This window comes from Lactuca saligna, chromosome 8, assembly GCF_052625555.1.
Source record: "Lactuca saligna cultivar CGN05327 chromosome 8, ASM5262555v1, whole genome shotgun sequence".
Lineage (NCBI taxonomy): Eukaryota > Viridiplantae > Streptophyta > Magnoliopsida > Asterales > Asteraceae > Lactuca > Lactuca saligna.
The window spans coordinates 22,073,920-22,146,008 of NC_136424.1; the positions used below are offsets into that span (position 1 = coordinate 22,073,920).

At 34.3% G+C, this 72,089-nt stretch overlaps 2 protein-coding genes and 1 long non-coding RNA gene across 4 annotated transcripts; all 3 read right to left on the reverse strand.

The window, feature by feature from the left end:
* Positions 1-4,878: 4,878 nt before the first annotated feature.
* LOC145009466 (uncharacterized) lies at positions 4,879-6,630 on the reverse strand. The gene is made up of 2 exons (XM_078968156.1): positions 6,078-6,630; positions 4,879-5,078 (listed from the first exon to the last, which is right to left on the reverse strand). The coding sequence occupies exons 1-2, from the start codon at positions 6,628-6,630 to the stop codon at positions 4,879-4,881; spliced, it is 753 nt and encodes a 250-aa protein (XP_078824282.1).
* Positions 6,631-13,013: 6,383 nt separating this feature from the next.
* On the reverse strand, positions 13,014-35,406 carry LOC145012692 (uncharacterized). Of its 2 annotated transcripts, XR_013664625.1 has the most exons (4): positions 35,063-35,406; positions 34,460-34,530; positions 33,500-33,590; positions 13,014-13,166 (listed from the first exon to the last, which is right to left on the reverse strand). It is a non-coding gene; the product is annotated as an uncharacterized LOC145012692 (long non-coding RNA). The 2 variants fall into 2 exon arrangements; XR_013664624.1 differs by lacking the exon at positions 13,014-13,166 and having other exon boundaries at positions 33,033-33,590.
* Positions 35,407-37,785: 2,379 nt separating this feature from the next.
* On the reverse strand, positions 37,786-40,093 carry LOC145009467 (monocopper oxidase-like protein SKU5). The gene is made up of 6 exons (XM_078968157.1): positions 39,843-40,093; positions 39,362-39,750; positions 38,925-39,285; positions 38,462-38,830; positions 38,026-38,282; positions 37,786-37,907 (listed from the first exon to the last, which is right to left on the reverse strand). The coding sequence occupies exons 1-6, from the start codon at positions 40,091-40,093 to the stop codon at positions 37,849-37,851; spliced, it is 1,686 nt and encodes a 561-aa protein (XP_078824283.1). The 3' UTR covers positions 37,786-37,848.
* Between the last annotated feature and the right edge of the window lie 31,996 nt (positions 40,094-72,089).

Here is a 72,089-nt window from a genome sequence, read left to right on the forward strand (position 1 = left end):
TTTCATCAACAGACAACGAGGGTAACTAAAAGAATCATTTGGACCTCATTAATTTCCCCGGTTGACTAGATGTGCTGACTTTGGTCGATAATTGGATAGACGCTCGTAAATAATTGGTAAACACGACAGGGAAGATAGCATCCGTCCGACCAAGATATCCTTTGCCGTCGGCATCTCTAACAACGCCGACGTTATAGCAAGTAAGATCAGTACTCGTCGTACCACATTTAAACGGGCAATGCTGAATCTGGTAGCTCTGCAATCCCGGCATCACATCATCTTCCACGACCTGAAAACAACTTTCCGGTTTGTTAAACTCTCCGCCGGTGGTCACTATTTGAACAGAAACAACTTCTTTATCACCATCTTTCTTCTTCTTATGTTTAATATTCGTCAGAAGATCGTCGTCGTCGTCCTTGGTCGCTGTCGCCGTCGTCACCTTCCATATGTTCGATCCATGGCAAGGGTTTACGACATCAGCTTCGATAGAAACGGGGTAAGCTCCACGGATGATTTCTTCGTCGAGAATTATGGGGTTGAAGGTGAATGGAGCTCCATTGTTGACCTCGAAAGACTCTTTGGTGACGTTGAGTGGACAAGCATCTTTGGTGTTCTGAGAAAGCGTGAGTCCGCCGCCGGAGCCACGGAGGAGGGGGAGAATGTAGTACGGGATGCCCCTTAGAAGCTTGTTGCCGGTGGAGTCGTAGATTATGCTGGAAGCGGCGGAGAGAAGTGAGAGAGTTGTGATGAAGATGAAGAGATTGACGAAAATGAATGAAATTATTAGCTTCATGATTATAAATAAGTAAATGGATGTGTTTCATGAATGGTATTTATAGATCAAAGAAGTAAACTTTGTTATTGTATTTTTGTTTTATTTTAAGAATTAATGTAAATAAAATTATTTAAAAAAACGTATATATGGAAGTAAAACGAAACCGATAGGACGAAGATTCTTGAAAATCGACAATAAGTTTATTGGACCCGCACATGTAAGAAATATCGGGAAGGATGGGAGTAGATATGCAATAGATGTTTGAGATTGGTTTTTTAAAACTGATTTTTTTATAAAAGTATTTCGGCTATGTTAGAAGAATTAGATAATAGCTAAAAACTAGTTGGTAGCTAAAAATAATATTTAGTGAAATTAACTGAAAAATTAGTTGAAAATATAAAATAACATTTAAAAAATATGTTTTTATAATTATTTAAAGGATATATTTAGAAAATTAAAAAAAAAAAACTCCTAAAAAGTTAGTCTAAAACTATGTTTGACGCATATTTTTCGAGTTTTTAGCTTAAAAGTAGCTTATAAGCTAGCTTTTTGAAAAGTTAGTTAAATTAGTTTTTTAGGAACTTTTAATTTTTTTTAAATATACCATTTAATTAATTATAGAAACAAATACTCTTAAATATCATTTTATGTAATTTTATATATTTCAGTTATCTTTATCAAACGTTATTTTTTATCAGTTAGTTTTTCAGCTATCATCGACTTTTTATTGAACAACTGTCTTTTCAACTCTCACCTAACTTTTCAGCTAATAACTAGTTTTTCAGCTAACAACTAGCTTTTCAACTCTCAACTAACTTTTCAGCTAACAACTATCTTTTCAGCTAGTACGCCAAACATAGCCTAAGTAGTTTTTTAAAAAGCTAGCTTATAAGCTACTATCTGGCTTCCCAAACATGACAATTTAAAAAAGTTCGAAAAATAAGCTAGCGTATCAGCTAATTGTGGTGCGCCAAACACAACCTTAAAAGTTTATTTGATATCCAAATGAAATTAACACAAATGTTTAAACACTACAAAAATTTAACCCTGTGGCGACATGTCGTCACCATAGCTTTTGCCAACTTTGGCCAGGAAATCTATGCCAACGACATGTCGTTGGCATAGTTTTGGCGGGAAAAAATATCTTTTACGCGGTTTCCTGGAACCATATGCCGACGACAAGTCGCCGGTATAAGTTGCGTAAATTATAATTTCCATTTAATTTTATTCCACGTTCTAGAGAAAAGAACCGTCGTCCTTTTTCGCGAAAAAGTGTCTATGCCAACAACTTGTTGTCGGCATATATATGTGGCGATTCACGTGAAAATGTGTTTCGACGACATGTTGTTGGTACAAATATTATTTTTTTTAATTTTTTTATTTGTGTGAAACTCAATACGATATCGTTTTTGTAAACCCTATACCGACGACATGTCATCGGGATAGGGTGCTAGTCTTAAATACCCTAAACCCTTGTCATTCACAATCATGCGCAGGAAGAACTCCCAAATCTCTCTCTCTCTCTCTCTCTCTCTCTCTCTCTCTCTCTCGACCGGCGATTGCTTTTTCCGATGCTCATTAATCGCATTTCACTGTATAAACTTCATCCATTATGCTTTTCGTGATTTTACATATTTTTGGTCTGATTTTTACTTTTTTGGTTGAATTTCTAGAAATTCGGTCACCACCACCCATCTCCGGCCACCATAGTTCGACAACACACCACCGATGCGATTTAACAGAAGGCGGTATTTTGCTTCCTTCGTTTTACCTTTGCTAATTTCATAGATTTTAGTCACAAATTTGAGTTTGTTGTGTTTCAATTCGTAGAAATTTGGACACTAGTCTTTGACGACTCTACCATTCATCTCTAGACACCACTAAAGGGCAACAGGTAAACCAAGAATGTCCATCTTTCTCATGTTTTTTTGAATTTGGTTTTAATTTTTAGTGCGTGTTTGCATTTTTTTGTTCCGTTTTCTGATTTGGTGCTATTTTTCGTTGAGTAAACCACCATAGAGCGAAAGTTCATATTTTGAGTCGTATTTTGGTGGCATTTCACAACAACGTGGTTTTCAGTTTTAGGGGTTCTTTCCTGTTTTTCTGATTTCTCTGAAATAGGCAAATGTATGGTGGTTTTGTTATTTGTTGCTTTTTTGAGGAGTACATATAAGATGTTTGGAATATATAATATGCATGATTTTGTTATTTGTTTAGGTTTACTAGTTGAAGTATATATAAGATGTTTGGATTTGGATGTATAAAATGTATAATATGCATGATTTTATTATTTGTTTAGGTTTACTAGTTTAAGTATATAAAAATGTTTCGAATTGGATGTATAAAATGTATAATCTGTATGATTGTCATAGTTGTTTAGGTTTACTATTTTGGATGTATAAAAAATGTATAATACATATGATTGTCTTAGCTATTGAAAGTATGATCCTATTATAGAAAAAAAAATCATATTTAAAGTATAATGCCATAATTGAAAAAAAAAACAAAAATAAGATGCTATAAATACTATAAATATGAAAGAGAAGTGAACAATTGAATGCTTTAATAAACAAACTAATAAAAATACGTTGCTAGAAAACCTAACTACAAAGGTTATTAACAACAACATACATGTATTAGTTTGTTATAGTGATGATTCTGATTACTTATAATATTTGTTTATTAGTTTTGTTGAAAGTATGTTTATAATATATTTTGAATGTTTATAATATTTTTAAATAGATGACAACACATGTCGCGAGGGAACATGGAGGAGATGACTGGGAAAGACCTCCACATGGGGGCACACACAAGATAGTAGCGGGTTGCGAATCTTGTAAGTTACATGAAATTCTTAAGTATTGGATATATTTTTAAAGTTCTAAATTTCTAAATTTCCAGTTGTAATGTGTTAATGTAGCAAACCCAAAGAGAGTGTGTGGCAAAGGAAGAAATTTGAATATGTATGCAGTGTATAAGGCTAATGATGATAATCCTTTACCTATGTGAATTGATAGTGATAGGGAGAACTATCGATTCCTAAGGAAAATTGGCAAAATATTAAAGAAGTTGATCTCAAATTTAGTGATATAAAATGTATCACTTCATTATAGGTAAGGAAAATTGGCAAAATATTAAAGAAGTTGATCTCAAATTTAGTGATATAAAATGTATCACTTCGTTATAGGTATTGGCAGTGTGTCCCTTTTGAATACAATGAATCTATAATCTGAGTTAGAACTAAGTACACTAATACTTTTTATATGCAAAAAATTTATACTTTTTAAATATTATTTTAATAATTAAATTTGTTTTTTTATTACATACATATAAAGAGCACATCGCGAAATGTCATTTTGAAGAAGTCGGTGGATATGAAGATGTGGAAACTACAAGAAAATATCCACCGAAAGAAATGGACACCACAACTTGGAATGATTTGATTGATCAGCTTTTTGGACAAGGCTTTTATGAACCAGTTGGTAAAAGGTAAAAAATATAGGGCCAAACTTCCACATACAAACGCTCATGGTTGTAGGTCATATGTTGAAAGACATCATATGGAGGTAATAAGGTTTAATTGTATTATATGAAAATTTTATTAATAATTATATAAATATATTAGTTGTTTTTAGCTTATTATAGGTTGAACAAGGACTATGCCCGCAACATATCGATGGTTGGAGGCAGACAGGCTTCAAGGAAGGTCAATGTTGGTGTACACCACAAGCAAGAGAAGATTTGGTAAGTAATAAATGAAGTTAATACGTTGTTAAATATGTTGTTGTTGTCGTTGTTATTATTATTATGTTTTTTAAGGTATATTATTATTATTGTTCTAGTGTTTATAGTTATTTTTTTTTAATTAATGTATACTTATTGTTTTCTTTATTTTAGGAAATGTTTATAGTTATTTTTTTTAATTAATGTATACTTATTGTTTTCTTTATTTTAGGAAATGATTCAAGCGGAGTATACGAAGATGCACAAAGAGGCCATGGAGGGCGGACATGTAAGTAAGTTTCATTGTGTTCGTCGTGCCCTCGGTGAGAGACACATATATACTCATAGAGTTGGAAGAAAATCAAGAATCAACAATCATTTTATTCCAAATCAACCTCCTTCCAAAACTTCCAAATCTCAATCTCAAAATATGGATAACACTCGATTTGTTGCATTAACCCAACAAATGCAACAATATATGCAATAAATGCATCAAATGTATAATAACTGATTGGTGGCCATAATTCATAACTTACAACCAACGAGACCGAGGAGACGGATGGAGATTGTGATGATTGATCTTTTATGTTATTTTGAACAAAGTTTGTTAACGACTTGTTTTTTAGAATGTAGTAGACTTTAAGTCTTGAATTTGGACTATGATGGTTTGTTATAGGGGTGTTCATGGTTTAGTTTGAAACCGTGAAACCGGCCAAATCGGACATCGGTTTGGTTTCGCGCTTTGTATTTTCTTTACGGTTTGGCTTGCGGCTTCAAATTTTCGAAACCATAATGAATGGTTCGGCTTATGGTTTGACAATTTTTAAACCGTATAAAACCGGACCGGACCTTAGTGTATATATAATTATTAAAACAACTAGGTTAAAACCCGTGGAACCCACGGGTGCTGTTTTTGAATTGAATTTAAAAATTAATTATTTAATAAAATATTATATCAATAATTCTGATAACTTATAAATTGTAATATTGAATATATAAATAATTTTTTTATTGGTAATTATTTAATTACTAACTAAATGGGAAGTATTTAATTAGGAATGAAGATTTTTGAAAACTATTTTTTTATTCATCATTCTAATTGGACATATGCAGATTATACAATACCAATGTGTGTAATGAAATTAACATAAAATACAACAATACGTAATTATAAAAAAATACAGTAATATGATGGATTAAGTGTGATTTCCTAAAATTGAATAAAACGACGTTACAAAAAAGTTGGCTACAAATTTCGAAAAACTTCCTTATAAACAACATTGGAAGTTTTATTTCTGAGTTTGCCATCTTTATCTAAAATTAATAATTTTAATCCCTCTCTACTCTGAACTCTAGATAAGGCAACATACAATTGTCCATGTGAAAAAACTGGATCTTTCAGAAACAGACCAACCTTTGACAACGATTGTCCTTGACTTTTGTTAATAGTCATTGCAAAACATACAGCCAAAGGAAACTGTCTTCTTGTGAATTTGAAGGGAATCTTTTTTTTCTGATGGAGTTAAAGACATTCTTGGAATAAAAGTCTGATTTCCAATATTAGTTCCAGTTATTATACGTGCCTCAATAACACGTTTGCCCAATGATAACACCTGTAGTCTTGTGCCATTACATAAGCCGTTTTTCTGATCAATATTTCTCAGTAACATTACTGGAACACCAATTTTTAAAACTAATTTATGATTTGGTAAACCGGATACTTTGAGTCCATTTAATACATCAGGAGAGTATAGATTTGCATCAAATTGATCATGGAGAAATTCGGATTCACATATGCAGTCTGAACTTAAATATTCAACTTGATCTCCTGGAAACTTCTTAAGTAAACGGTCGTTTATTTTCTGGACAACTTCATTTTTTGGAGCAAGTATCGCTCTTTCTTGGAAATAATTTATATCGCTATAGTACTCTAAAATTGAAGGATATACAAACTCAATTAAGGAACCTATAGGGTCATGTGAATCATTAATGAGAATATCATCCGGAATATCGATAATCGTTTCACCGTCGTTCGGACCACCAAGTTTTCCTTCTCCTATATCCAACAACCAATTTGCAAAATCTCTTATTTTTCCTATATCTGATTGATCCCTTCCAACAGTTAGCCTCATGTTTTTTGTTAATCTATGGACTTTGCATGGTTAAGCCTTGTATTCACCTTTAAAAAATATAATCTATCGTTTAGGTCTATTTTGTCATTCCATATATAAAACGTAATGCAAACACAGAATAAACCACATGTCAAGCACGTTTATGAAGTTTTATTCTCCTGGAAATTGTCTATTCTGTGTCAGGTACTAAACCATACCTTTTGCTTTTCAACATAAAGTGATAATTTTGTCACATTAGCAACTCTCTTCAACATAAATATAGATAAGAAAAACCAATTATGTATGTATTCACATTTGCATCTGTTTTATCTCCTCAACATAGAGAAAACAACAAACCAAAAAGGTTTCATCCGACCTCCGCATCGCGGGGGCTCCCCCTCTAGTTTATGATATTTAGAGGTTACATAGAAACCAATGAAAGTACATTGTCATTAAAGGAATATTCCATTAATATTAAACCAAAAAACATTTTAAAGTACAATGGTATAACCATAAGATTTAAATGGTAACAAATGAAAAAAAGTAGGATTCATCAATATGATGAAAAAAATTATTAAGTAAACAGCCGTTAAAGGGAATGTTCCATTCTAAAAAATTACATAATAATGATTTTTACTGGTTAAAGGGAAACCAATGAAAGTAAAATGTTGTAGTATTGACTATTGAGTAGTTATTTTTTACTTTAAGAAGAATACCAACAAAGTTTTCATTTTTTTTAAATACAAATTAGATAAAGTACAAATTAAGCACCCTCAATCACAATATAATTTCACCTGTAAAAGTATCAAAGTATCAAGCTCAAGATAGCTTTAACATTTGAACAATAATAACCACATATGCAATATCGGCCAAAAATTTAAAATATTAAGAAAAAAATTAAAAAAATTTTATAAGCAAATATAATTAAAAGTTTATAAAATAAAATGAAAAACCTTTTGAACAGATTCGTGAAGAAAAATGCGAAGTCAAGAAGGACTGTGAAATGTGATTTGTTCAATATTGGAGTCAAATGCAGTTCACGTGTAAAAGCAAAAATGTTCGCATTTGGTAATACAAATCAAAATTGGGTTTCGCATATGAGGTTGTATGGATTGGGGTTAAAGATGCGAAGGTGATTATGGTTAATATTCATTTCGTATTTGGTGAGACAAACAACTCAAATGCGAATGAACTAAAAAAAAAATGACTGGAACATGCGAAGAAAGAGGGTGAATGAAGAATGTGAATTTTACAGTAGAATGCGAATTGGGGAAGAAAGCTAAGAATTTCGAATTTTTATTATACAAATTGATTGATTTATTTATCTGTCTTAATTGTTAACTGCGATATATCAAATACTTATCAAGTTAGGGGCAATATGGTCTTTACATATATAGCAATATTTTTATTATACAAATTGATTGATTGATTGATTTGTCTTAATTGTTAATTGCGATATATCAAGCAGATGAAGTAAGATCGATTGTTTTGAAATGCGATGTCAAATCTGTTGAAGGGTGTAATGATTATTGTTTTCGAATGGTATGTGTTCGATTGGTTATTGGGTTTATATACATGGATCGATTTTAAACGGAGGTTAAAGATTGTGGGAAGGAATAACTGTTAAATTCGATGTTTTCTGGAACGAAGCCTTGGTTATTAAATGAATCATACGAAGGATCTGTTATTTGATTTTGGAATTGGGGCGAATAATCGAACGATTTGGAGTTGCGAATTTGATTTTGAAAAGCCAATCAGTTGGGTTCGCATATGAAAACAGATAAGTTTTGATTTTGGATTCGCAATTGGGTTAATTGGGTTATTGATTGAGGGACGATTCGTGAAGAAAAATGCGAAGTCAAGAAGGAATGTGAAATGTGATTTGTTCAATATTGGAGTCAAATGCAGTTCACGTGTAAAAGCAAAAATGTTCGCATTTGGTAATACAAATCAAAATTGGGTTTCGCATATGAGGTTGTATGGATTGGGGTTAAAGATGCGAAGGTGATTATGGTTAATATTAATTTCGCATTTGGTGAGACAAACAACTCAAATGCGAATGAACTAAAAAAAAAATGACTGGAACATGCGAAGAAAGAGGGTGAATGAAGAATGCGAATTTTACAGTAGAATGCGAATTGGGGAAGAAAGCTAAGAATTTCGCATTTTTATTATACAAATTGACTTAAATTTAATCATTATAGAATTGTAAGGAAAATTAGCAACCTTTTAAAATGTACAGAACATCCTAACCAATAAGTAAAACAGAAAAATTATAAATCAACACATGACAATAACAACTGACTTAATGTACTCATAAATTTTTAAATTGAATAATTCATTTTATAATAAAATGGAATACAAACAAAAACAAATAATTCATATGAAATAATGTTTTAGATTGAATAAAAGTTTATATAATAAGATGGAACACAAATATATAATAAACATGAAAACGACAATTATACCGAAAATGCCCCTGCAACATACTAACACTAACAGATAACATAACAATGAGTAAAACAGAAAAATTAAAAATCAACACATGACAATAACAACTGACTTAATGTACTCATAAATTTTAAAATTCTAAATTTTTTTGAGATTGTATTTAGATAAAAACAAACAAATTTTAAAATTTCATACCATAAAAAAAAGTTACTGTGCACATCTGAAAAAGACTATTTTTAATTTTTTTTTAAAGAAAATGAACTTGTAATGTTCATTAGTTTTTCGTCTTTTAAACTGAAAAGGTAGAAGAAGTAGACGATTAAGAAGAATTACAAAAAAGAAGAAGAATAGAAATCATACAATGAGAACGTGATAGATACAGATAAATAAGAACATGGAGGAAATAGAAATATTGGTAATTCTGATTTTTGAATACACTAACCTGATATTTAATTCTTGAAGCGTTGCAGAATAACAAAGAATGAAGAAGAATACGTTTGCTGTGGTTTCTATGGAGCAGAATTGTTATGGAGCAGAATGGTAAAAACAAAATAACCGTATAAATGATATTTACGTTTGCTGAAAAATACTGCAGATATTTAGGGATTTAATGATTGCAATATATTGAATTTGCAATCAAAATAAACAAACTTTCAAATTTAATCGTGATTTTCGAATCTGATTATTCATTAACATATTTTTTCAAATTATTTCCATAATCTTTATTCATTTAAAATTAATGCATGAATATTTTGAATGCAGTTGACAGCTAAAATTTCCTGATATATTGCATCAGTTTGAACTTTTACTCAATTTTCGGATTCAATGGCATTTACGTAAATATAGAAGAAAAAATGAGCGGGAAAACTCTATTTTGGGGGGCTGGAAGAATGCCACGTGGCCGAGTTCTACTTATTTATTAGAATTAGGATGTATTTTGATAGAAAAATAACAAGTTTCTTTTTATTCATTTGTTGCGTTTAAATTCATTTTTTTTTCTAGTTTCCTAATGTAACCATGTCATATTTCGATTGTATATTTTTTTTTTGTTAAACCTTCAGGTATTTATATCATATTATCATGTGTGATATTTTAAGTAAATCATGTATAAGGGTTTAATGGTTTTATTTTAGTTATAAATCGTGACTAAGGTAGTTGTTTCTTTTAGTCCATCAATGTTTATCCTTTATGTTAATTGTCAATGATTCAATTTGGTTCGTTCTTAATTTTATTTGAAAAATCCTAGTCTAATGGGCCCGACTTAAATGAGCGTAAAAATCCCAAATAGTGAAACCAAACCGGAGCCAAACCATTAGTAACGGTTTGGTTTGGTTCGGTTTTAATTTTCAATGGTTTGGCTTTGGTTTTCAATTGACAAAAACCGTTACTAACGGTTTGGCTTTGGTTTGACATAAAAACGGAAAAAACCGGGCCGTGAACACCCATAGTTTTTTATGCTTATTTAGTGTTTGACATTATGTTGTACATTGTCTGGATTTGTTTTAAAAAACAGGTTTTGTGTATATAATAGAATCTATGAAAAATATTTTAAAAAAGGCTATATTAACGACATGTCGTCGGCATAAGTCCTAACAGTAAAAAGCAATTGTGACCTATATCCTCCGACAAGTCATTGCTAAAACTCAAATGGAAAAACTATTACCCACTTTTCCCGGCGACATGTCGTCGCAATAGGTTAATGTGTTCCAACGACGTGTAGTCGGTATAAATTTCCTCTATACGGACGACAAGTCATCTGTAAGGTAAATAATAAAACTATTTTTTCTTCGAAAACCACTTCCACCGATCATTTGTTGACGTCTTGTTGTCTGTATAGGGCCCTATCCTGATAACTTTTTCCACTTCCACCGACCAGACTATACCGACGACTTTCTATCGATGACTTATCCTTTGTATAGGCTTTCCCGACGACATGTCGTCGGCATATGAGTGGATTCTTGTAGTGAAATTAGCTTATAAGCTAATTGCTAACTTATTTTATTTTATTTTTGATAAATTATATATATATATATATATATATATATATATATATATATATATATATATATATATATATATATATATATATATATATATATATAGTTAGGTTATAATGCGAATGAACAACTATTAAGCGGATGTGTGGACAGTGATATTCTATGAGAATTACTAAAAGAATAAGTTGTTTAGTAATGTGAATACGTTCAACCTCACACAATTATTTTCATTTCCATTCATTCTCACTAATTTTTATTCACTTTTGTTCTCACACATCGTTTTTCAATCATTTTCATTCTTAGAGAATACAACTCAATAAACACATCCTAACAAGATTCTGACAGAATGTGAATAAAAAAAAAATCTATAATAACCTTATAGATTATTTAATTGGTGAGAATGTGTGCTAATGATAATAGTTATGTAAGATTGAACGTATTCACATTATCAAACAACATATTTTGTTTGTTATTCTTACAGAATAACACTATCCACACGTCCGCACAATAGATGTCGATCTACATTTGAATATATATATATATATATATATATATATATATATATATATATATATATATATATATATATATATATATATATATATATATATGGTTAGGTTCATGTGAGACGGCCTAATTTTGTGAGACCGTGAGACGCATATTTTTATTTTTATTTTTTTTTAGTTAATTCAAGTTCCGAAAATAATATTTAAAAAAAGAATTTTTGGATTTTTCCATTTGTTTTGCATTTTAAAATTATTTTTTAGAATATGTCAATGTAATATTCTATTAGAATATTTCACGTATTTTTCAAAAAAAATGGATTTTTTTTTTATTTTTTTTAGTTAATTCAAATTTCGAAAATAATATTTAAAAAAAGAATTTTTAGATTTTTTCATTTATTCATGCATTTTAAAATTATTTTTTTAGAATATGTCAGTGTAATATTCCAATTAGAATATTTCAGTTATTTAAAAAAGAGCATAATTTTTTTATATTTTTTTAAGTTAATTCAAGTTCCGAAAATAATATTAAAAAAAAGAATTTTTGGATTTTCCCTTTATTTTGCATTTTAAAATTATTTTTAGGTTTGGTCTCACGGTCTCACAAAATTAGAATGGTTTCAAATGAATCTGAACTTATATATATATATATATATATATATATATATATATATATATATATATATATATTCAAATGTAGATCGATATCTATTGTGAAGAGAGAGAGAGAAAGAGAGAGAGAGAGATGATGGACTTTAATTGGTTCCTTTTTAATCTTGTTTCTCTTTTTTTTTTGTTCCCAAATCAATGTCAAACTCATTACTACTACCAATGAATTACAAGGTATACATGTTTTTTTGCCAAATGTTTTACTTGACACCGAAAAAATAGATATGATAGCATGCTAAACTCATCACCACTCCTTAGGGAGAGGGATTCACTCCCTCCCAACCCATTGAACTCACTGCCACATCAACTTTTCTTTTTCATTTTTCTTCATTTTTCTCAACCCGCAACACACGAAAATCCTATCTTTCTCAATCCACTCAACCCATTCAATTAAAAAAAAAAATACTAAACTAAGGTACAAGTCTTAAAACACATAATACAAGAGAAAATGATAGAGAGAAAGTAGAGAGAGAGGATGAAGTGGGTTAGTGAAACCAATTAAACAACTCGCCGAAGAGGAAGTGGTACCGACGATAACTCTATTGCTAATTAAGATTTTCCCTTGATTATTTTGTATTTTTTTAATTGAGTGGGTTGAGAAAGATAAGATTTTCATACGTTGTTGGTTGGAAAAGATGAAAAAAAATGAACAAGAAAAGCTGATGTGGTAATCGGTTCAGTGGGTAGAAAGTGAATGACTCCCTTATAGTCTTAATCACATCAAACCACAATAACTTAATAAAAATCGCAAACACCCCCTAAATTTCTAATAATTCCTTTGACAAATATAATAATTAATTTGGGATAGAAGTGTAAATAGGTAGTAAAATCCAAACTAGAGTGATGATAGTAAGTACACCTATATGGATGCTATACAACAAAAAATACTTGTAAGGAAGTTTCCAAGCTCCTTCGTGAATGTTGTTCCGCTCTTTTTCTGGTCATGATAGCGAAAGACAAATATCAAAATTATGTGCAATATATCCATATGAATTATGTTGAAAAAATTCATTATCTTTTGTGATATTGTCCAGAATATATATATTTTTTCACGTTACCAAGCTTACCTCTAAAAATAGAAAGTTATGCTTCCAAAAGTATATGCCATATATCTTTATATGTCTACCCAAAGATCATACTATCCTTTTTCAAAGCCAATATACTCCAAGTAATTTAATATTTATATGACACTAGTGTATATAAGTGCCAATAAACAAATGATAATATTAGTGTCATCAATATTTTAATGTAGTCATGATTTTTTTCGAAACAAACCGAGTACCTTTTGATTATATTCTGAGATAGGAGGTGTGGAATCTACATTGGATAACTTACAAGGACTCCGAAACATGAGGGTCCGGAGGCGGTGGCCCCAGGTAGGAATCCAAGTGGAATCTTCCACGCAGGGTCTACGGACTCGAAAAATAATCCATATGGAGAAAACGAGCTATACCGACATTTTCCTACCAAAAACTCATGGTTTGCGTCCATTAAAAAGAGGTGATGTTTCCCTACACAATTGTCATATCTCTGGTATAAATTGAAAGGATGATGTTGCACAAGTTGAGATACGAAAGAACGATAGCTGTTTATTTTCTCTGCAAGTTATCTTTGGAAAACCACAATCAATTGCAAGATATTTCTATGTTTCATAATTTGTAATAGGCATGTATTCCAATTCTATTTGTTATTGGGTTATCCCAAATCAGATTTCGTGATACCTCATACAATAAGGTTGAAATCATATATATTAGAAAGGGTTCTCATACTGATTCTTGAATTATAACTCAAATTCTAACATTGGTAATCAGTAGGTGAACTTTGTTTAAAGATAATACTAAAACAATTATGGAATATTGTCGCAAAAATACAAAAATAACCTTTTTATATCATTCTGATTGAAATTTATAAATTTAGCTACGCATTTTAAGATTGTTGATATATATATATATATATATATATATATATATATATATATATATATATATATATATATATATATATAGAGAGAGAGAGAGAGAGAGAGAGAGTAAGGAGCCCCCGCTCCACATGGGTCAGAATGGTGGGTTGAGGTATTATAATCAGTTGTCCGCTTCACCTGTAACAAGTAGTGAAGAGAGTATATTAGAGAAAAGTTGAATACATTATGAGAAGTCTTGTATATATGAAGATGGAAGGATAAACTAACCTCGACTCTTAGATCTTGATGGCTACTTTCTTGTGATGATTTGGGTATGCGATTAAGGTAAACAACAAACTAAAAACAATGATTACTTCATAAACTCGCATGAAATCTTATTGAAGAAATATAACTCAAAAACTTCAATCTATCTGATTAAAGGAACCTATTGACTATATATATATATATATATATATATATATATATATATATATATATATATATATATATATATATATACACACACACACTAAACAAAACTAATTAGTATATAATTAGGATTCCTAAAAGTAATCTAAAACTTTCCATGTAGAGAATCCTTATGGCTTAAGAAAATTATCTAGAACTTGGACAACACTCCAAGGAATTTGCTTCTGGACTGGATCACACCATCTAGCCACTTCCAGACTTAGGTATTCACTAACAATTACTCCCTGAATTTTTGAGTCGAGGGTATTTCTTGCACACCAAGCAACACTCTCATCTCTACGAACCTTATTCGAGCTAAGGCCTTCGTAAGTGGTTCTGCTCATTGCTTATTTCCCGAAACATGTTCAACAATCACTTGCTCGTTTTCTGCACACTCTCGAATAAAGTGGAATCGAGTGTGAATGTGTTAGCTTCTTCCATGAAAGACATGATTCTTTGACAATGCTATTGTTGATTGTTATCTATGCGAATCAGCACCTTCTGTTTCTTCATTCCTGTCAGCTCAACTAATAACTCCCTTAACCTAACTGCCCGACACGCAGCTGCAGTAGCTGCCATTAACTCAACTTCACATGACGACAATGCTACTGTATCTTACTTCTGGGAGCACCAAGTGATAGGTGAGCCATGAAGGTAGAATACATGCCCTGTTGTATTTTTCCCATCATCAACATCAACATTGTGACTGCTATCACTATATCATATCAAGCTCATATTATTACTTCGTTTATATATTATCCCAAAAGATGGAGTACCACGCAAGTAACGAAGAATTTGCTTAATAGCGCGTGCATGAGATTCTCTTAGACTTTGCATATAACGACTAACTACTCCAACCGAATATCCTAAATCTGAACGAGTGTGTAAGAGATATCATAAACAACCCACTACTTTTCGATAATAGGTAGCTTCAACTTCTGGTTCATCTTCAGCTTTAGACAACTTTAAACCCGGCTCCATCAGACATTGAGTTGCATTACACTCTTGCATGTCTGCCTCTTTTAGAATGTTCATAGCATAACTCTCTTGCTTCCACAACCATTTTCTTGCAATACTTCAATTCCCAAGTAGCAAGTTAGTTCACCAAGGTTTGACATTTCAAATTGTAATGTCATCAGTCTCTTAAATTGGTTTATAAAATCTAAACTTGTCCCCGTTACGAACAAATCACCTACATAAACTACAACTATTATGTATTCTCCATTTGCAACCTTTCTATAAACCACATTTTCTTGCATGCATCGTTTAAAACCCATATTTTTCAACGTGTTATTAAGCTTCAAATTCCATGCTCTCGGAGATTGTCAGAGACCGTATTAAGCTTTTGCCAATTTGTAGACTTTTGTTTCTTCACCTTGCTTCACGAAACCTTCCAATTAGCACACATACACTTCTTCTTTTAAATATCCATATAAAAATGTATTTTTACGTCGAAGTGATGAATCTTCCATCCGTTCTTGGCCGCAAGAGCAATCAATAGTCTTATTGTCTCGAGTCGAGCTACTGGCTTGAATACTTCATCAAAGTCAATCCTTGCTCTTATACATAGCATTTTGCTACTAGATGCGCTTTGTACCCTGTAATCAATCCATTTGTATTTCTTTTAATTTTATACAACCATCTTAACCCGATAGGTTTAGCATCTTTAGGTGGAGGAACTAATTTCTAAGTATTATTCTTCTCGATGGAGTCAATTCTGGCCTTCATTGCATCGAGCCAATTCTTGTTCACTTTGGCTTCTTTAAAATTCTTTGGTTCTTCATCTAATGTCAACATTGAATGATCCACATCTAACTCATAGTCATTTAATCTTCCTGGCAACACTGAAGTTCGAGCGGACCGTCGAAGTGGGACAAAACTAACATCATTATTTTGATCATGAACAGGTTGCGATAGGATGCTATCATCATTATAAGTGTCATTGGTTTGGTCGGTTTGGGCTGGATCAGTGAATTGTTTGGTTTCTGTTGCAGTTGGGATCAAACCACCATTATCTTGGGTTGCTTGACCATTACTCCACAAGACCGTAAATGTACCCGATCCATTTCCATCTTGATTTTTGGGTTCATTATTCCATTGCCATGTCTTATTTTCATCACAAACTACATGGGCACTAATAATAATTTTATTTTCCTGTGGATTATATAACCGAAATCCTCTCGAATTGAGTTTCTTTCCAAAATATACCAACAGTCGTGACCTATCATCAAGCTTCTTCAAATGTTTTGAGACTACTCTTTCATATGCAACACAGCCAAATACTTTCAAGTCTTCAAGATTTGGTTTTTCACCATAAAATTTCTCGTATGGTGTAGCACGTATCAATGCTCGAGTAGGTGTACGATTTATGATGAACGTTGCATGTCGTACCGCTTCACCCCAAAAATTGGTTTGGAATATCTTTTGCTTTCATTAGGCAATCTGTCATCTTGAGTAGAGTCCGATTTCTCTGTTCGACTACACCGTTTTGTTGAGGTGCATAAGGAGCCGTCAATATACGTGAAATCCCTTCTTCATCAGAAAAACGGTTCAACTCAGTTGATGTGAATTCTCCACCTCTATCCATATGGAAAGTCTTGATCTCTTTACCGGTTCGTTTTTCAATTGATATCTTGAATCGTTTAATAATTCCGGATGCATCGTTTTTGTGCTTCAAAAGAAAAGACCAAATATATCTAGAATAATCATCAATAAGAACTAAAGACCACAAAAGTGGTTTGGAATATCTTTTGCTTTCATTAGGCACCGTGTCATCTTGAGTAGAGTCCGATTTTTCTGTTCGACTACACCGTTTTGTTGAGGTGCATAAGGAGCCGTCAATATACGTGAAATCCCTTCTTCATCACAAAACCGGTTCAACTCAGTTGATGTGAATTCTCCACCTCTATCCGTATGGAAAGTCTTGATCTCTTTACCGATTAGTTTTTTAATTGATATCTTGAATCGTTTAATAATTCCGGATGCATCGTTTTTGTGCTTCAAAAGAAAAGACCACATATATCTAGAATAATCATCAATAAGAACTAAAATATAAATATTAGCTGCTTAGGTGGGGGGATCAACCGGTCCACAAATATCTCCATGCACCATCTCGAGAATATTTGTAGCTCTATAATTATCTTTCTTTACAAACGACTGCTTAGTTTGTTTTCCAACCATGCAACATACACAAAGTTGGTCTTGATGTTGGATTGTCGGTACCCCTTTATCTAGCTTGTGCATCAAGTTTATCACGCCCAAATTAATGTGGCCAAGTCGTGCGTGCCATAACCAAGATTCATCATTAAACTTGGCTTGTAAGAAATGTGGTTTTCCAACTTTTAACTTTATTTTGTAGAGTCGGTTTGGACTTCTCGGGACTTTCATAAGTAATCCTCCATCTCCATCTCGCATGATTAGGAAATCATCTCGTATCCGAATATCACAACCGGCTATTGTAGATTTCCCGAGGCTAATAACATTGCAACAAAGTGATGGGATATGATAAATATCCTTCATTAGTTTTTGCTCACCGCTTTTCCCTTCGAACAAAATTGACCCTTTTCCTTTAATGCTAACACACGATCCATCTCCAAATCTCTCTCTACCTGTTATGTTTTTATTTAATTTAGAAAAATAAGAATAGTTTCCGATCATATGGTTGCTCTCACCATTATCTAAGTACTAAATTCCGTCTTCATCAACATTTGCTTCAACTTTTGGAGGGATGTATTTGTCGATCTTCATTCAAGAACACCGTTTCTTGAAATGTATATATTCATCATAAAGAACGCCCCTTCTTCATGATTTGTATCTCCTTCGTGTGTCTGATTGATGTTAGCCTCATGATTTTTGATTCGATCCGGGCATCTTGAAGCAAAGTGACCATACGTGTCACACTGGTAACATTGAATATTTGAGAGATCTTGTTGCTCGCGTTGTTTTCCTTTCTACTTTTGATATTCACGATTTTTATAGGATTCTGAGTGACCGTGATTTTGGGTGTTACCCTGACCACGTCCACCGCCACGTCCACCACCACGTCCTCTTTCTCGGTTATTTGAACCCCGACCTCTACCTCTTGATGAGTTGGTGTTTCTGTTGGACGATTCGGTTTTGGAATACAATAATTTATTTTGAGTCTCCATTACTTTGTCTTCACCGTTGATTCTTTCTTCATAAGCTTTTAAGCGACCAACCATGTCTTCAAAGCCTATCGTCTTAAGGTCCAAAACTTGTTCAAGGGCTGCAACTATGTGTACAAATTGCCTAGGGAGGCTCGTAAGAAACATCTTCACAAGCTTCTGTTCAGTCATAACTTCTCTTAGTGAATCGGATTTTGAAGCAATTTTGGATAATTTTGCACCGAACTCATCTATTGTACTACTATCACTCATATTTAGATTATCAAATTCCGTGATTAGAGTTTGGAGTCGGGCTTCCTTCACACGATCAACTCCTAGGTTACAAGTTTTAATCGCCTCCCACATCTCTCTTCCGGTTTTTAAATTACCAATTTGAAGGATTAAATCCTTCGGAATCGCTTGAAACAACAATCCTTACACGATGTTGTTTTTCTTCACATCATCTAGTCCATGATCAATCACATCACAAACGCCATGAATCACAAGTAGCACCTCCATGCACATCCTCCAAATTGTGTAGTTTGTCGATGTCAAAGTCGGACATTGGAACGTGAACGACGTGTGTTCCTTAGCCGGGGGTTGGGACGATTCTTCTCCCGACATTGCGGTTCGATTTCTAATTCCTCCTTAGGTGTTGATTGATAAAAAATACCGTAACCTAACGAGATTTGGGCCAATTAATGAATAAAAGGGTAAAAATCGATATGGGTAAACAAGGGCCCAAAAGAGAAGGCAAAAACACGTTTCTTTAGGGATCCACACGAGTTCCTTTAAACGATTTCCCTTCGCGAGGGCAGCTTCTTCGCAGGAACAAAGAACGATCGATTTCACCACACCGGTTCCTTGTTCCTTCTTGTCAAATTTTTTTTTGCACACGAGCTCTTCCTGATCTGGGTAGGAGAATTCCTTCTTACGCAGGTTCTCCTTCAAATTCTTCCTCTTCACTTGCAGATAGACTTAATGTTGCAGGGTTTTTTTTTTTTTTTTTTTTTTTTTTTTTTTTTTTTTTATCTTCACAAAACAGACTGAAAGTAGTTCTTGCTTAAAGTACAAGCAAAAACACAAAACAACAAAAGTTGTTGCAGGAGATCTCTCTCACCACAGTCGCAGGTGGTCGCGATCTCCGAGCAGTCTATGATCTCAAAATAGGTCACGAGTTCTGGAGGCTTCAATTGTAGCACCTGGTTCCTGGTATGTAAATCTTATTTGAGTATTTTCCATTTTTAGCCTTGGACTCGGCGAGTCATAGCTCCGACTTGCCGAGTAGGGACGAGACCCAGGACACGTTTAAGTTGGCGACTCGGCGAGTCCACATCCTGGACTCGGCGAGTCACCGCCGTTGGATGAAACCCTAAGTTTCAGGGGTTTGCACCCTATTTAAACCTCATATCCGCCTCTTGCCAGCCCCCATTCACCCCCAGAGCTCCCAACCCTCATTCTAAGCTTGTTCCTTGAGAGTTTGAGACTATTGTGTGTGTTCTTGAAGGCTTTGAGGCAAGAAGGGGAAGAAGATCAAGAGGAAGAAGAGCTATCCGAGCATCATTGTGTTTTTCAGCAGTTTCATTGAGGTATATCCCATTTTCCCCCTGTTTCTATGCTTAAGGTTTCATTTAAGACACTCTTGAGCCATTCCCCAAGCTAGTATGTGTATAATGTTCGTAATAAGTTGATTGGCCTCTAGATCTAGGCAAGATTGAGCTCCAGGAGCTCAGATCTGTTAGCTTTATGGACCTATATGGCTTGTTCATCCTAGATCTACCCTTTTGAGGCATTTTGAACCCTAAAATCCATATTGGTGAATATCTACACGTAAAGTTGGAAACTTTACGTGTGATTCGTGTCTTAGAAGCCCAAATTTATGAATGGCATGGACTGAAATCGAACAAATCGGTGTGTTGAAAAATGTTCTTATGTAACCTTGTATGTGACCATAACTGAAATAAGATGAACTGTTTTTATACAATCTAACAAATATTATCAGTTATTTCAGGTTGCATGAATGCGTGATAAAACGGAAAATACGAAAGCACGCGCATAGACGAGAAAATTAGTTGTGTGACTAAAAAGTTTCACCAATATATATATATATATATGTATATATATATACGTATGTATATATATGTATTATATATATGTATGTGTTATATATATATATATATATATATATATATATATATATATATATATGTATTATATATATAGATATGTATATATGTTGAATAGTCAAACAAAGAAGAAGTGAACAAAAGTCAAAGATGAAGAAGCCAAACCCTTCCCACGTTTTTTGCTCTACTACTACATCAACTTGCAGCCTCTACTTCATCTTTCAACTTACACTCAAGTGCACTACTACAAGATATTTGTTTCTCATATATATACATGTGTATGTAGTATGTGTTTAGTGTTGGAGATAATAGAAGAGAAGAAGAGAGATAGATATGATATAGTGAGTTTTCCTTTGTAAAACTAAACCCTCTCAATCTTCATCCCTGGAGCTAAATGAAGAACACCAAGATCAAACAAGAAGCTAAGTGAAGAACACCAAGATCATCAACAATGAAATGAAGAACACCATCAACCATCTTCATCTTCTTCATTGAAACTAAAGGTTTTTCATCTTCACCACCTTTGATCATCACATCATACATCACCAAACACTTTCCTTACATCAAAACACCAAAACACAACCATGAAACAACCCAAAACCTTCTGCATCAAGATCAACCACAAAACCCATCACTATTCATCATCATCTTCATAAGAAATTTCACCACCTTTACCACCTTATATCAACCTCCTTCCAACCTCTAAACAACCTTGAAAACATCCTCAAAACACCATAACACCATTACCTTAGCCAAAACATCACAAACAAAACTTTCCTTCAAATCACAAAAATCCCGAAATTGACTCTGACACGAACACGCCCCATGTTAAAAACCAAGGCAAAATCAACATGCCCCGTGTTTCCCTCTGATTGCCTTCTTCATACTTCTGAACCTCAACACGCCCCGTGTTCAGCAAGGCTAAATCAACACGCCCCGTGTCAGCATCAGCATCATGAACACGCCCCGTGTTCAGCAAGGCTAAATCAACACGCCCCGTGTCAGCATCATTCATCAAGAAAACCCTCCAAAACCCTCCTACACGACCCGTGTCACTTGTGCCTTATCTTACACGACCCGTGTGCATGTTTTTACCCAAAAATACCTCAAATACAAATACATAAACCCATGTATTTTGTACCCTTTTGTAAACACTTGTTTTACATAAAATCGAGCTTTAAATGAACTTTTTGTTACTTATCCAATACCGGATTGATCTTTGAACAAATATCGACTAGTCGCTCCAAGAGTCCCAATATCGACCAGTCCATTCAAAGAACAAATATCGACCAGTCGCTCCAAGAGTCCCAATATCGACCAGTCCATTCAAAGAACAAATATCGACCAGTCGCTCCATGAGTCCAGTTCAGTCAATTTATTGACGAACCTACTTGATATATATTTATATATTTATATACTTTATTATAGCTTTATGTCACTTAAATATAGTCATTTATATTATTTATAGCTTTATGTCATTTAAATACAGTCATTTATATTATTTATAGCTTTACGTCATTTAAATACAGTCATTTATATTATTATAGCTTTCAGTCATTTACAGCTTTCATATTTATACTTATTCCGCAATTATTATTCGTTATATATATATATATATATATATATATATATATATATATATATATATATATATATATATATATATATATATCTTATATCTTAAACTAAAATATCTGTCACACAGTAACTGGTAACCGAGCCTTTTGTTGTGGTGATCAGATTGTTATATTTCCAACAAATCGGTATCTGAGCTGATATATAAAAGGAATAATATCCAACACGGTGTATTAAATGGATGCATGGCGACGACTCGGCGAGTCGTTCATGCGACTCGGCGAGTCTGCTCGCGAGTCACCGAATTTGTCCCTTTATGCTGTATCGAGTTTGAGCAGTGAGTCACAGGGTGTGACTCGGTGAGTTGGAAGCTGAACTCACCCATGCTAGGACTCGGCGAGTCATGGCCTGGCTCGGCGAGTCCAAGGCAATCTTCATAGATCAAGAATAGACTCGGTGAGTTGTTCATACAACTCGACGAGTCTAAGCATGAGTGTTCATCGGATGAAGATGAACTCGACGAGTTGTTCATACAACTCGACGAGTAGGACGAAGAACTTCAATGTCAGTTTAGAAGAACTCGTCGAGTCATAGCCTAACTCGACGAGTAGAATCAGGGACTCAGGACAATCGTCTGGATAGGGACTCGACGAGTTGGAGAGCCAACTCAGCGAGTCGGGTCAACTGAAAGTTGACTCTGACTTTGACTTAGGGCTAGACCAGGGGTAAAATGGTCATTTTACCCAAAGGACAGTTAGCAGTGTGTGATTGAGTATGTTATGGGAATTGCAGTCGGAGGATTTACGGAGCAGCAGCAGCAGTCAGTCAGTTCCCGATCAGTTCAGCAGCTACTTTGAGGTGAGTTACCTTCCAGTAGCGGTGGGTCTAAGGCAACAATGTCGGCCCACCAGTAGGAGATGTGTGATTAGATGATTGTCTTTGTGATATTCATCTAGGGTTGCTACTACTGTGTTATGTTATGTGTTAGTGACAGTAGGGGGAGATAGTCCCCCAGAATACCGGTCGATAGGGCCGAAGGGGCGGTTATGCCCAGCCATGCTAGATAGACTATGTGATATATGTGTTATGTGTTGGATTAGTGTCTAAGTCCATAACTATTTTGGTATGTACTTGACCCGATGGTGCATGGTCCTTTTGGGTTGCCTTCACCAAAGCAACTTGATTGGAGAAATGAATAAAGAGAGAGACGATAATATGATTTATTAATATGTTATAAGAATAATGTATTAAAGGAGAAATCATATTTGTTTAATTAATATTGGTCAATAATTAATTAAGAATTAGTTTTGTGATCAAATGTAATTAATTAAACTAGAGGGGCTGATTTGTAATTATGTGATAGTTACAAAATAAGGTAAGGATTATCTTATTTATATGGTGGACGAATTTAAGGTTGGAAAGCCTTAGAATTCGAGTATGATAAGGATTCAAGGATTATCTTATTGGTTGCTTAATGGATAATCAACTAGATAAGGATAATGACTGAAACCCTATCTCTACACCTATATAAACACCCCTAGGGTCATGAATTCGTGTATCCCTTCCCAAGAGGTCCTAGATACGAATTCTAACCTCTCACCTCTCTCTTTATACCTTCTCCACTTGCTTATGGTGTTTGTAAGCCATTAGAGGAGTGACACTTGTGACTCTAAGCATTCCAAAGTCAATCCAAGGTGGAATTGGGATTGTTATTGCTACATAACAATCAAGATATGATCTTAAACCTAATTACATATTAATATGATTACTTGTATGCTAGAATTAGGGTTTATAGTCTTGGATTCAAAGCATGTACAATAGAGAAACCTAGATCCAAGCATTAGGGTTTGTATGAGCACATAGGATGTCTTATAACCAAAAACCCATCAATGGTATCAGAGCCTAGCTTGGTTTCAATTGTATTGATGCATTGTATAACTGGAAAATCGTTTTTTGGGCTTTATGGCTGAGGAACTCGGCGAGTACCACAGTGTACTCGGCGAGTAGACCTCAACTCGGCGAGTACAGTGTGGTACTCGGCGAGTTCGAGCGTCAGATAATGCTTATCTCGGGATTTCTTGCTGTTTTTGCATTTGGATAGTTACCTTATCATGTTAGATCAATATAAATCCAATTTTATGATATATATGACTATATTCTTGATCTAATTAAAGATAATTATCAATTAACAAGATAATTGTTTCCTTATAAGATAATTGATTAATTATTTTGAGTAAATTGATAAATTGTTTTGCAAGAAATCATTAAATAAATCAAATATGGATAATTATGTGATTAAATGTTAATTTAAAATTATTTGTTATTTGATCCTTGTTGTTATGAAAGGTTTCATATTTTCCCCTTTAGGTTTTATAGTTTAAATTTGAACCCAAAAGTTTTGAAGTTTTGAAATTTAAATAGTTAAAACCCTAATGTTTTGAAAAATGTTTCAAAACTTGCCATCAAGTTTTGGAATTTAAAAGTTGATTAAAAGTTTAATTAGAAATGTTAAATTCTAAAACTCTAGTAATGTTTTGAAAAGTTCAAATCACACCCTTATGGTTTTATTAATTAATTAAGGAGTATAATTAAAAGAGGTTTAATAAATCCATAAAAGTTTAGGTTAACCATTTAATTGAATTAAAAGTGTAATTGTTAAAGTTAACCATATAGTATTTTAAAAGTATAAAATACACCCTATACTATATATAACATTAAAAGTCTAACATTATATATGTGTATAAGTAAAAGTCAGTCTTACCGTTAGTAGGCCTCATTCACGAAGCTAGTCTATAAGGGGTGTTTAAGGAAATTGCCTATAAAATGGCGATTGAATGGGTATCCACTCTTACCCACCGCACTCTTGACTAGTGGAGGGTCGTTAGCCGAACGGGTAGGATAGGATGAAACCTTCCATTATAAGTATAATGAAATACAAAGTAACTAAATGTTTTTCAAATTCCCAATCTTAGTTACTTAGGCAAAAGTGAATTGATGCAATTCCATGAAATTACACTTTGTGCCCTTGCGAAGACGTTAGTGGAGTGTGTGTGGTTTACCGACACACTAAATGGTTCTAAGCAAAGGTAGCAAAGGGTGACTCAATGTTTGTCATAGTTCGTTGGAGCGTGTGTGGTTTACCGGCACATCGAATAGGTGATTGTAACATGTGAGGGCACCATGTAGTTTGCATGGTTATTCACACCCGCTTTGTGATCCTCGGCATCCCAGTCACAAACTAGAGGGGCATATCGAGATTTAAACATGCCATTGAAATGTTCAATGAATCTCAAAGAATCTAGGAGTTTTCATAGATTTAAAACTTAAATTTCTTTTTCGTTTTTCATGGTGGAAATTAGTGAATCGTCATTCACTTACCTTCAAATGTTCTACAATTTGGGTTACGGCATCCCTCTCCCGAGTTGTAGAATATTGTGTTGGGTCCTAGCCTTGGAATTTCATTTGGGTGATTTACCAAGGACTCAATCAATCAACTAACTTGAATTCTTTTTTTCTCCCGATGTCAAAGTTTGACAACTATGGTCTTCTCAATCTCGTGGAACAAGCATGAAGATGATATTCCACGATTCGATTGAGGAACAAGAGATCATGCTTCACTTCCTCCTCCTCCTCCAATTATTCTCCCTAACCCACAAGTTCAAAGGCTTGAAAAGTTCAAGATCACTCAAGCCCTTTTGGCAAGTAAACATAAAGAAGGAAAGTCGGTGTGTGCACACGTCCTAGGGATGAAGTCACACTGTTGGGATCCGTTGTCTGTGAGGAAATGGCTGTTGATTGGGTTCTTCGGTCACTTCCTAACTCATGTAGTGAGTTCGCAAGAGAGTACTATATGATAAACCACGACGTGACCCTTATAGATCTCACTTACATGCTTATTGCTGCTAAATCAACAATGGTTTGGCGCAATAGAAAAACAAAGTTGATTGGTGAATCTGCCTTCAAGACCTCTATGGATATAGACAATGGCAATGAAAGACATGCAATGATCGAAAAGTTTGATCATAAGAGAAAGGCGATGTCTGAAGTAGTTCCATGTGTTGTTCCAAAGGAGTCAATTTGCTTTTATTGCCAAGAGAAGGAGCATTGGAGACGAAGCTGCCCTATTTACCTAAGAGATCTAAGAGATGGGAGAGTCAAAAGTATGACTACGCTTTAGGTAAGAATCCACTATCTAACTCCATTAAGTTCCTATTCGTTGATTCTTAATACATGATGTGATAAGATTGCATTTGAATGTTTTGAAGGATCGGTGAAAAGAAAGGAAGCTTGATAAGAGAGCAAGATGAATCTAATCACAAGTGATGGATCTCGATCGCATGGACTTGAAGATTGGATTTTGAGCTTAGATAGTTATGATAGAGTTGTTAGAAATTTTCCTTTTACATAGTTTTCAATAGATTTTGCATTGTAAGGACAAATGTTTTTCCGCTGCTTTTATAAATAAAACAAATTTTGTTTAACTTATTTGTTTACTTCCTTGCAATGAAATTGTTATGAAAATTGATGTTTGCATATTTCTACAACGAATGGAGATGATTCTTAGTTATGTTATTTATGAAAATGTCAAGAATTTACCAAATAGAGAGAGTTTCTCATCGCCCAAGTTTCAATTGGACAGAAACTTGGAATCATGCAACGTGGATGCACGATGAATGAGAAATTACGTATTTGGAAATTAGACTAATTCATTGACAAAGTGTCAAGTGAAGGACTAGGAGATCAAGTACACAAAGTTGTGTGTTGATCAAGTTCACCATAAGAGTAACAAAGATATTCGTCATGATTTACTAAAGGCTTAGTAAATATGATTACACTTACAAGATTAAGTGTAATTCTGAATTGATTAAAGAGTTTAGATCAATAGTAGAACGAATAAGAAGAATCAAGTAGGCAGAAAGATAAAAGTTTCCCCATTCTAAGAAGAAGGGAGAGTAGCTTTTATGCTTTATGATAAGTCTTAATGATTAAGAACCATATCTCAATTGATCCTCTAAGTGAGTCTTGGTACAATTGTATGTCCAAGAAGAGGAATCAAAGATTGAAGAAATGGTCAAATCAAGAAGTCAATCATACTTCGTTTCAATAACAAGTCTTAAAGTTAAGATTGTGACATGTGAGTGAAAAGTATTAAAGGTTTATAACATTCATCAAATGTGGAAAGTTGTGATGTCTTGGATAAGACAAAAGACCAACTAGGACCAATTTGTGAAGTGTTTTAATAAAAGCTACACTAACTCTTGAATATTTGTTTGTCAAGAAATGTTTTGACAAGAGAATCTTATATGTCAAGGAGTCAGTGGGAGTCTTAATAGTCTTGAAAAGTTTCAAGAACAAATCAAATAAACCTTATCGATTATCACTAGCACACGAGTTGAGGTTTACAACCTATCGTGAAGACATTATTTTGTTTCTGTGCCAATCCAATCGAGTTAATTATGCATGTGAGTCCTATGAGTTCTCATTTGAATGCATAAAAGGCAAGGACCTTGATCAATGGAAAGTACATTGATAGGAAAAGGTGAGCTGCTTAACTACTTGGAAGACGTGGTGGGCAGCTGTGCTACCATAAGGCAAGAAATCAAGATTAAAAAAAAGGCTCGGTCCATATGAGTTTGAATTTGTCGTAAACTTTGGTTTTAACAAATTCACATGGATAGGAACAAATACACCATTTAAATCTAAGTATCATAAGATTTCCTCCTTCATGAAAATGATTGTGAGGAAATGCTTTCACTAAGAAAGATTTTAAGAAGATAGTGATTGTAAAATTGCATTCTCGAATTCAATCATGGTTACGGTATCCCTTTCCATAATTTGAATTGTGAGGTTTGGCAATTAGTCTTAATTGTTTAGACACACATATCAACTATCAAAGGCAAAGGTGTACAAGTTCAAGAAGCCTTGATAAAAGATTATCAAAGTATTAGAAACATGAGCTTAAGAAATTCGATAAGTATTGTTTTTCTGAAAGTTAAGATGTTTATGAATACATGTCGAAGCTAGTGGGAGCATAAGTGTTATGTTTTATAATAATCATCATGATAGTGGGAGCATAAATGTTATGATTGTATGATTATTAAGGCACGTATTGCATAGTTGGCAATATTAATTATAGAAAACAAGAGTCATACTTTGCAAAGTTGTAAGAGTTGAAAGGTTGTTTTGCTATAATTAAGGGAGAGGATATTATGCTTCATTTCAAATCTAAAGGATTAGGTTGTGGAATGTTAATAAATTTAGTTAAAGGTACATAGTGTGTTCTTAAAATTTCGATTATGATTACGGCATTCCTCTTCACAATTCGAATTTTGAGAACATAGCAAATAAAACATTGTGCATCGTGTCCCATACGCTTCGGGTATAGGATGGATTGCAAATGCTTTAATGTTTAACCATTCTAAAATTTTCCAAATGTCTAGCGCATTTAGAGGGAAAAGGGACTAGAATCGGTTTTGACTAAAATAATTAAACAACTATCAAAGGACAATCCAAAGTTCGACGAGGATTGGTCGCTTGTGAGTAGTTGGTAGTATAGTATTGGAAATTATGGAAATGTTTTCATATTGGATGGACAATATCGACATCATTACGAATATATAAGATTCTATTAAGAAATTAGTTGTCATATGGAAAATATGGAAGCGTGTCCATATTGGGAAGTAAATATTGAAAATCTATGTCTAGATTAGAAACTTTTATGCAAAAGGATGTTCAAAGGAATGTACTTTGAGTGAGAGACATCATATCTAAGGAATTGTCTTGTAACAATCTCCAATAGAAGACTTTGTAATATCATTGGCAATAGTCTTTGTGACTTTGGTGCAGTGACATTACGAAAGGATCGTTGCATAAAGTGTTAGAATCTAGTATATTCTATAAGTAACAAGAATTTAATATTCTTACACTTAAGAAAATGGATTTGGAGTTGTAAAATGAGAATGATTGGAAATGTGTTCAATTTGTCTATTTCACAAAAGTAAGAACCATAGGTAAACATTGTGTGCATGCTAGGAGCATAGGACAAGTGTAATAATTCAAGTAAGAAGTTGATTACCCGAAACGACAAATAATGAGTAATCGATATGGTGATAAATAAAATGTGTTTTATTTATGCTCAAAGGGTTGAGGCCATATGGGATTAGTATTATTCTTGTGTTTCACTTTGCATGTTTTGACTTCCAGAATAATTGAGTTTATTAAGAATAATCGAATTATTCAAACGGGCCACAGTCGTTCATATGTTGGAAGTAGATATGAATGAAGACTGTCATGAATTGGTGTGTGGATTGTCTAGAAAAGTATTAGACATTAGCAAATTTTTGCTGCAACGTTCATGAGTGCTTATGAATATGATTTGAGCATTGGATTAAACCCACGCTCACTTGGATCACTCCATGAATTGTATCACGAGTGATTAGTGAGACGATAACATCTTATATTCTTGAAACCGAGATGTGTGAGTTGTATCTTGCTAATCGGTTGCACATTGATAATATGTAAACGCACTAGTAACTTGGTGTTATAAAACATATTGTTGTGTGTGATTTGGTTAGTGAGTGCAAGCAAGCATTGTATCAAAGTTTATCCGTTCCTTTTATCCAAGGTAGGATAAAAGCGATATCTTTGGGCCCCTCGATGGTTTAGTGATGACATACGTAAATGCTCGGCCGGGCTAGAGCTAATTTGATTTGTTCAATTAGTCTGTCGTCATAAATCGAAAATCGAGATATAGTACAAAGAGAATGATTTGAAATCATATCTCATACGATATCTAGAATGGAGGAATATATGATCCCTTATCTAAGGACACGCGTATCTGATATGATCAGAGTTGACAGCGACTTTGGAAAGCTACGATTGCAGATCATGATCTGAAGTCATACGCAGAATAGTTGTTAGACTTATCCAAGTGGGAGACTGTTGGATTAGTGTCTAAGTCCATAACTATTTTGGTATGTACTTGACCCGATGGTGCATGGTCCTTTTGGGTTGCCTTCACCAAAGCAACTTGATTGGAGAAATGAATAAAGAGAGAGACGATAATATGATTTATTAATATGTTATAAGAATAATGTATTAAAGGAGAAATCATATTTGTTTAATTAATATTGGTCAATAATTAATTAAGAATTAGTTTTGTGATCAAATGTAATTAATTAAACTAGAGGGGCTGATTTGTAATTATGTGATAGTTACAAAATAAGGTAAGGATTATCTTATTTATATGGTGGACGAATTTAAGGTTGGAAAGCCTTAGAATTCGAGTATGATAAGGATTCAAGGATTATCTTATTGGTTGCTTAATGGATAATCAACTAGATAAGGATAATGACTGAAACCCTATCTCTACACCTATATAAACACCCCTAGGGTCATGAATTCGTGTATCCCTTCCCAAGAGGTCCTAGATACGAATTCTAACCTCTCACCTCTCTCTTTATACCTTCTCCACTTGCTTATGGTGTTTGTAAGCCATTAGAGGAGTGACACTTGTGACTCTAAGCATTCCAAAGTCAATCCAAGGTGGAATTGGGATTGTTATTGCTACATAACAATCAAGGTATGATCTTAAACCTAATTACATATTAATATGATTACTTGTATGCTAGAATTAGGGTTTATAGTCTTGGATTCAAAGCATGTACAATAGAGAAACCTAGATCCAAGCATTAGGGTTTGTATGAGCACATAGGATGTCTTATGACCAAAAACCCATCATTATGTGGTAGTAGTAGGGGGTGAAATAGTCCCCAGTATCCGGTTGAAAGGACCGAAGGGGAGGCCAGCACCCAGATATGCTAGGCAGTATCCGGTCGAAAGGACCGAAGGGGAGGCCAGCACCCAGATATGCTAGGCAGTATCCGATCGAGAGGACCGAAGGGGTAGGTCGGGCACCCAGATATGCCTGACAAATTTACGTATGTTATGTGATTATGTGGTATGTGGTATAGTGGGGGAACTCACTAAGCTTTTTGATTACGTTTTACAGTTTTGTTTTCAGGTACCTCTTCTTCGAAGGGGAAGGAGTTGGCGCGGTAGCGGCACATCATGCACACACTCTGGTTTCCACATTTACGAGATTCACTGGGATTTGTACTCTGATATTTTGATGGGTTGTATGGTTTGGCTTTTAAACATGGTTTGCGTTGTGTTGTGGTTTGATCAAACAATGTTTTTAATTATTAATGTTTTCTAAAGTAATGTTTTAAAACGAAATTTTCGGACGTGAAAATTGGGTCGTTACATCAATTGTTGCTACCGAGTTTTCAACTTGTTGTCACGAACTGCTTTGATTTCTAAACATGTTTTTTGAAGAAACAAGATGCTCTGATACCAATTTAAGGTAAACAACAAACTAAAAACAATGATTACTGCATAAACTTGCAGGAAATCTTATTGAAGAAATATAACTCAAAAACTTCAATCTATCTGATTATAGGAACCTTTTGACTATATATATACCAAACAAAACTAATTAGTATATAATTAGGATTCCTAAAAGTAATCTAAAACTTTCCATGTAGAGAATCCTTATGGCTCAAGGAAATTCTTTGGTACTTGGACAACACTCCAAGGAATTTGCTTATGGACCGGATCATGTCATCTAGCCACTTCCGGACTCAAGTATTCACTAACATCTAAGTGTTAACTCAAGTTGAGGTTTCTTGAGCTAGAAAGGGATCACAACATCTGTTGTGATCTCCAAAACCCAAGTCAGAAAAATGACGATTTTGTTGCTTCTTAAAGCAACGATGAGCATGAAAAGCTTAAATTCACCTTGGATTTTTAGCATTTTCTTGGTATAGAGAGGTTCTAAATATTTTTCTTGAAGACCCAATGTTACATAAACATTCCAACAAGTATAGTATAGAGACTAAATATTTCTTTGTATAAACAAACTAAATGTACGATGTAAATCTAAGAAATACAAAAACAAAGATATGTAAATAAAAAAGTAAGAGTAAGGGGGTGTTTGTCAAGAAAACTTATTGCTTATTAGCTTATAACTAATTAGCTTATTATCTTATAAGTTAATAAGTAAATGTATGGTAACTTATGAAAAAATGACTTATTAAAGGTTCCTCACCGGAATAAGTTATTTTCATCCAAACACTTTTTTACCTTAGAGTGGTGTGGAACCTAATAAGTTATTTTAAAAAGCTTAGCCAAACACTACTTAATTCATATTAGGGGCAGTTATGTCATTTCATTTTTTAAATTAGGATGTTATACTTTGAAAAATCTACCCTATTAATTATCATATTTGAAAGTGTTTGATCGTAACTATAAACACCATGTTGCATTGGCTCGGACTCATGGGTTCATCAGAAACCAAAAAGCCATTATATTATTTCTTGCAAGTTTCCTTCAAATAAATAATAAATGTATGAATTAACCTGAGTCACTTTCAAAGTTTATAGGATCCATCTCCTAACCATGTTTCAAAATAGGAACGAAATCGAAGATTCCAGATTTTATTTGATCTAATTCCAACCTTAATCATTGGGGAGATCTACATTGGATCCCAGGGTATCTCGGGATGCCCCTCAATAAATTTTCAATAGTATAATTATTTTGGGAAGGTTTCGTTTATGTTGCAGTCCTTAATATAAATATGTTTAGCGAAATAACAATAAAAGTTGTAGTTGGTTTAGGTGGTTATGGTGATAGGGCCTTATTCTGAAGGTTGAAAGCTCGAATCTTCTTTCTAACATTTCTTTTCTTTTATTTTCGTAGCAATATAAAAGGATTTTATACAGTATTATACGGATTTTATACCAATTATGTTATGATGTTGTGAAAATTAAACACAAGTACCAACTTGTACAAGTGGTAAAGTGTTCAACTTTTAACTTGGATGTCTCTATTTCGAATCTCGACTTTGACACGGGTGTATTTTATTTTGTTTTTAGTTTTTATCTTATATCCCATCAACTTGTTTCTTATAATTCTAAAATTGCCCCACATCGGTCAGAACATGAAAACATAGCTCCTATACATTTATTATATAAGAAACACAAACTTCTCAAACTTTCGAATGAGTTTGGGTTTAAACCTGAAACCGAGGCCATCTACAGACAACCTCAAACCACTGACATTCGCAATGCTCATATGTCATCTGCCTTTTGTAAGATTATGTGGCAGTCCTGTTGACAGAAGAAAAGCGACGCCATCATTCTCGATAAGGCATAAAAAACATGTATTGATTAAATTGGTTGGAGAATTAAAGGTATGTTGGTATTATAGGATAAAACTTAAAACTAAAGTATGTTGCTCATATTTATAAACCAGAGAAAAGTATATTGCTATTTTAGCAATTTATTTATTTATTTATTTATTTTTAATACTTAAAGCGATTAAGTTGGATAAAGACTTAATCTCGTAAGCTATTTATGGGATTATGGGTGTTTATTTCTTACTCAATACATAAAGAACCAAGTAGTGGAAATCATGGAAATTAGGTGTTTAATAGATCCCACACGAGCACTATCAAACGGAAGAATTCCTAAATTACAACTATGAACCTGAGTTAAGAAATGTCAAAGAATCAAAGTTTGGAAATAATTTGACTCATCAAAAAAATGAAATTTCAAGTAATAGACCGAAACAAATTAAAAAAATCAAAATTTACCTCTTCTTTTATTCACTAACTTAAAAAAGTCTTAATTTTTACAAACATGGATCACGTTGCTATTAATCAACATAGATAGTATTAACACAACAAATATCGAGATTTCTTTTTTAAACATCACTAAAACAATCACACAAAGTTTCATCTAACAGCAAAAAAAAAAAAAAAAAAAAAAAAAGAGATTTGCAAAGCCAAATAGTATTGCTAAATGGAAAGGAATTGATTGCAAATGATTGTTTCCTTGATTTCACCCTCTAATCAACTCAATGAACACAACTTATATAGGAACAAAATTTCATTCACACATTTAATCAAAAAATATGTTTAAATATTAATCAGATAATTAAATTAGATATGAAAGAGATAACATGGAAGCAAGTTTACCTTGTCTAGAGCTATTTCAACAAACATGTTTTCGTCTATTTACATTGCTTGTATACCTATCATCCATGAACCTATTGAAAGACAAGAATCAAATACAGGGTATTATAGTCATATACTGAGACATTCACATCTTGTAAAGGACAACTTTACATGTTTGTGTTTATATACAATGCATATGTTTTTGGGACACTCACATCATGTAAATATGGCTTAACAAAATCCAAATAAACCAAAATACTGATGAGATGACACATATTGTACGTTTTTAAAGCACTTTTATATCAATCTGACTTATGAAGAAGTATCAACAAATTATGGACCTAACGAAGCACTAAGAAACATCTGAACAATTCTTTCGCAGTAAATTACGAATCCAGATTTGACTTTCAATATTTGACATTTCAAGTACAAACCAATATTCAACAATTTTGAACCGTCAGACCGTTCATTAATAAATGTCATATCTTCTTCAATAAACGCATCCTCCACATCAGATAAAGTGAATAGATGAAACATTAACAGATGAAGATGAAACGAAGATGAATGAGAGAAACAATCAACCAAAAAACAACCGACGCTCTAATCAGTAAAACAAAACATAACCTGTGTTGTGGGTCGTCACTGACTTGCTGCATCGAAGTGGAGGTTGTGTTGCTGCGATGGTGAATAGAAATCGATGACAATTGGCGAATCTAAGCAGCTTATGATGAAGACGATCATTCAAGGAACGGGTGAAGCATCCCTAAGACGATGGAGCTCACTCAAAACCATGCGGTATTGGAACTGGCTGAAAGGAAACATCACAATCGATCCTACCCTCTGGCGATGGTGGACTTGAGAAAAAAGGTGGTTGGAGCCGGATTGAAAATCAACAGTGGTGTGAGTGATGATCGTTTGAGAGAAGACTGAGAAAGGATGGGGAAGTTATTTGATGAGGGAGGGTGGGGAATGATCCGATTTTAGCTTGCCATTGATGAAAAAAGGAACGCGTGTATACACACCAAGCCTATTTTTTTTGGCCCATACATACGGTGCCCTTTACAATATTAACAATACCGTTGACTACTAATAAAAAAATATAGAAGTGCTCTAATAAGAACCATTTACTGTTCCTAAAGGAACTATCTTTTTATCTACATGTATAATTCTTAATGTAGCAACTATCTTTTTATCTATATGTATAATTCTTCATGTAGCAACTGTAGCATAATAGGTTGAAGACTGAAGTAGGGTATGAATAACTTTATTTTCTCCCCAATCTAACTTATGTTCTACATATTATTATATAATGTTTGGATTTTCTAAACATACTTTTATCTGGAACAAAAATGAAAATTGGTCTTAAGTTATTAAGCTATCTTATAATTTTGAACTTTGTGAATATATGGTTTTAATAAGGGAAATCGATTAACCATATAAATGAAAATTTTGAGAACAATAACCAACTTTTTATAAATATTGTCAAATGACCACTTACTTTGGAATATCGTATTCTAGAGTAAGTGGGTTCATTCTGGAGTAGGGGGTGGCTGGTAGGTATCGGGTACATAATCTTACACTCGTATGTTCTATGTTCTGAATTGAAAAAGTGTATTCCGGTTTTGTATTCTATAAGAGTTATGTTTATTTCGAAGTTGGTGTTTATTAGTAGGCATTGGGTTCAGAATCTGACATGCATACATTCCGGACTGAAAATGTGTATTCTAAACTGTAATCTAGAATGTACGACCATTCCGTAGTGGTAAAATTAGGGTATTTGTATGTTCTTTGTTCATCTATAAGCCATATGCACTATATTTGTTTGTCTTTGTTCCCCAATTGTAGTACATTTCTTTGTCTTTGTTCCTCCACAAACAATGTTCTTTGATAGTTTTTGTAATCTAAAAGAATGAGTATGTATAAGGATTTTGTTCAAGTGCTTGTTTCTAGTGGAGGGCAATGGCAGTGTATGAAGGGATCTATACACTATATTGCTCCAAACTATACATGCTTTGGTGTAGATATAAGCAATGATATTAACTTCATTAGGTTAATCGCATTGGTTAAGTCTAGGTTATGCATATACTTGATGATAGTGATGTAGATATTTTCTTAGTTTTGTTTGTAGAATGCCTCCTAACACAATACAATTGTTTGTTGTTATTAATGTTATGGGAAGTGGTATTCAGTGATGTCCTAGGGAAAATCGTTCAGGTGAAAATGGATCTTCTAGTGCTGGAAGTAACACAATACAATTGTTTGCTGACAATCAAACTGTAGATACTCCTCTTGAAACTAATGCATGGTATTTTCCTATTGATGGTGTTCCTTTGTCTGATCTAAACCTTTACCGGACTGTTGTGGGAAGTTTGGTTTATCTCACAGTTACCCCTCCGGATATTGCTCATGCTGTTCATGTTGTCAATCAGTTTGTTACTGCTCCTACGTTTGTTCGTTGAGGAGTTGTTCTTCGTATTCCGAGATATCTTCGTGACACTCAGTTTCAGACCCTCTTGTTTCCCTCGACACCTTCTTTTGAATTACGTGTCTATAGTGATGCTAATTGGGATGGCGATCGTCATGATCGTAAATCCACCACAGGATTTTGTGTGTTTCTTGGAAAGTCTCTCATTTCATGGAAATGCAAGAAACAAGATATTGTCTCTAGATCGCTTCCACGGAGGCTGAGTATCATGTTATGGCTACGACTACATGTGAGATTATCTGGTTACGGTGACTTCTTGCGGATATGGGGGTTCACATTTCTTCACCTACTCCCCCGTATTGTGACAACAAAAATGCGATATAGATTGCAAAGAATTTTGTTTTCCATGAGCGGATGAAACACATTGAGATTGATTGTCACTTCACATGTCATCACTTACAACTCGGAACCATATCACTTTCATTTGTTTCATCAACCATGCACCTTGCGGATATTTTTACAAAGGCTCTATTGGCATTCTGGTTTCGTTTTTTGTGTGACAAACACTCAATGTTTATTGTTGTGACATTATGAATTTGAAGGAGAATGTTAGCCTATATGTAGTTAGCCCACTTGTTTATGGGCCTTTTAGTTTTTAGCCCATCAAGATTTAGCGTTTTAGCGACTATTTATTCTTCTCTTTTTTGTTCTTAGCTTTCATACTTTTCATCTAGAACAATTGTAACTTTTCTCTTTCAATAATCATATCATATGGCTATTATCATCAAGGAAAAAAAAAACACAAGAATTATTACCGAGAATTTACCATTTTGAATAAGTATTAAGGTAACTTCAATATTTATTCTCATAAAAAAAAGCATTGAATATTTTATGATACATTCAAAACAAGATCCCGGTTGCGGCTCTGGTGTATTAAGGTAACTTCAATATTTATGCTCAGTCATGAACAACGGCCATGGCCTCATCACCATCCCGGTTGCGGCTCTGGTGCACCACTTGGTGCTTTTATCTCACCGAATATTCCTTCAAATTAATAAAAAAAAACACAACAAATCAATATTCTAAAATGGAGTTGACCCATGTTCGAATTTAGTATGCGTTAAAAAAACCGAAAGGTTCAATGTTAATACAACACACTCACCACATAGAAGGAGGTTTTCTGGTGGAGGGTTTTCTTTTGCAGGGTTTGGATCATCATCATGAACCTTAACATACAATTCTTGCCCTAAATACCATTTTTTCAAGAGTTGTGATCTCAAGTTCCACATTCCAGGGTTGTCTAGGAAGACATACACCGTTGTCCACCCTCCAGGGTAAACCTGGACAGTGGACCTGACCACCGGATCATACAAGTTATACGAATCTCGTGATTTGGGGCTCCATTCTCCATCACCAAACCTGCAAAAACATGTTCATGCATGAACATCTAAAATCCTTTACAAAAAATTGTAAAATGTGATTTGAGAACTAACGTCGACCCTAATAGATATCGACGAACAAAATAAAGAAACTTGTGTGTGTGATTTATTATCGTTTATTCTTAACAAAAACAATTCATAAGTTTTCTTGATTCATACCCGACAACGTAAAAACCATATCCATCTAAATGCCAGGAATCCATTCGGGTTAGCTCGTTCTGAAAAACAATCTCGTGCCACTCTTTGTGAGCCCCACCCACCACAGAAACGCCATACACTGCGAAAGGTTTGACCGAGTCGATTGGGAGATGACCTACTTGGAACACTCCAGTCCCATTAACGTAATAATCAGCAAGTTTCAAAGGTGTCACAGGATTTATATATGAAACGTTGTTGACCACATTGCGATACACCCTGTTTATAATGGCTTCTGATCCATGAAGGATGATTGTCTCTGATAAAGTTACATTCGAGACATTAAATGTTCCTTGTGGATTAGGCCTTGCAGCACCCGCAGTCAAATTCCATCTGATTCAAGAAATCATCATTAATTAATCATCTCAAAGATTAATTTGTGAAAGAAAATGTGAAAATTATTATGTGTAGTTATTTCTATAATTACCTGATTGATCTTGCTTGGTTGACAGAAAAGTTAATGTCCCATGGATCAGGACCCGGTGGGAGAGACCCGCCAACGGGTGAACCCGAATTGGTGTAATGCAAGACTCCTTTAGCGACAAGTGGGCTGTCGTCTGTAGTGTTGAAGAGCTTCGGAGTGGCAACAATGTAATAATCGGCGTCATCTTGATCTGCTGTAACCAAAACCGAATACGACTGTCCGACATGCACGTCAATCGAGTCCAATGTGATTTGTTTGGTGTACGAGCCTTCGGTTTCCACTACAACCATTTTGTGTTTCCCGATTCTGAAGTTGAAACTGAATATGGTTCCGACGTTTGATAATCTGAATCGATACGTTTTCCCTAAACATTTAGAACACAACACGTTAATCATCTCAAAAGGTCGATACAATATTACGTAACCCACAAGCTAACTTACCTTTTGTAACAGTGAAGGATTCATATGGTTTTGACTTTGAATACCCATAAGGAGATTTCCCGTTCATCAACATCATATCGGGAACGTCAATGGAAGCTCCAAGCCCCGATCTAACGTCTTTGTAATTGTTAAAAGACCAGTCCCCAATGAGAAGATCAAATTCGGCTTCTGGCTTTGGGAATGGAACGTTGATGACGATACGATTGTTAACCCTAATAGGTCCGAAGCCTCCGGCAAGCTTTTGATAGTTAATAGAAGGGAAGTAAGTGAAAGTGCCGATCTGGTCTTTTACAACAAACACGTAAGTCCAGTTAGTGCCTGGTTTAATCGCGCAATTAGTCCCAGAAACTCCATCTTGCCACGAATTAAGCCTCTGTTGTATCCCATTCCTGCAAATAATAAAGAAGTAAATCAACTTAAACCCTTTGAATCATTGAAACCAAAATCAACTTATAAAGAGTCTTGGATATAACGATCATACCAAGTGAAAAGCATGGGTTCGTCTAAATTGTTGAAGACGTTTACTCTGACAATATCGTTGGTAGTGGCATTGATAAGAGGTCCCGGAAACTTACCATTAATGGTTATAACCGGCTGAGCAGCGAGTGAAGGTCCGCGAGTGTCGTCGCTTGCAACGTCCCACTGTAGATCGATAATGGCAGCGCTCGTTCTTGCAAGTAAAATCGTGAAAAATGCTAACATGCACCGTATCCGGTGGTGGAAAGAACCCATTGTGTGAGATGAGGAGGAGCCAAAGCGGCGACTGTGGTCTATGTAACAACGAGATCCGCGTGCCGGCAAAAGGGTTAACGAAGTTCGACAGACAAAGTAGTGACCTTGTTTTCAACAGCTGGTCGTGGGATACAAGAAACCAACTGTTTTTTGTATTTTCATACATGTTAAGATGCTAAAAACAATCTATATAGACATCTGAAATACTATAAAAGGTTTGACAAAATCAAATAAAACCCTTTACCGGTTTGACTTTGAGATGAATATGTTTGACAAAGTCAATTTGAATGGGCCCATCAAACTCAAAATCGGTTAATAAAACCATATTCAATCACTAAACTTATGACATAACCACCACTATATTCTTTCTATTTTTTATTTTTAAATAAAAAAAAGTACTTTTTTATTGATTTAAATGTAAAGAGAGGTAGAGAGATAGAAAGACATGGAGAGGAGAGAGAAAAAAGTTTATTGAATGTTGTTGTTGTTCTTCCCATCATATTTGAGGATGATTTTTTCCACCATTAGAGTTGATGTGGATTCTTTGTTTTTTCATCTATACATTGACAACTATATTATTAAACAAGAAATACCATGTCTTGTTATTAGAGAAAAATACTTTCATCTTGTAGATTTGATATAAGACTATCTGTTGAATATTGTTGATGTTATTGCCAAACTTGTCATTTAAGATTGTGCAGGGTAAATATTGGAAAGTAGTAAAATGCTATCGGGTTAACATGCGGGTCAACACGCGGATCTTTGAACCGAGATATAAGAGGGAAGGTGAGAGGTTCTGAACACACAGATATTTTCTACGAGCTTCTATTCTCTTCCAGTTCTCTAAGAAAAGTGATTAGGGTTTGTATATTCAATCAGTTCTTAGTTGTTCATAATCTTTCATTGTTTTGTTGATTAATCAGTAGATTAGGATGAGTGTTATATAAGAGAGTAGAATAGGAATTATGTAGTGAGGTTTCGTTGTAAGTATATGAAAACCATCTGTCTATTTGTCCTAAAATGATATAATAGATGATGATGTTGGGAAAATAAGTTTCTTTACATGGTATCAGAGCGTTAGGGCGTTCATCTCTGCTTGAAGATTGTTCTTCACAAAGGTTTATCTTCAAGTGGAGATCCTTGAGTGATTGCAGTTATCATCAAGTGGAGATCCTTGGTTGATAAGTCGGTTCTTCGTTTATTTTTGGGTCGATTAATCCTGTTCTCTGAAATAACTCTAAACAACGGATTTCATCACCGTTGTTTCTTAAAGGGAACGGAGTAACAGGAGTCGACCCGTTCATCCAATCTGCTTATAGCTCTGTGAGAAGTTCTCTTATTCCTTTCTTTATCTTCTTCTTAGCTATAACTGTGGGTTTCCTGGTTATCTTGAGTACACAAACTGTTGTTATTCATTTTCTGTGTTACTTAAGCTCTGTGATTCTTGTCTTGGGCCCCAACATACTGTGGTGACCATCTGGACATATAGGATCATAGGAGTTCTTATTTTGGCTGATTGTATTCTTTTCTCTTGCTTCTTTTTTCTTTGATTGTACTAATCGTTCATCAGTATGGCTGATTCTCCTCCTGAGACTGGTAGTAGTTCAAAGGTTGATTCTGTGAACTACGATGATCCTCTTTATATTCATCCATCCGACAATACTGTAACCACAATTGTGAGTTTTAAGTTGACTGGGACAGATAACTTTCGTGTATGGCGTAGTTCTATGACTAGGAGTCTTAAGGCTAGAAATAAGCTAGGGTTTGTAGAAGGAAGTATAAAAAAAGATTCTACTGATGAACTTAAATCCTCAAAATGGGAACGTGCTAATGCTGTAGTATGTTCTTGGATCCTTGGGTCTCTGTCTGAATCAATTTATTCTGGTCATGCTTATTCTGAATCTGCTGTAGACATTTGGAATGAACTCTTTGAAACCTACAATAAGGCAGATGGATCTGTTATTTTTAATATACATCAAAGAATTAATGCACTTAAACAAGATGGTTCCTCTCTATCTGAATACTTTAATAAACTAGATACACTTTGGAAAGAGTTTGATGGTCTTACTAATCTTGCTGAGTGTACTTGTGAGGCTGCTGCTAAATATAATGACCATTCCAAGCTTATGAAGCTAATGCAGTTTTTAAGTGGTCTTGATGACTCTTTTAATCAAGTAAAGAGTCATATTCTGTTAATGGAACCCCTTCCAAATGTTAAAACTGCATTTTCAATTGTTTCTAGGGAGGAGTCTCATCAAAAAAATGGAGTTTTGACCTCTGTCTCTAATGTGTCTAAAACTCAGTCTTCAGCATTTAATAGTAAATTTAATGACAAAAAGAGTTTTAGTTCTAATAGAAGTAGAAATCAAAATCTGCAATGTAAAAACTATGGTCTAAAAGGTCATCTTATTGACAGATGTTATAAACTGATAGGTTATCCAAAGGATTTTAAGCCATTTAATGAAAATCAAAGAAATCAGAATAAGACTTTTTCTGTTAATTCTTCTTCTGTTCCTTCTAGTAGTGGTTCTTCCTCTGGTGTTGTTTCTAATGTTCCTGGAAGTGATGGTACATATTGTTTCACAAGTGAACAATATCATAAGTTGTTGAGTCTTATTAATGAAAGGTCCTCAACTTCTGAGGATACTTCAGTCAGTGCTAATATGGCAGGTATTCCTTTCTTTAATGCTTATAATTCTACTATTAATCATCAAAAGTGGATTGTTGACTCGGGTGCAAATCAACATATGACTTCATCTGAATCTCTATTACAAGACACTGTTGATGTTTCTAAATTAAATCTGCTTGTTAATCATCCTAATGGTTCATCTGCTAAGATTGAAAAAATTGGAAACTTACAGTTTTCTGAAAAATTAACATTGTTTGATGTCTTTGTTGTTTCTGGTTTTAATGTAAATCTTCTTTCTGTTCATAAGATATGCAAAGACACAAATTGTGAAGTTGTTTTTAATGAATCTTCTTGCAAAATTCAGGATTTACAATCCAAGAAGGTTGTGGAGAGTGGTAGAGAGTCTGGGGGATTGTATTATCTAAATGCTTTTCCCTCAGGTAGTAGTTCTTGTAATTCTGTTAAATGATGTGTTTCTAAACTTACATGGCATAGTAGATTAGGTCATCCTGCAGAACAGTCCTTGAATTCTTTAAAAGATGTTCTTTGTTTTGATAATTCTTTTCTTCCTCCTTGTGATGTCTGTCATAAAGCTAAACAAACTCGTGAGTCCTTCTCTCATAGTGTTCATAGTTCTTCTAAACTTGGAGAACTAGTTCATTTAGATGTATGGGGTCCCTATAGGGTGTCTACTAGAGAAGGCTATAAGTTTTTTTTGACTATTGTGGATGATTTCACAAGGGCTACTTGGGTTTATCTTTTAAAAAGTAAAGATGAAGTTTATGATAACTTTACTTCTTTTTTTCATGTTTTGTTAAACCAGTTTGATTCTAAAATCAAAATAGTTCGTTCTGATAATGGAACTGAGTTTTTAAATCATAAAATGGAAACTTTTCTTAATCTTAATGGTATTCTTCATCAGACTACTTGTGTTTATACACCCCAGCAAAATGGGGTTGTTGAAAGGAAACATAGGCATATTCTTAATGTTGCTAGATCCTTGCTTTTCCAATCTAGTCTTCCAATAAAATATTGGGGAGAGGCTGTTCTCACTTCAGTGTTTTTGATAAACAGAATGCCAACTTCAGTTTTAAAAGGACAGTCTCCTTATGAATTAGTGTTTAAGAAAATGCCTGTGTTTGATCACATAAGAGTCTTTGGCAGTTTATGTTTTGCTACTAAGCTTAATAATTTGGATAAGTTTTCTGAAAGGGCTGAAAAATGTGTTTTGCTAGGATATTCTTCTGAGAAAAAAGGTTATAAGCTTTTGAGTCTTGATACAAATTCTGTTTTTGTTTCCAGGGATGTGAAGTTTTATGAGTCAGTCTTTCCATTTAAACTGAAGTCAACAACTGTTGATAATCGATTTGTTTTTAAAGATTTAGTAGACCCTTTTTCCTATGATGACTATGATAGTTCTGATTATGTGAATGATTTAATAGATCTTAATGACTTGAGTGTTAACCATCAAATGGATGGCTCTAATGCAGCTCAGGATTTTGGTGAAAATTTGAATGATATTACTTCTGATAATAACCAGACTAGCGAGGTATCTGAACCTTCATTTGATAGGACTATGCCAAGTCATTCTGATTCAACTGAGGAAAGTAGTCATTTAACTTCATTGCCTTCTCTAGGACAGTCAATAGGGGCATCTAGATCTAGGAGAGAGTCTCGAATGCCTGTTAAATTCAATGATTATGTAATTGAAGGAAAACATAGATATGGAATTGAACATACATTGAATTATTCTGTTCTTAGTGCTGAAAATAAATGTTTTTGTTCAAATTTAAATAAAACTGTTGAACCAAAAACATTTGAAGAAGCTTGTGTAGATTCAAATTGGGTGGAAGCAATGAATAATGAAATGGAAGCTTTATATCGTAATCATACTTGGGATGTTGTAGAACTTCCTAAAAAACGTAAACCTATAGGCTGTAAGTGGGTTTATAGGATTAAGTACAAACCCAATGGGGAAGTAGAGAGGTATAAAGCTCGTCTTGTAGCTAAGGGTTATAATCAAAGAGAAGGAGTTGATTATCAGGAAACTTTTTCTCCTGTAGCTAAAATTGTTACAGTTCGTATAGTTATTACTTTGTCTGTGAATAATTCTTGGCCTTTATACCAGTTAGATATTAATAATGCTTTTCTTTATGGAGACTTAACTGAGGATGTATATATGAGCTTGCCTCAAGGGTATCATACTAAAGGTGATACTAGAGTGTGTAAATTGGTTAAATCTTTATATGGATTAAAGCAAGCTCCTAGAAAATGGAATGAAAAGTTGTGTTTTGAATTGTTTAGTTTTGGTTTTGTTCAAAGCATAAATGATTACTCCTTGTTTATTAAACAAAACAGTAATTCAATTGTTGTATTGTTGGTTTATGTGGATGATATTATTCTAACAGGAAGTGATGAAGTTGAGGTTCAAAATGTTAAATCTTTTCTTAACTCAAAGTTTTTGATTAAAGATTTGGGAAAATTAAATTACTTTCTTGGAATTGAAGTAGTAGATACTAATAAAGGAATATGTTTAAATCAAAGAAAATATTGTCTTGAATTGTTACATGAGTTTGGTATGTTAGGCTGTAAGCCTGCTTCAACTCCTTTGGAAGCAAATTTTGTTCCTAAAAGAAGTTGTGTTAGTAGTGATCCTTTACTTGAAAACATTACTGAATTTCAGAAATTAGTTGGAAAACTTATATTTGACTATTACAAGACCAGATATATCTTATTGTGTTCAAATTCTTAGTCAGTTTGTGCATAAACCACATAAGTCACACTTAAACATTGCTTTTAGATTACTTAGATATTTAAAAAATAGTCCTGGTCGTGGTATTTCTATTGTAAAATCTGGGAATTGTGACTTAGTGGGTTATGTAGATGCTGATTGGGTTAAATGTCTTAATTCAAGAAAATCAGTCACTGGATATTTGGTTTATTTTGGAAATTCTCTGATTTCCTGGAAAAGTAAAAAACAAGCTACTGTATCTAGGTCTTCAACAGAATCAGAATACAGAGCTTTAGGCTCTATTACATGTGAAATTATTTGGGTTTTAAAACTGTTATTTGATTTAGGAATCAAAAGTTCATTACCTGTTTCAGTTTTCTGTGATAGTGAATCTGCTATTAAGTTAGCTTTAAATCCTGTGTTTCATGAAAAAACAAAGCATTTTGAAATTGATTTACATTTTGTTAGGGAAAAGATTACAAATGGTGTTTTAAAAGTTGAAAAAATAGTTTCTTCAAAACAAAGAGCTGATATGTTAACTAAGTTCTTAAGTGTATCACAACATAATTTTTTAATTGATGAAATTGGATTAATAAATCCTTTTAATTGATATAAATCTTTAATTTAAAATGTCAAGTTTGAGGAGGGGTGTTGAATATTGTTGATGTTATTGCCAAACTTGTCATTTAAGATTGTGCAGGGTAAATATTGGAAAGTAGTAAAATGCTATCGGGTTAACATGCGGGTCAACACGCGGATCTTTGAACCGAGATATAAGAGGGAAGGTGAGAGGTTCTGAACACACAGATATTTTCTACGAGCTTCTATTCTCTTCCAGTTCTCTAAGAAAAGTGATTAGGGTTTGTATATTCAATCAGTTCTTAGTTGTTCATAATCTTTCATTGTTTTGTTGATTAATCAGTAGATTAGGATGAGTGTTATATAAGAGAGTAGAATAGGAATTATGTAGTGAGGTTTCGTTGTAAGTATATGAAAACCATCTGTCTATTTGTCCTAAAATGATATAATAGATGATGATGTTGGGAAAATAAGTTTCTTTACACTATCTACATAGGTGTCAACTCCTGGTAGTTACACGGGAAAGCTTTCAAGCTTACTGCTCTGGTTGTGCCCTCGTGGGCACGTTCCTCTATGGGTCGGTCTGGTCTAATCGAAGTCAACTGACTCACGATCTTACCGAAAAACGATCCTAATTAGATCGGGATCAATTTAGCTAGTTATGATTGTAGGATCGTACTATCTTACGATGAGGATCGTGATTTTGACGATTATGGTTATGTTGACATGCCATGTCATTTGAAAGTGGTTTCCAATTTCATTTTGCAAGAGCAATGTAGATGCTCTAAGGATTATAAAACTAAGTGTAATATACAGTATTGACATGACTCATTTTCTCGTTTTTAAAACTTGCATGGGTGCTCCCCAAGGCTCTTACTCACGTACCGTTAATATCTCTTCTTTAGATAAGTATTAAATGAGAAAGTTCCCTTCTTTTTTTTCTTATCTTGTTTTTTCTTTTTAATAAAAGAACTAATGTTAGCTCCATCGCCAACATCCAACACCAACAGTACTGTAACGCCCGCAAGATCGGGCTAGGCATTTAAGATATAGTATAAGTTTCATATTAAGAAAAATATGAAAAATCAATTGAATCGTCCGTGATTCGTAAAAATAACTACGTCAATATATATATATATATATACAGAGAGAGAGAGAGAGAGAGAAAGTACATGTCTTCCTGATCCCGAAAATATAAATTTCATAGAAATCTGACTCCGTATGAATTAGATATGATTTTAAACATCTACGGGACTTCCCTCCCTAACAACTGGTCCATTCACTTGTCGAGTCCCATGGTTCTCAGGTCCTTTTACACGTCTAAACATCTACGGGACTTCCCTCCCTAACAATTGGTCCATTCACAGAATGGATTTGGTGGTCATTACGCCTCGACTCACCGAGTCCCAAGAACAAATAGGCAAGTCTATCCTTGACCATTACTATACATTCGATTAAAATGGGTCTTAACACATCAAAACCATAGATCTGGCATCCTAATATCCATTTTATACGTAAAGTTCCAAACATGGTGCACATGCATGAGGTTTTTAGCTTAAAAATCCATAAAATGTGTTATACAATGTGCATGGGGATCTCATGGCCATAGAGCTGGCACCTTTATGCCATGAGACCCCTCCAATAACTCAGATATGAAAGTAGAACTCCATGAATCATTTCACAAATTCGAAAATGGCTTAGAAATCCCTAAATGCACCCAGAATCTAAGCCCTAAAGATGAACAAACAAAAGAAAGACCAAAACAGGGGTCATTTACCTTGCTTGAGTTGTAGATGGAATAAGATCTCTGGATCTACAAGCCCAACTCGAACTCCCAAGGTTCCTTCCTTTTTTCAAGCTTCACAATCCACCAAAATGCACCAAAAATGGGCTTAGATCACTCAAAGCGGCTAGGGTTTCGGTAAGAGGTGTTCAGGGAGCATAACGGACAATGGAGGCTACAATAAGGCGTTTAAATAGGGTGCAAACCCTCGGATTTAGGGTTTCCCTCATACATAACCTACTCGTCGAGTCAATCTCCCGATTCGTCGAGTAGGTCACTTAAATTGCCCGCAGATCATGACCCTACTCAATGAGTTGGGCCACCAACTCGTCGATTCCCAAAGAAAATACATAAATGTTGAAATTAAATGTGTATCGGGAATCAGGTGCTACAAAAGCTGGCATTCAACCCAAGGAGGAAACTCCTGTTGAACCGATTGACAAGTCCTTACCTCTTAGATGTTCCAGTAGAGTTAGTGTTTCACTCGCATTTTATGGTTTTCATATTACCATGGAGGGGAATAAGTTTATTAGTGATAGTACACTAGTAAATTTGGATAAACTTATTAGCTACAAGGAAGCCATGGCATGCCCGAAGTCTGCAAAGTGGAAATAGGCTATGGACAACGAGATTCATTCCATGTATGACAATCATGTCTGGAACATGGTTGGCAATGTACTAAGTTGTAAGACGGTCGGGTGCAAATGGATCTTCAAGAAGAAGACCAACATGGATGGGAAAGTACACACTTATAAGGTGCGATTGGTTGTGAAGGGTTATACTCAAACTCTCTGAGTTGACTATGATGAGACCTTCTCACCAATAGCAAAGATAAAGTCTATAAGGGTTATGCTATCCATTGATGCATTTCATGGTTATGAAATATGGCAAAAGGATGTCAAAACCACTTTTCTTAATGGGAAGTTGGTTGAGGATGTTTACATGAGTCAACCAGAGGGTTTTGTTTATGCAAAACACTCTAATAGAGTGTGTAAGCTTGAGAAGTCTAGTTATGGATTGAAACAAGCGTCTCGTAGATGGAATCTTTGTTTCGATAAGAAAGTCAAATAGTTTGGTTGCTTGCGAAGCAAGGATGAGTCCTATGTATATGTCAAAGCCAGTGGGAGTATAGTTAGTTTTCTCTTTTTGTATTTCGATGACATACTGCTCATAGGAAACGATGTCCCGACCTTACAGGAGGTTAAGTCCTGGCTTGGGAAGTGCTTCGCTATGAAGGACCTCGAAGAAGATGGTTATATTCTTGGGATAAGGATTGTGAGAAATAGGAGTAAAAGACTAATAGGACTTAGTCAGATTACTTAATTGGATAAGGTGCTAAAGCATTTTAGTATGGAAAATTCCAAGAAAGGGGAGTTACCGATCCAAAGCAATACCAAGTTAAGTAAGACTCAAAGCCCGAGTAGCAAAGCTGAGATAGCAGAGATGATCGGAGTATCTTATGTTTCCGCAGTTAGCTCAATCATGTATGTTATGACCTGTACTCGCCCTGATGTGGCCTTCGCTTTGAGCATGGTCAGCAGATATCAGGGGAACTCTGGTAGAGCACATTGGACCGCAGTCAATAATATTCTTAAGTACCTTTGGAGGACTAAGGAATGGGTTCTTATCCTCGGTGGGAGTAATGACTTAAGGATGCGAGAGTATAGTGACACCAGTTTTTAGACTGACTATAGCGCACGAGATTTATGAGGTATTAAATTTGTATTTATTTAAGGAAAATAATTTTATAAGTTCGGAATTGGGCTTTTGGGTCTTCACGATAGGGCTGATGATGGACGAGTGCGGGGCGTCACCCCCATGTATGCCAGCGTAATCAAGGATCCAAGACCCGGGCTTAACCGTGTACGCCCAACGTACCAAAGGGTACGCGCAGCGTACGCGCGCAGTGTCTTAAACCCTAATTTTGGGACTTATCCATATATAAAGGATGTTATGACCTTGGACCAGCCTCCCTAACACCCTTAAGCAGTCATCTCGAAAACCCTAGCCTACTTTTGTGTGTTCTTAGCCATTGGAGAGCATTTGGTGTAGTTTTGGGGCATTGTAAGAGAAAGGAACTTGAACAAGGAGCAAGGATCCACCAAGTGCTTGTAGATCCAAAAGAGTAGCACCATTTCTAACTTATTTGAGGTATCAAGTTCCAACCTTGACCATTATCTTCTTAGATTTGTTGTTGGGAGTGTTTAAAGTTACTTTTGGACTCCATTGTTGAGAGTTCTTGCATCTTGACGACTTCAGACCATAATACATGTCCTTTTGGGCTCCCAGAGGCATTATGAGTCATCAAAATCGAATCTTGATGGTTAAGCAACAACCATGCAAGGGTTAGTGAGTTTTGGGGCTAGTTAGATGGACCAAAGTCATGTTTTGACCCCAACCTTGCATGCAAGCACATAAAGTTTGTGACTTTATGGTTTGGGATGTCCTAAAAGACTTGGATCTATAGTTTGGATGAAAGGACTTACTGGATTAAGTCAAAAAGATTATGCCTTTAGGGAACTGGCCAGTGCGTTGGGCGTACATGCCCGTTACGCCGCGCGTACGCCTAAAGTTTGAGAATTAATGGACTTTTGGGCCTAAAGAAAATGGGCCAAGACTTTTGGGCCTCATGGCCCACTATGAAGCATGATTTCGGACTTAAGGACTTAGGACTCGAGTATCGGGCCTTCTTGGGCCAAGTTGGGCCCTTGAGAATTATTGTGATGGACTTGGATATTTTGGGCCCATTTAGGGAATAAAGCCCAATTCGGTAAATGGTCAGTTAGTGGGCCCATAGGTAATCCTTAAAGGGCCACGAGACAGTTAGGCTTAATAAGATAGAATTGGGACTTCGGTATGTCTAGTTGGGTCAAATGGGTAAAATGGTCATTTTACCCTAAGATTAGTTATCAGCTTCTGATTAAGTGTCTTTTTGGAAATTATGGCTAGAGGGTCGTCGGAGTAGAAACAAATAGAGATTTGTCACCCAGTTTATCATCAGTCGCTTGTACGAGGTGAGTTACCTTCTAGTAGCGGTGGGTCTACGGCCATAATGCCGACCCAATAGTAGGAGTTGTATGTTAGATGATTGTCTTTGTGTTATTCATCTAGGTTTGCTATTACCTGATATGTTTATGTGCTAGTATGTTATGATGTTATGTGATAGTAGCAGTAGGGGAGATAGTCCCCAAGATTATCGGCCGATAGGGCCGAATGGGTAGTAATACCCAGTTATGCTAGATAGATTATGATTATATGATATATGTTATGTGATAGTAGTAGAGGGGTGAAATAGTCCTCGATGCCCAGTCGAAAGGACCGAAGGGGAGGCCAGCACCCAGATATGCTAGGCAATGTCCGGTCGAAAGGACTGAAGGGGTAGGTCGGGCACCTAAATATGCCAGGCAGTATGTATGTTCTATGTGTGTATGGTATGTGGTATGATGGGGGAACTCACTAAGCTTTGTGCTTACAATTTTTAGTTTTGTTTCAGGTACCTCTTTAGCGAAGGGGAAAGAGTCGGTGCAGTAGCTACACATCACACGCACATCAGATTTCCGCATTATTGATTCATGGGATTGTACTCTAATTTTACTACTATTGGTGTTTTGATTTGAAAATGTTTTGAATGATTTATGGTTCGTTGTGATATTAGAAAGATTTTCAATAAACGTTTTATAAATCAATTAACTAAAAATGAAATTTTTGGACTCGGATACGTTGACCGAGACAATTTCCGCTCTCAGTCAGGCTGGGTCTTCACCCTTAATGGAGGAGTAGTGACTTGGAAAAGTTACAAGAAGGAAATTGTAGCTGATTCAACGTGCGAATCAGAGTACATAGCATCCAGCGAAGACTCAAAGGATGCAATATGGTTGAAGAACTTCATCGGAGACCTTGGAGTTGTGCCAACCATAAAGGAGCCTATGAATATTTTCTGTGATAATGAATGTGCAGTTGTCTTAACCAAGGAACCGGTGGATCATGGCAGATCCAGACATATTGGCAGGAAATATCATTTTATTAGACACCGGGTAGAAGAGGAACTCCTCATAGTGAAGAGGGTATCATCAGAAGAGAACCCAACAGATCCCCTTACGAAGGGACTGAGTAGGGTTAAGCACTTGCATCACGTTAGGAGCATTGGGATGAAGGACGTAGTAGTTTTAGTGATTAGATAGCTTTAGAAACTTTTAATAGATAAATTGTAATTGACATTTTGATTATTAAATAAAGGAGTATTATTTATGAGTAATGTTCTATCTTATGTCAATTATTTACTATTGTTTCACTTTGCATGTTTCGACTTCCCAAATAATAAGATTATTTAAACTATCCACAGTCACTCATATTTTGGATGTATAAAAGAAGACTGTCACGAATTGCCTTGTAGATTGTCTAAGTGTTTAGACATAGCAAAGGTTTGCTGGAACGTTCATGAGTGCTCTTGAAATATGATTTGATTATTAGATTAAACCCGCGCTTAATTGAATCACTTCATGGACGAGTGATTGTGAGACGATAATATCATATAGTCTTTAAACCTATATATATTGTTTATTGTTTGCAAGTTGTTTGTGCATTGATAATGCGTAAACGCATCAATAACTTGATGTTATAAAATGCATTGTTGTGTATAATTTTATTAGTAAATAGTAAATGCATGTAATTCGAAGTTTATCTGTTCCTTTTATCCTACGAGGGTAAAAGCGATATCTTGGGCCCCTCGATGATTTGGTTTGACTTATATGTCGGGCCCGGTCAGGACTTAATTGATGTGTTCAATGAAGTTCTATGTCAGACAAATCATAGATCGAGAAACAAAGTGCTGGACAATAAGTATGACTATGTTCCATGTAATTGTCTACACGATATCTTGAGAATGGAGGACTATACAATCCCTTATCTAAAGGACGTGTCAGAGTTCGACAACGGCTTTTGAGAGCTATGATTGCTAATCGGATTTTGAAGTCGTACTTGCATTTATAGTTATTAGACTTATCCAAGTGGGAGACTGTTAGATTAGTGTCTAAGTCAATAACTATATTTGGTACGTACTTGACCCGATTGTAGCATGGTCTTTTTGGGTTTCCTTCACCAGAGCAACTTGATCGGATGATTAATGGACAAAGAGGTTATTATGGTTTATTAATATATTATATGAATAATATATTAAAAGAGAAATCATATTGGCTAATTAATATTGATCAAGAATTAATTAAGAAATAAATTTTGTGGTCAAAAGATAGTAATTGAACCTAGGGGAATGGAATTGCAATTATAAGATAATTGGATTTTGGGACGAGGATCCCTTAGATAGGGGTGGACAAAATCAAGGAGGGAAGCCCACCTTGAATTCGTCCAAGGCCTTATTCTGGAAGGTTCTTTGGACTGCTTAAGGCCTAAGCTATCCAATTAGGGTTTTGGATAAAACCCTAACAGCTCACCTATATAAAGGACCCTAGGGATTGCATTTTCGGCTACACCTTGAACCTTAGAGTCATAGTACCGATTTTGTGCTCCTTCCCCTCTCTTAAAGATCATCCAACTTGCCTTGGTGTTTGTGATCTATTAGAGGTATTACATTTGTGATACTAAAGCTCTCAAAGTTAAGGATCTTCATACTACAATTGAAAGCTAATCATCTAAACTTGTTTTAGTTATTAATTTCGAATTTTGTATGCTAGATTAGGGTTCATAAGCTTTGGATGATTTGCATGTACAATTAGAGAAACCTAGATCCAAAGTGTTAGGGTTTACATGTGCACAATAGGATTGATGTAATGCTCAAAACCCATCAAATATGATATGTGTTAGATGAAATATTATAAAGATAGATCTTATATATATATATATATATATATATATATATATATATATACATACCGTATGTGTATTTTATAAATATAATACATTGGGTAACGAAAGGGTAGTAATAAATGTCATAGTATAATTAATGAAAGATATAGGCAAAGATAGGATGCCATGAATTTAGAAATAATACTAGTGTGCCAACGATGTAGGAATGGTACTAGGGTGGCAACGATATAGGAATGGTACTAGTATGCCAACGATGTAGGAATAGTACTAGTCACCTAGCAAAGTACAAGTGACAACCACCGAGCTATTCATAACCATCGCGTGGAACACATGCCGATTTATAACATGTGGATGATGGACTTCGTGCCCATTTGATGTACTCTACTCTATTGACACATACTGTAGAGAAATCCCTATAATAGTACTATCAGTAACAATGATTAAGATGATCCTTAAGACAATTCCTTAGGAATAAGAATAGAAAGAAACACACTGACATGTATTGCAGAGAAATTTTTGTAATAGTATTGTCAGAAACAATGATTAAGATAACCCTTAGGATAAACTCTTATGTAAGAATAGATAAGAAAATGGGGATGGATAATCAGGTTAATTATTTGATAATAAAGCATATAATTATTGTGGGTTGAAAACCCTATGTACTCACCAAGTTTCCCAACCTGACCCATTCAGTTTCTTTGTATCACAGGAAGCAGTACAAATATATTGATGTTCGGACCTAATGAGGGATCCGAGGGAATATAGGTTATAAAATAAAATATGATGTAATACCTACATTTATGCTTAAGTTTTACATCAGTTATGACATCCCAATATTTTATAATATTAAATAAATTAATTAAAAAAAACATTTCTTTGGAAATACTTTATGGAACCAAATTCCACATTTCATAAATAAACTTTGTTTTAAATCATAAAAAGAAGTTTTAAAATGACCATAAATTTGGGGATGTTACAAAATATCCTTGTACTAAACCAATGAATGCTTAATCATGTTTTAAGGTATACATACACATATTATCAACCATATACCTCATTTTCCATCTATAAATTTTTCACCAACATCCTAATTAGTCATGGAAGCTTCATTGATTGGAATCCATATAATGGAATTGAAGATTCCATCCATGAAGTTCATCCAATCTTTATCGATTGAGATTGCTTCAAGTAATTCAAACATTGATTTCTCTATTGTTCAAACAACAATCCAAATGACATGACATATTATTTGAATTATTGAAATCATTACTTCAAGCATACTAAAACTTTTAAATCAATGTTAAGGAATTTTCCTCCATCAATGGAGTTAGAAGCTGAACATCTCAATCAAAACTCCCTCAAAACCAAATTAGAGTTGATTCATTGAAGAATAGGAGTTCTAACATCAAAATCATTCATGAATAAATCAATCCTACATCAAACTCTTAACCATCATCCTATTTGGGGTTCAAACCCAAACCGTAGGTTTAATTTCTAACCAATAGAGGGAAGATGTTATACATTAGAGTTGATGCTTTAATTCCCTAATTTCACAAGCACTTCAATCTTCATAAAACTAACTCTATATCTCCATTGTTTCATAAAAAATTTCTTGATTGCCCTTTCCCTCTCTCAAATTGTTCTTCCCTTGCAAAGAGGGTCAACTTCCATATTTAACTTTTAACTTTCACTACATGGCACATTTGGTCCTTCCCTTTTTTTCATAAAAATGACACCATTTCACTAACTAGCTAAAATAACTTCATTCTTTTACACCTTGACCCAAAATATACTTTCTTATAGCTAGTTTTCATTAAATAGGTTAACATTAATCATTAAGTTTGCAAGTTTGTAAAACTAGTCTCTCATATTATATTTTACCTTTTAAGATCCAACACTTATTTTATTTCAAGGTCTCGTCATTTATATTTTAAAACTTCTTAAACTTATATGATAATTCAATTATTCATTTATATATTATTTATTTCAAACTCTTTTATTTTTATTTCCAAAATCTTATTCTTTTCACTAAAAATGGCAAAACTGCTAGACCCAAATTAAGGATGTTACAAGATGGTAAAGTGGTAATGACTTAAGCCTCTACGGATTCTCATTTAGATGAAATGATTTTGAGATAGAAGAATACATAACTTAGTGATCTATAAGGTGAATATGAATTTTTAAGGACTTAAAAGTGAAGGTAATTGAATTTATGCTTAATTTACCGTTAAAGAACTTCGTAAGGAATTTTCCTCCTTTTAATGTTTGATTTGAACTCTATAACTTTGAGTTAGTGAACTCCTCATGAACTCCTTCATGAATGATTTGCATACGTGAATTGATGCTAGCAATGTGTTTAAATTTATATTCAAAGAGTTAATGGATATGCGTTTGATGGTCTTAATTGAGTTTTGGAACTTAATTCAATGAAGTATCACTAATTTATTCCTTTAATTTAAAAGTGATGGATTAAAGTATGCCACAAGATTTTTAGAACACAGTCTCTGTAACGCCCATAGATCCGGGCTAATCAATTTAATGGCGATAAGCGTCAAAAATGAATTTTTGATAGAAGAGTGTTTAGAATGAATAATCATAACCAAGTTTTAGTATATGTCACAAGGTTTTCGTGCATATAAAGAACGCCGAAATCCGAGTTATAACGAAGAAGTTATGACTTGTTGAAGTTTCGCGACAGAATCGACACGACACAACGCGACGTAAATAGTGAATTTTTGTTAGAGCGATATTTGGCCTTAGCGATCTAAATGAAAGTCGTAGAATACGTTAAACCTAGAGCGTGCATAAAAAGAATGCCAAAATCTGACTTCGTATGAGGAAGATATGATTTTTCTGAAGTTTCGACTTAGCAGTATGCAGCCCAAATACTTGATTTGAGATCGAGCGGTTTTTAGCCAAACCAATCTAAACGAGAATCAAAAATCTCGTTAATATTAGTGAAACAATAAAAAGATAGGCAAAAATAGACGTCGGATGAAGAAGTTATGAATTTATAACGGAGTTTTCCTGTCCCGGCCTATTAAAAATAATATATAAGTAATATATTTATAATATATTAAAAATAAAGTTAAAATTAGCCAACGGAGTCTAAACGATAGTTTTAGATCATAATCTCACCTACGCGTCGATATAAAGAACGTCGAAAACGGAGTTAGTATATGAAAGTTATAAATTTCTGAAGTTCAGGGCGCAAAACCCCAAAATTGTCAGATACCACGACGTGGCAAGTCTTCTGACACCTCCAGGAGTCCCCTAGACGCAACTTACAATGACGCATGCAGTGACGACCAAGCCCACAACGTGGAAAAAGGTGCCACGATGTGGCAAGGACAAATTTTGCCCTATATATAGATTTGAAGGGCCAGCCGTTTAGGGTTGCTATCTCTCCTCTCTCTCCCGTTCTACCTCGATTTACGTGCAAAGAAGTACCCCAAAGCCCCAATATTAATCCCGAGACCCGAAACAAGTCCCGAAGCCCCAAAGATCCCGAGAAGTAAGATTCCTGAGCCGAAACTCTGCCCGCGAGGAGTCCGGTCTTTGTGAAGATCTTCCAGATCTACCGAAGAATACTACTTCTACAAGCCGTAGTGCTGTCCGATCATCTTCTGATCAAGTGAGTGTATGATCACTTTCATCTTACACATAGATATGAAGTACTTTATAAAATATGTGCTATGTGTATATATATATTGTTATTTATATGTGTGAGTGTGTGGTCACTTTCTTCTAACACATAAATATTAAGTATTTGCTTTCAAATACATGTTATGTGTATAATATAAATGTCACACCCCCGAACCAGACAGCGGAAACATCCGGGGGCTATTGTGACTCAATTGAATACCATCACAATGAATATACATGAAACATAACATCATACATCACCAAGCATTGGAATATTACAACTGGTAGCGTTTACATCCGTTACATTGTTTCAAAATATTACATTCCTCAAAATACATTGTTCATTGCTACTTAAACAACCGCAAAACAATCATAGAGTACAGTCCTTTCTTCACTTATCTGTTACCTGAGAATACAAGTATTTTGGAAAACGTCAACATATGAAATGTTGGTGAGTTCAAAGTAATGTTTAAAATCCAATGTTTGTAATGTTTTGAAAACCACCAGAAAATCCGATATTTTCTGAAAATAGTATAGCGTAAAAATATGTGAAGATCCGTGAGTATGCTTGTTTGAATTCTATAGATGTAAGCGTAAGAGTTGTGAAATTCGGCATGTAGTTCGTAAGTGTACTAGTTGAAAAACCCTAGGAAAACCAGACGTTTTCCTATCACTTTGCTTTACTTAGTTTATGTGTTGTTATTTCGTTACGTTAGAGGTGTTCATTGAGCTCCGGAGGCATTGAGTATACAGAGGGTGGTGAATTGTTGTAACGTACGTTAATGAAAACGTCCAGTTGTCAACCGTACTAGCGATCCCATAGGCGTCACTCGCACTTATTCACACAACTCAATCCTCCCGGACTTGTGTAGTCCCACGACCGAGGAGAAAAAGTGAAGGTGTGAAACCCTCGGTATTTCCCTACGTTGTTCAAGACCATTGCAATTGCGAAGGGCTTGAAGCCCATCCCGCAATCGTGAGTTCCCGACTTTACTAGCAGCACCGAAGGACCGTTGGGGACCAGCAGCATGATGAGGTAAATGACGAGGTATGTAAGATGCTTAAAGAATAATATTGGTAGATGCACCAAGTAGAAAATATCATAATACTGGCAGATGCGCTTGAGAATAATATTGGTAGATGCACCAAATAGAGAATGTCATAATACTAGCAGATGCGTTTATAGGATAATCCTGGCAGATACGCTTATAGGATAATGTCGGCAGATGCGCCTAAAAGAGAATGTCATAAACTTGGCAGTCGCGCCTTATAGTGTATGACGTAATCCTGGCAGAGACGCTTAAAGGATGATGTTGGTAGATGCGCCTTATGTAGCAATAGATTTTGTGCTAATTCCTTAGGTCAATCCTTAGGAATGAATGAATGACGGATAGTTCAATTCTTAGGGTAAAATCCTAAGAAATAAAGAAGATGATGAGGATGGGTAATTGGGTTGATTGTTCGATGGTCGAATATAATAATTATATTATTGTGTTTTCACACCAGGCTCCCAAGCCTGAACCACTCAGTTTTCATTGTATCACATGTATCGATACGAAGATATATTTCACGGAGAGATTAAAGGAGATGTAAAATCTTTAGTGTAAATAATGTAAGTTCTGTTAATGCTTGTCTGTCTGTATCGGAACATGACATCCCGAGATTTTGTTATATAATGAAAATACATTTCTTTAAAGAAATGCTTTGATAAATCTTTATCATATTTTGGTAACAAATTCCTTAACTGTTTTCTTTAAAAGATTACTCTGATTTTAAAAACAAAGCATAAACAAATCGGTCTTTTCTGGCCGAAAAATTGGGGACGTCACAGTCTCTAACACAATACCTAAGTAACTAAAAGAAATTATAAATGGTATAATTTAGTGAGTTTTTTGAAGATTGTAAATATAGTTTAGTGAATTTAATTTAGATTAATTTTCAAGTTATGTTTTATTAATGGATAATCTAATGGCTTAAAACTTATTTTCAGTTAGTTAGATCGTTTTTAAGTCATATGAGTTGTTATAAGTAAGGTATGAAAATGGTAAACAACATCATCTGAGTTGCACCCGTCAATTGTAACACCTATAGATTCAGGCTAGTTAATTTAAATGGAATAAGCGATAAAAACAAAATTTTAAAAGAAGGTTATTTAGATTAAGTAAACTTAACCAAATTGATTGTATATGTGAGAAATATTTCTTACATATAAGGAACACTAAAATCCAATTTTATATGAAGAAATTATGCTTCTTCGAAGTTTCGCGATTAAACCTGTTGGAAAGAGTGTCAAAAGTCATTAACTATTGGTAATATTTCTAATAATAATAGGGTCCTTATGGGTTGCCCTCAAGACCTAAATTGAGTTGAATAAATAAAGGAGAAATTGGTTTATTAATTATTATGGATAATAATTAATTATAAACTAATTGGAAAACATTTTGAAAAATAATTAACAGTTTAATTAATTAAATGGTTGAATATTCAATTAATCAATAGTTGGTTGATCATGAATGTTCTAGAACCCTAATGAAATTTGGTTTGGATGAAAAAGATTCCATCCCACATGGGAAAAGGAGTGAATTATGTGGTTACCTCATTTTCCTACATGGGAAGGAGTACAAAACTTAGGAAGAGATCCAAGGCTATACATAGGGCTTTAGGGATTTCATTATTCCTTGTACATTGGCTTAAAGTTTTGCCAACCCTTCTTCCTCCCCCTCTTAGGGATGATTTCTAACCCTCTTAGGGTTTGTGAAATTGACCCTTCTCCTAGTTATTTTTATTTCACTCTTTGGTGTCATTGGGTGTGATACCACTCTTTGGTTTGGGTCCTCTCATCCAAGGAACTTCATGGAGGACGAGATCTCAAGCATGGAGATCAAAGGGTATATAAGAGGTATGTTTTTACTTCTTTATATTTTTGTTTTCTAGAGCATATGTAATTAGCATGAAACCATAGATCCATAGGTTGCATGTACACTTAGGTATATCGTAGTTTTGATTTTTTTCGCTACATAGTTTAGAGTGTATTTGATACGTAGAAAACCCTACGAAACCGATACTGTTGTGCGCATCATAAAAAGTGAATTTTAGATAAGTTACTTATTAGCCTAAGTAATCTAAACGAAAGTCGTAGTAATCATAAAACCAAGAGCGTACATTAGGGTTGAGCATTTGGACCTGAGGATCGGACCGGACCGTTTTTTTGGACCACATGCCGGTTCGCGGTTCTAGAATTTGAACAAAACCATTCTAGTTTTTTTACCGGTATTGTTTGGTCAGTTCCGGGTAAAAACCAGTTTTGGTCCGGCTTATTTAAAAAAAATTATATTCTGTGAAATTTTTTAAACAAGCATATCTCATTCATTTTAAGTCGGATTCATATGTGGTTTTTTCCAACCTGTAATTTAGAGTTTATATATGATTTTATACTATAGTTTTGTTGTTTTTGGTGTCATATTAGATGAGTTAAAATCCTTCAAAAATGAGATATCAAAACTGAAATATTTCAGCTTTTCAGCAAAAAATTTAAACTTTTGTATTATGTGGAATTCTTTAAACAAGCATATCTCATTCGTTTTAAGTCGGATTGACATGCGGTTCTGTCAAGCATGTAATTTAGAGTTTGTAGATGATTTTAAACTATAATTTTGTTGCTTTGGTGTTGTATTCGATGAGCTAAAATTCTTCAAAGATGAGATATCAAAGCTGAAATATTTCAGTTTTTCAACAAGAAATTTAGACTTTTGTATTCTGTGAAATTCTTTAAACAAGCATATCTTATTTATTTTAATTCGAATTGATATGCAGTTTTTTCCAACGTGTAATTTAAAGTTTGTAGATAAGTTTAGACTATAATTTTGTTGTTTTTAGTGTTATATTTAATGAGATACAATCCTTCAAACAAATGGTATAAAGTATAAACAAGCAAAGTTTGATTGGTCCAAAGGACACAAGAAACGGAAACATATTCATTTTTAAAATTTGTACCGTATCAAACCCAAAAAAGTATTCATTTTAACGAGTTGTAATATCTAAAACCTAGCAACATATTCATTTTAACGAGTTGTAACAAACCCAAAAACGTGTTTTAATAAGTTGTACCATATGCATGTAAAGTTGTACGGTCCAAATAGGTCCAAGAATCGGAAAACCCGGACATGGACCTGGACCTGGTAAGTCTCATCCCAATCCACGGTCCAAAATATTCTTTGAAACCAGTCCGGTCCAAATGCTCACCCATAGCATGCATATAGAGAATGTCCAAATCTGATTTCATGAGATGAAGTTATGATTTTTAGAAGTTTCAGAACAACAGTATGCAACACAGAAACCAAAATTAGAATCAGTCAGTTGTTTGGAAAAACAATCTAAACAATATTTGAAGATCTCTTCATTACTTATCCGTCAATATAAAGACAATCAAGAATGGATATCGTATTAGGAAATTATGATTTCTTACGGAATTTAACAGTCTAATTTTGTTAAAAATAAATTAAGAATTATCCAAATGGGTCTAAATGAAAGTTGTAGAGCTCATCGATAGCCACACATGGATATAAAGAACATCAAAAATGGAGCTCGTATGAATAAAATATGAATTTTTAAAAATCTACTAAACCGCATGTGTAGGTGTGCGAATAGACAAGGCGCACGACACGCCCCTGACACACCACCCAAAAGCCTCCATGTGTCAACCTTAGAAGAAGCCACTTCATTGGAGCCAACAAAGGGTACGATGCGTGTAGACAAGATGCACGACGCGTACCCCTTTCCCAGCCCTATAAATACCCTTTCGAATTTCTTCATTTCCACACCAAAATTCCAATCTCTTTCTTTGTAAGATGCCTTTATTTATTGAGTCTGAATTTTGGGCATTACTTGGAATATTTAGCAAGGTTTTGAGGGGTATAGGTATCAGGCAAATAGAAGCTTTCGGTTTCGAGATTCTGTCTGCGTAATTTCCCGGTTTTCACTAAAATTTATATAAGTTAAGTTGAACTTATTTTATTTCAAGTGTAACTTGTATTTATGTTCATAGTCGTTATTATAAACCTATAAATAAGATTTATCAATGATTCCAAGTCAAAATATTGATTAATCTACTTACGGGTATGATTTTTAGGCTAGATTTAGTGAGGTGTTTAAAGTAGAATTTTCAGACAGTATATTTTGTATACCAAACGGACCCTACCTCCGATATGATCCTACTTAGTTGTTCCTTACTTGATAGATCTTGATGTATACGTTGGGATTAGTGAGGAATCTAGACTATCATTAGTCGCCAGAAATATAAGACTAAGACTTAATAATATGAACCTAGGTCACATCAAAGGAAAAGCTAAGTGTTGAAGCAAAGCGCTACCGAATCCACAAGTCATCCACTTTTAACAAGTGAATGCATAGTTACTTTCATCTTACATATAGATATAAAATATTTAGATAATTAAATGTTATGTGTGTTTATTATCTATGATATGTGTTGAATGAACCTATATGACATGATTTTACTCGATTTAATTATATAAGTATTTTCGTACTTATTTATATATATATATATATATATATATATATATATATATATATGTGTGTGTGTGTGTGTGTGTATGTATGTATATATATATGTATGTACGTATGTATGAATGTATATATATATATGTATGTATGTATGTATATATATATATGTATGTATGTATGTATGTATGTATATATATATATATATATGTATGTATGTATGTATCGGGTAGCGATGGGTGTTGAGAGATGGGAGATAAAGAACGTCAAAAACGTAGTTAGTATATGAAAGTTATAAATTTCTGAAGTTCAGGGCGCGAAACCCCAAAATTGTCAGATACCACGACGTGGCAAGTCTTCTGACACCTCCAGGAGTCCCCTAGACGCAACTTACAATGACACATGCAGTGACGACCAAGCCCACAACGTGGAAAAAGGTGCCACGATGTGGCAAGGACAAATTTTTCCCTATATATAGATTTGAAGGGCCAGACGTTTAGGGTTGTTATCTCTCCTCTCTCTCCCGTTCTACCTCGATTTACGTGCAAAGAAGTACCCCGAACCCCGATATTAATCCCGAGACCCGAAACAAGTCCCGAAGCCCCAAAGATCCCAAGAAGTAAGATTACTGAGCCGAAGCTCTGCCCGCGAGGAGTCCGGTCTTTGTGAAGATCTTCCAGATCTACCGAAGAATACTACTTCTACAAGCCGTAGTGTTGTCCGATCATCTTCTGATCAAGTGAGTGTATGATCACTTTCATCTTACACATAGATATGAAGTACTTTATAAAATATGTGCTATGTGTATATATATATATTGTTATTTATATGTGTGAGTGTGTGGTCACTTTCTTCTAACACATAAATATTAAGTATTTGCTTTCAAATACATGCTATGTGTATAATATAAATGTCACACCCCCGAACCAGACGGCGGAAACGTCCGGGGGCTATTGTGACTCAATTGAATACCATCACAATGAATATACATGAAACATAACATCATACATCACCAAGCATTGGAATATTACAACTGGTAGCGTTTACATCCGTTACATTGTTTCAAAATATTACATTCCTCAAAATACATTGTTCATTGTTACTTACACAACCGCAAAACAATCATAGAGTACAGTCCTTTCTTCACTTATCTGTTACCTGAGAATACAAGTATTTTGGAAAACGTCAACATATGAAATGTTGGTGAGTTCATAAGTAATGTTTAAAATCCAATGTTTGTAATGTTTTGAAAACCACCAGAAAATCCGATATTTTCTGAAAATAGTATAGCGTAAAAATATGTGAAGATCCGTGAGTATGCTTGTTTGAATTCTATAGATGTAAGCGTAAGAGTTGTGAAATTCGGCATGTAGTTCGTAAGTGTACTAGTTGAAAAACCCTAGGAAAACCCGAAGTTTTCCTATCACTTTGCTTTACTTAGTTTATGTGTTGTTATTTCGTTACGTTAGAGGTGTTCGTTGAGCTCCGGAGGCATTGAGTATACAGAGGGTGGTGAATTGTTGTAACGTACGTTAATGCAAACGTCCAGTTGTCATCCGTACTAGCGATCCCTTAGGCGTCACTCGCACTTATTCACACAACTCAATCCTCCTGGACTTGTGTAGTCCCACGACCGAGGAGAAAAAGTGAAGGTGCGAAACCCTCGGTATTTCCCTACGTCGTTCAAGACCATTGCAATTGCGAAGGGCCCGAAGCCCATCCCGCAATCGTGAGTTCCCGACTTTACTAGCAGCACCGAAGGACCCTTGGGGACCAGCAGCACATTTGCCATTGAAAGTCCTTTTACACGCGGTTAAGTCGTATTAGACCCAACTACATGTAAGCAAGTATCCTTTGGGCCTAAAGATCATGTCATCGGGCTAGCTAGGCTCAACAAGCATGATTTGCAACTTTTGGGCCTAAGGAGTGTACGTCGACGTATTGAGTAATTCCACGAGAATATAGAGTTCCGAGAGTTCCATATGTGTATTGAACGTTGTAGTGTTAGTAGTTTTGGATTTGTTATTGATTCGAGACCGAATCAATTCGTTTGATAACGATTGTTGGTGACATTGTGTATTGTAATTCATCGAGAGTCGTAGTGTCAGTCTTTGTTCACAACGAGTGTATTGAATTATCATTGAAAATTTTCTGTTTACAACCCCTCTTTATTTTGTAAATTTACTCTTTCACCCCTTTAGGTAAATTAAATTCCGGTTTAGCCCTTAAACTATTTTTCTTGACATTTTAACACCAAAAATTATTGAAATTAATATTTTTCAGCATATTTTTCGTTGAAAACAGTTTAAGTCCCTGAAATTGCAGTTTTCTCGGTTATAACCCTCCTTTTTCGCAGTTTTTACAATTTTGGCCCCACTTGGAAATTTTTTGCAACTTTGGTACTTTTTAAATTTGAAAAGCATTTTAAACCTTTGAAAAGTACTTGTAACACTAGTAGTCCACTGTTTTACAGAAAAACACAGTTTTGGCCCTCCAAAACAGAAAATTTCGCATAATGGGCCCTATTGGGCCAAAATTGTCATTTTTAGCCCACTAAGCTTGAAATTTATGTTTTTAATCCTTCAAAGAGTATATTTGCAGAAAACACATTATGGAAACTGTTTTGACTCATCTCACCCATCAGATTTCGAAATATTTCATTTTAAGCCCTTCAACTTTGTATTTTTTTAACATTTTATGTCAAAAAAATGAGTTTTTAGCCCAAAGTAAGTGTTGTCAAGCCATTTAGCTATTTTTCTTGGTATACTTTGCATGTAGTAGTATATTTTATGCTAGTATCATTTAACATAAAATATATTTCGGTTTTTAGTGATTCATAACTAGATCTAGCATCATAATCATACAAAACATACATTAAGCATAGAAATCATACAAAGCATACACATAATGATAGATCTACACCTTTGCTTGTATTCTCCCCCACAAAAACTTATAGAAAACCAAAAACAAGGGGGTATGAAGCTCACCTTTGGATGTTGATTCGGTTTTTGAAGAAAGGATGGAAGAAAGCTTGGTGATTTTTGACCCTAGCACCCTTGATGAAGCTTTCGAGTTTATGGAGTTTTTTTAGGATGCAAGATCACGATTTTTGCATGGATTAGGAAGAGGTTTTTGATAAAACAAAGAATCTAAGTCATAGATCCAAGCAAAACCTTACCTTAGATGAAGAGTTTGTGGAAATATCCTCTTGAAAGCCTCCTAATTTTTCGAGATTTTTGTGTGGAGAGGAAGGAGGAATTTTTTAGTAATCTAGAGAGAGTTTGTGAGGTGTGTGTGTGTGTGTTACTCATAGCCGAACAAGAAGAGGGAAGGAGAGAGATAGAGTTGCATGGAGAAATGAGATGGCATGGAGGTTTGGAGGGTAATGCATGGATAACCACCATATAATAAAGAGGTGGCATGCATTAGTCAACCCTTCCTCTTCTCTTCTTGGATTTGGGCCTTGGGCCGAGAATTTGGATGGAAAAGGAGAGATTTGGGCTTTAAGGCCCTCAAGCCCATATAGAAGTTAAGTTGGATGAGTTTTGATCTAAAAGAAATATAATATGATCTTCACACTTGGTTGGGCTAGTTTAAGTTAATCATGATTCAAAACTTTTAATTTATTTCATTCTAGGCCCAATATGGCCCAAAATGTTAAAATAAATTAATGTGGGTCCAATTAGAGCCCATGATAGTCAAATTGGAAGCTTATTGGTCCATTTGGGTCCAATAAGGAAGTCCTAGTCCAAAATGGACTTAAACGAGGACTTCTAGGGTTTCCAATTGGTTGTTGACTATTTGTAGCACTTGCATGATGTATTTGATTGAAGTTTTTGATGTCATTAAATAAGCATCACACATGCTTTTAAGTTTTTGATTCAACCTTTACTTGAGTTTAGTGATTACAAGACACAAAATTTCTAGTTGTGACAATAAAGTTGTTTATACGTGTGGGTGTATAGTCCCTTTCATAAACACGAGTATAATGCAAGTATTGTTTGAATGTATTAAGTATATGTTTGGGTGAGTGTATAGTTACTTTCTTCTAACACATAAATATTAAGTATTTTCTTTGAAATACGTGCTATGTGTATAATATAAAGTTGTTTATACATGTGGGTGTATAGTCCCTTTCATAAACACGAGTATAATGCAAGTAATGTTTGAATGTATTAAGTATATGTTTGGGTGAGTGTTAGTTACTATCTTCTAACACATAAATATTAAGTATTTGCTTTGAAATACGTGTTATGTGTATAATATAAAGTTGTTTATACGTGTGGGTGTATAGTCCCTTTCATAAACATGAGTATAATGCAAGTATTGTTTGAATGTATTAAGTATATGTTTGGGTGAGTGTATAGTTACTTTCTTCTAACACATAAATATGAAGTATTTGCTTTGAAATGTGTGTTATGTGTTTATATACTATTGTTTATTTGAGATAAGTGTGGAATGGATGTTTTATATGGTTTTTAAATTTGTTAAACCGTATATGTATTTTATATCTACTAATATGTTGGGTAGAACATGTGTAGATGAGATAGTTGGTATGTGATAAAATGATGAGGTAAATGACGAGGTATGTCAGATGCTTAAAGAATAATATTGGTAGATGCACCAAGTAGAAAATATCATAATACTGGCAGATGCGCTTGAGAATAATATTGGTAGATGCACCAAATAGAGAATGTCATAATACTAGCAGATGCGTTTATAGGATAATCCTGGCAGATACGCTTATAGGATAATGTCAGCAGATGCGCCTAAAAGAGAATGTCATAAACTTGGCAGTCGCGCCTCATAGTGTATGACGTAATCCTGGCAGAGACGCTTAAAGGATGATGTTGGTAGATGCGCCTTATGTAGCAATAGATTTTGTGCTAATTCCTTAGGTCAATCCTGAGGAATGAATGAATGACGGATAGTTCAATTCTTAGGGTAAAATCCTAAGAAACAAAGAAGATGATGAGGATGGGTAATTGGGTTGATTGTTCGATAGTTGAATATAATAATTATATTATTGTGTTTTCACACCAGGCTCTCAAGCCTGACCCACTCAGTTTTTTTTGTATCACATGTATCGATACGAAGATATATTTCACGGAGAGATTAAAGGAGATGTAAAATCTTTAGTGTAAATAATGTAAGTTCTGTTTATGCTTGTGTGTCTGTATCGGAACATGACATCCCGAGATTTTGTTATATAATGAAAATACATTTCTTTAAAGAAATGCTTTGATAAATCTTTATCATATTTTGGTAACAAATTCCTTAACTGTTTTCTTTAAAAGATTACTCTGATTTTAAAAACAAAGCATAAACAAATCGGTCTTTTCTGGCCGAAAAATTGGGGACGTCACAGTCTCTAACACAATACCTAAGTAACTAAAAGAAATTATAAATGGTATAATTTAGTGAGTTTTTTGAAGATTGTAAATATAGTTTAATGAATTTAATTTAGATTAATTTTCAAGTTATGTTTTATTAATGGATAATCTAATGGCTTAAAACTTATTTTCAGTTAGTTAGATCGTTTTTAAGTCATATGAGTTGTTATAAGTAAGGTATGAAAATGGTAAACAACATCATCTGAGTTGCACCCGTCAATTGTAACACCTATAGATTCAGGCTAGTTAATTTAAATGGAATAAGCGATAAAAACAAAATTTTAAAAGAAGGTTATTTAGATTAAGTAAACTTAACCAAATTGATTGTATATGTGAGAAATATTTCTTACATATAAGGAACACTAAAATCCAATTTTATATGAAGAAATTATGCTTCTTCGAAGTTTCGCGATTAAACCTGTTGGAAAGAGTGTCAAAAGTCATTAACTATTGGTAATATTTCTAATAATAATAGGGTCCTTATGGGTTGCCCTCAAGACCTAAATTGAGTTGAATAAATAAAGGAGAAATTGGTTTATTAATTATTATGGATAATAATTAATTATAAACTAATTGGAAAACATTTTGAAAAATAATTAACAGTTTAATTAATTAAATGGTTGAATATTCAATTAATCAATAGTTGGTTGATCATGAATGTTCTAGAACCCTAATGAAATTTGGTTTGGATGAAAAAGATTCCATCCCACATGGGAAAAGGAGTGAATTATGTGGTTACCTCATTTTCCTACATGGGAAGGAGTACAAAACTTAGGAAGAGATCCAAGGCTATACATAGGGCTTTAGGGATTTCATTATTCCTTGTACATTGGCTTAAAGTTTTGCCAACCCTTCTTCCTCCCCCTCTTAGGGATGATTTCTAACCCTCTTAGGGTTTGTGAAATTGACCCTTCTCCTAGTTATTTTTATTTCACTCTTTGGTGTCATTGGGTGTGATACCACTCTTTGGTTTGGGTCCTCTCATCCAAGGAACTTCATGGAGGACGAGATCTCAAGCATGGAGATCAAAGGGTATATAAGAGGTATGTTTTTACTTCTTTATATTTTTGTTTTCTAGAGCATATGTAATTAGCATGAAACCATAGATCCATAGGTTGCATGTACACTTAGGTATATCGTAGTTTTGATTTTTTTCGCTACATAGTTTAGAGTGTATTTGATACGTAGAAAACCCTACGAAACCGATACTGTTGTGCGCATCATAAAAAGTGAATTTTAGATAAGTTACTTATTAGCCTAAGTAATCTAAACGAAAGTCGTAGTAATCATAAAACCAAGAGTGTACATTAGGGTTGAGCATTTGGACCTGAGGATCGGACCGGACCGTTTTTTTGGACCACATGCCGGTTCGCGGTTCTAGAATTTGAACAAAACCATTCTAGTTTTTTTACCGGTATTGTTTGGTCAGTTCCGGGTAAAAACCAGTTTTGGTCCGGCTTATTTAAAAAAAATTATATTCTGTGAAATTTTTTAAACAAGCATATCTCATTCATTTTAAGTCGGATTCACATGTGGTTTTTTCCAACCTGTAATTTAGAGTTTATATATGATTTTATACTATAGTTTTGTTGTTTTTGGTGTCATATTAGATGAGTTAAAATCCTTCAAAAATGAGATATCAAAACTGAAATATTTCAGCTTTTCAGCAAAAAATTTAAACTTTTGTATTATGTGGAATTCTTTAAACAAGCATATCTCATTCGTTTTAAGTCGGATTGACATGCGGTTCTGTCAAGCATGTAATTTAGAGTTTGTAGATGATTTTAAACTATAATTTTGTTGCTTTGGTGTTGTATTCGATGAGCTAAAATTCTTCAAAGATGAGATATCAAAGCTGAAATATTTCAGTTTTTCAACAAGAAATTTAGACTTTTGTATTCTGTGAAATTCTTTAAACAAGCATATCTTATTTATTTTAATTCGAATTGATATGCAGTTTTTTCCAACGTGTAATTTAAAGTTTGTAGATAAGTTTAGACTATAATTTTGTTGTTTTTAGTGTTATATTTAATGAGATACAATCCTTCAAACAAATGGTATAAAGTATAAACAAGCAAAGTTTGATTGGTCCAAAGGACACAAGAAACGGAAACATATTCATTTTTAAAATTTGTACCGTATCAAACCCAAAAAAGTATTCATTTTAACGAGTTGTAATATCTAAAACCTAGCAACATATTCATTTTAACGAGTTGTAACAAACCCAAAAACGTGTTTTAATAAGTTGTACCATATGCATGTAAAGTTGTACGGTCCAAATAGGTCCAAGAATCGGAAAACCCGGACATGGACCTGGACCTGGTAAGTCTCATCCCAATCCACGGTCCAAAATATTCTTTGAAACCAGTCCGGTCCAAATGCTCACCCATAGCATGCATATAGAGAATGTCCAAATCTGACTTCATGAGATGAAGTTATGATTTTTAGAAGTTTCAGAACAACAGTATGCAACACAGAAACCAAAATTAGAATCAGTCAGTTGTTTGGAAAAACAATCTAAACAATATTTGAAGATCTCTTCATTACTTATCCGTCAATATAAAGACAATCAAGAATGGATATCGTATTAGGAAATTATGATTTCTTACGGAATTTAACAGTCTAATTTTGTTAAAAATAAATTAAGAATTATCCAAATGGGTCTAAATGAAAGTTGTAGAGCTCATCGATAGCCACACATGGATATAAAGAACATCAAAAATGGAGCTCGTATGAATAAAATATGAATTTTTAAAAATCTACTAAACCGCATGTGTAGGTGTGCGAATAGACAAGGCGCACGACACGCCCCTGACACACCACCCAAAAGCCTCCATGTGTCAACCTTAGAAGAAGCCACTTCATTGGAGCCAACAAAGGGTACGATGCATGTAGACAAGATGCACGACGCGTACCCCTTTCCCAGCCCTATAAATACCCTTTCGAATTTCTTCATTTCCACACCAAAATTCCAATCTCTTTCTTTGTAAGATGCCTTTATTTATTGAGTCTGAATTTTGGGCATTACTTGGAATATTTAGCAAGGTTTTGAGGGGTATAGGTATCAGGCAAATAGAAGCTTTCGGTTTCGAGATTCTGTCTGCGTAATTTCCCGGTTTTCACTAAAATTTATATAAGTTAAGTTGAACTTATTTTATTTCAAGTGTAACTTGTATTTATGTTCATAGTCGTTATTATAAACCTATAAATAAGATTTATCAATGATTCCAAGTCAAAATATTGATTAATCTACTTACGGGTATGATTTTTAGGCTAGATTTAGTGAGGTGTTTAAAGTAGAATTTTCAGACAGTATATTTTGTATACCAAACGGACCCTACCTCCGATATGATCCTACTTAGTTGTTCCTTACTTGATAGATCTTGATGTATACGTTGGGATTAGTGAGGAATCTAGACTATCATTAGTCGCCAGAAATATAAGACTAAGACTTAATAATATGAACCTAGGTCACATCAAAGGAAAAGCTAAGTGTTGAAGCAAAGCGCTACCGAATCCACAAGTCATCCACTTTTAACAAGTGAATGCATAGTTACTTTCATCTTACATATAGATATAAAATATTTAGATAATTAAATGTTATGTGTGTTTATTATCTATGATATGTGTTGAATGAACCTATATGACATGATTTTACTCGATTTAATTATATAAGTATTTTCGTACTTATTATTTATATATATATATATATATGTGTGTGTGTGTGTATGTATGTATATATATATATATATATGTATGTACATATGTATGTATGTATATATATATGTATGTATGTATGTGTATATATATATATATGTATGTATGTATGTATGTATCGGGTAGCAATGGGTGTTGAGAGATGGGAGATAAGAAATGAAAAATGATTAGGAGAGGTTATT

What these genes read in the sequence shown, in the direction of transcription:
- LOC145009467 (XM_078968157.1), bottom strand. Translation starts at nt 40,093, where the DNA reads ATGGGTTCTTTCCACCACCGGATACGGTGCATGTTAGCATTTTTCACG. An exon ending in ATCCTTCACTGTTACAAAAG is followed by an intron (nt 39,286 to 39,361) that starts GTAAGTTAGCTT and finishes CTAAATGTTTAG; the next exon opens with GGAAAACGTATCGATTCAGA. An exon ending in TATGGTTTTTACGTTGTCGG is followed by an intron (nt 38,283 to 38,461) that starts GTATGAATCAAG and finishes ATGTTTTTGCAG; the next exon opens with GTTTGGTGATGGAGAATGGA.
- LOC145009466 (XM_078968156.1), bottom strand. Translation starts at nt 6,630, where the DNA reads ATGAGGCTAACTGTTGGAAGGGATCAATCAGATATAGGAAAAATAAGA. An exon ending in CAAACGTGTTATTGAGGCAC is followed by an intron (nt 5,079 to 6,077) that starts GTATAATAACTG and finishes ATAACATAAAAG; the next exon opens with ATCAATCATCACAATCTCCA.